We start from the raw sequence: 72,089 nt of genomic DNA, 5'->3' as shown, positions 1-72,089 counted from the left end.
GATGTAATTCTGTCATGAAGGACTTAATGGCTACTGTTAACTTGACAAGATCCCAAATTATCTGGGAGACCAGTCTCTGAGCCTGTCTGTGAGGAATCACCTGTATTACATTGGTCTCTGGATATGCCGGTGAAGAATAATGTTGAGTAGGTTAATGTGGAAAGAGCTGCCCACTGTGGGTGGTACTATTCCCTGGGCTGGGATCCTGGACTGTATAAAAAGGAGAAGGGGAGCTGAGCACCAGCATTCATTGATCTCTTCTTTCTGGCTGTGCACATAATATGGTCAGATGCTTCCACTTCCTACCACCTCGACTTCCTCGTCATGGCTGGATCTTGTGCTGTGAATGGAAGTAAACCTTTCTTTCCTTTAGTTGCTTTTTGTCAGCGTATGTCATAATAGCAACTGGCAAAGGAACCAAGGCAAAGGCCAACTATCTCACAGAGCTGTGTCTATGTGGCAAGGTGTTAGCGCATAAGTGTTAGTAGCAACATGCCCGCTGCTCGTAGGAACTTGTCGACAGTCTGTAGTAAACGGGGAGACCTAGAAAGACACCCGGAGGTGGCCTTCATTAGGGAGAGAGATGAGGCTTTAAGATTGTGTAGGGTGATGGAAAAGGAAAACATCTTATGTTCAGGATTGAGAATTGAGAAGTTGAGTTTGGGATGAAATGAAGAGGACAGTAAGAAGTAAACAGTTGTGTAAATGGTAGAAGACAGGTGCCAGCTGGGGACTCTGACATGACCCAGGTACCTTCCTGTGCCTAGCCGGGGCTCTCACTGTGGCTCTCAGCCAGGTCCTTCTGCAAGTACACACCCATCTCTGCGAGAGGAGCATTTGCATCACTCCCGCCACTGCTTCTCATCTGTTCTTCACTCCCTTGAAACCCGTAGGAAAGCATTCCCCGAGAAAACCCCTGGGATGCCCTTAGAATGCAAATAATGTATAGGAAATAAGATGCTAGACAGAGGCAGAGTCCTTTCCCAAATTATGCAATCTGGCTGAAGCCACTCCTGCTGAAATCTAGTTAGGACTGCCTGTCATCAGTATACCCAGTTATTATTTGCATTGAGATTCCAGTGAGTGTTATGACACCTTAAAAAACCAAAACAAAAGCTATTGGTATGGATTTGGGGAGGGGAGGGAGGATAAAGTAATTTCTTCTCCTGAATCTGCAATCATATATGCAGAAAAGCAATGTGTAGTCAAGATGGGCGTTCACACATGCAATTTCAGCTCTTGGGAGGTAGGCATGGTAACCATGAGCTGAAGACCAGAGATACTACATAGTGAATTCAAGACCAACTGGATAGTATAGCAAGACCTTGTCTAAAAACTCAAGGCTGTGGATGTAGCACAGTAGGGGGATATTAACCTTGGGTGTACAGGGCCCAAAGTTCAATACTCAACAATATGAGAGAAGCAATGTCTAATAAAAATGCTAGAAATTTTAAAATGCTATATGCATCGAAAGATAAATATATGCTAAATGTTATTTTTTATTCTTGTTACAAAAACACCTAGAATAAGACTAGAGAATATATTATATTCTTATTAGGATAACAATTATAAAATATTTATAAAGTTGTAGTTTATTCTCATGAATAAAGACTTAGAATTATAAATATAATTTCCTAAAACTTAATGCAAACACTTAAACTTTGAAGAGAATATCAGAAATTGTTTTCACCCTTGAGGATTGTTTAAAATAATCTTCAGTCATGTGGAATGAAATGTCCCAGAACAGCTAGAAAATGATATTTAAAATGAAAGGAAGGGCTAAGTGTGTTGGTGCACACCTGTAACCCAGGCACTATAGAGGTGAAAGAAGAAGAAAGGAAGTTGAAAGTAATCTTCAGCTGCATAGTGCTTTGAGGCTAGCCTGGGCTACATGAGAGAGACCGTGTCTCAAGAATAAGGAGGAGGAAGAGGAGGCGAAAAGGAGACTTCAAAGGGGTAATGTCTTTTATTATAATTATCACTGCATATTAATTATGTAAAGCAACAAGCTTCACAAAAGTGATTCAAGGGGCAAATGCAGGAAGCTTAGGCAAATTCAGTAAGCACAACTGCCCCTTCATCTGAATAGAGATAAAACTGGAGTCTATGTACAGCATATTCAGAAATAAATCTCAGGGGGATTAAAGGTGTTTTGAGTGGGAGAAATAATATAACAGAATACAACAAGAAGCCCAAAATAATTCAGGAATAGAGGATACTTTCTAAAACAGAGAAACCTCAGGTTGTAAATGAACCTGTAAAGGCACCAAAGGCTACCTGCTGTGTGTGTTTTTGAGTTCTTTTTATCAATTTATTTAGTTTGCAACTCAATTGTTCTCCTATCACTCGTTTTTAGCATCTTAGGAATAGGAGATGGAGGAGTCATGAAAAAAATAGAAAAGAAATGAAGGACTGTAGTGCTCATCCTCTGTATTGGCAACGTGGCTCAAGTTCTAATTTTTAAATTAATTATCACATATTTTAATGTTCTAAACGTCCACATGCACAGATTAACTATTTGAAAAATAGCCTCGCATCAATAATAACTTTCAAAAACATGCTAATGCTATCTTGAATTTGTTCGGCATTTTTCTTTCAAAGAAACCATAAGACTTTGATGCGTCCCACTCATTTCATTTCCCTGCCTCTCCTGGGAGTTGTGACCTTTAAATGTCAAACCCTGCGGGGCTCTCTGCCTGGGTCTCGAGTCAGGCCTCTGGAGAGATAGCCTGGACAGCCCTTGCTCCTTTTCTCTGTGTGAAAGAAGTCGGGAGGTGAATGTGTTGCTGGCCTTTGTGTGCCTGCGGGGCTATGGGTTTCTCCATGCTTGCTTCAGTTTACCTATTCCTCCAGACATGATTTACCATCTTGGATGAAGGAGGGAGGGTCTTCAAACTTTGCCCTAGATGCTGGCTGTAGAATCCTGAAACAGCACAAGGGGAAAGGAAAACACCTGGTCCAGGAATACCTCCATGGGTCGCCTTCATCTCTGACCTCAAGATTCTCATTGAAACAGCAAGTTCTGATAGGTACTGGGTCCCCTCCTCAGGTCAGAAAGAGTCAGGGCCAGTGAGGTGATGTAAAAAAAAAATCACAGCTCTGAGTGCCTGAGGGATGGCTCAGTGGTTAGGAACATTTGCTGTTCTTCCAAAGGACCTCAACTCAGATCCCAGAACCAATCCCAGGCAGTGCATGACCACCTGTAACTCCTGCTCCAGGTGACACAACGCCCCCCTCTTCAAACACACCCGCCCACCCTCCCATCTCCTCCAAGCACTCACTTTGGTGTTTCACAGTCCCCTGTAACTCTGCCTCAGAGAGATTTGATTTTCCTCTTCTGGCCTTTGTAGGTACCTGTGATGTCCACCCAAGTGTGCACACATGTCACATGTGCATACACACACACACACACACACACACACACACACACACACACAGAGTCAGAGTCAAGGGTGAAATTCTGGCTGTACTATTTGGGAGGAAAATTAATGTTTCTGAGCTCAAAATGCAACTCCTCTCCTGATAATGCTCACTTAGTAGATCATCATAAGGATTAACTAAGGAAGTAGCTACAAAGCCTCGGCCATCCACCTGGGACACAGGAGGACCTTAGGCAGCAGGTGGGGAAGGAGGAATCCACTAGAAACCTACCCAGATGTGGCCTCTCTGCTTCTCTTGTGTACTCCCCTACCTTTTCCCTCAGACAGTTTTTGAGTCACTATTATGTCAGCCTGGGCTAAGGAAACTTCAGAGTTTAATGAAAGAGATTGAGAGTTAAGTGTGTGTTTTGCTGTGGGAGGGAGGCTTTTAAATGAGAAACATACCAAGTTCTACCAAGTTCTCTGGGAATGCACAGGAGAATGACCTCACAGGCATGTGTCTCCCAGGCAGGAAAGTCCTAACAGAAAACCTAGTAGTTTAGAATTCACCTGGCTGACCAGGGGTTGAAGTATAAAAAGCAGAGGGAATTTGCTACTCTAAAGAAGAGTTATGCACAGAAAGGCAGATAGGCAAAAATGCCCATAAGTGGAAAAAAAAACCCCACCTTTATTTATAGCTACTGTTTTGGTACAAAAATGAACCAGATTTGATGAATTGTTGTGTGCAGCTGCTGCTGCCCTGTGTGAGCTAGGATGGCTCAGGTCTGAGCCTGAAGGCGGCAAGGTTAATAGGTCAATCATCTGGATTTGGAATCACCTAGGAGACACACAGCTCTAGCCACATATGTGAAGCCATTTCCAGGGAGCTTTAGCTAAGGAAGGAAGAACTGCCTCAGTTTGGGCTAAATCACTGCAGCGACAGGGAGGTCTTGGGTTGTGTAACAAAAGCTAAAATAGGTGACCAGGGCAGCAGCACTCATCTCTCTCTCTCTCTCTCCTGACTGTGGATACAGTGTGGCGATTCAATGCCTGTGACTCCTGCCTGAGTCTTCCCCACTAGGACTGAGAGCTCTCAAACTGTGAGCCCAGTTAGTTCTTCTTTCCCTAAGATGTCCTTGTCAGTTACTTTGTCAACGAAAGGTGTACAGTATCCAACACAGAATACTAAATAGATGAGATATTCTATAATCAAAGCTACAATAGTCATCCTTCATGTAGCCCCCAGGGATCCCTGATTCCTGCGATTTGAACCCTGGTACAGTCCCTTTCCACAGAGGACCAGGGTTGGTCTGTGTGGTCATCAAAATGACAATGGTGCAATGGCTTGCCACTCTTGGGATCAAGTACAAGACTCTGGGCTTCTCCCTTGACCTCTCTTTGTCTCTCTCTCTGATCACTCATGGTGGGGGAAAGCCAGTTGCCAGGTTGTAAAGGCCTCCAGGAAGGCTTTGGCGAAGCTCCTGTGGGGAAAGGATGAGCCTGCCAAGGGCTGTGGGAGTATGTTTGAAACACACCTTCTGGCCATGGGACTTCAGGTGACTGAAGATTTGGCTGATGGCCAGATTGCCTAAGAAATCCTAAGCCAGTAAAGCTCAGGTATTGGTGGATTCTAGACCCCAAGATGCTGCGTGATAATAAACTATTGGTGTTTCAACACTCAGAATTCATTAGCAGATCTCTGCTTCCAAGTCTTCAGGGCCCTCTGCATCAGTGTTGCTCGGGGGGTTCTCTGGGAGCTGACTTCTCAGATGAAGTTCATGATTGGATAGTCAAAAGACATGGAGTACATATATTCTCATTTCACATTGTTAAAGTTGACCACAGAATGTGTTTTGACCTATGGGATGGGTGCCAAGAGGATGTCTTGTCTTGTTATTAGCAACCTAGACCTTAAGATGCACAACACAGTCCTGCTGATCACTAAGTTTCCATTCACCACGATGAAGAGATTATAGTCATTGTCCTGGTAGCTGATGCTTCTGTCTGGGCTTCCTAAGAAGATAATAAGCTGCTAAGCTTAGAGCATTGACAGTGAGGAGGAAAGGGTGATGGTTTAACTTTTTGAGATTATCTTCAGAAAGGATTTGACCTGTGTGGGGAGACTCGGGAGCACAGCTGGGACAACGTGACTACACTACCAGGAAGGTCCCATAATTCACTCTTCCTAGGTCCGTGGAAGAAGTGTGAGCCACTCAACAGGATGTTGGATGAATCCAATACCCAAATTCCTGAAAGGGGGGAGGGCACGTGTAGGCTTAAAGTAGATGTGCACCATCCATCCTGTTTTCCCCTTTGTTCACAGGACACTTCTCTTCTCCTGACTGAATCTGATCTGGACATCTTTTTCCAAAGTCAGGAGACTCTGGTTTAGCTGTGGCTTTCTGTGTGGGTGAATTCACAAATGAAGTTCATTGGTTGCTATTGGAACCAGAGTCAGAACAGGTCCAAAGCATTCTGAAATAGCTCTGTGCTCTTGCCCCGGTATTTGGTTTAAGATGCATAGTCTCAGAAGGATGAGTTTGGAAGATACTCATTTCCATTCTGAAGTCACAAGTTTTGCTGGTAGGGATTTGTGTCTATCTGGCATCTTCTACACATTAGCATATTAGCTAGGAACCATCTTGTGGTTTGCATAGGAGTGATGGATACTGTGTTAATATTATTATATGTTGATACAATAATGACAGTGGTTCCTGGTAAGTGGTGTATGCTAACTGAAGTCTAATAAAGACCCTTTGATATGTGATGCTCTCAGGATGACATTGGCTGGTACCCGCTTCTCTGAGAGAATTCCAGGGGGCACATATTTGCCTGAAATGATGGAGTCATTTGGAACAATGCATTGGGAATTTGTAAGTGCATCAGAGAGTTCCAAGTGTGAGGGACTTAGAGATCACCACTTCCATCTTGGGGTCTTGTAACTTAAGCTCAGGCCAAACTGTGATATGTGATACACTAAAGAGCCAAATCATGGGCTTGGTGTCTTAGGACTGTCATATGGAAAAAAAGTTTCTTCTAAAAATTTCCCTGCTGGTTACCAGAAAAAAAATAATCAGCATTTGGGAGTAATTTACAGAAACCTTTGATTGCACATCAGAGTGCAGAGAAGGAGACAGTTAAAACAGCCTCTTCCTCCACGTTAAGGGGTTGTAGTTGAGTCTCTTTGGTTTGTGAACTTTGAAGCCTGGGACCAGAAAGATTAAAGATGATATTTTTGGCATGGTGTTAATCTTACCACTAGCGCTAAGATTTAGGATTTTTATCATTTGAGAGTCGGATATGACTTCAACAGGAGCTCAAGCAAGGAAGAGGCTGAAGATGAAGGCCTGTTCTGAAACCACAACCACCTGCTACCCTGAGCATCACAGAAGAGATGGCTTTCCCGTCATATTCTTTGGAAACAGAGCCGTTAAATCAACGAGAGCTCTCTGGGCCTGTGGCAGATGAGACCACAGTAGCCTTAGTGATAAGCCCACAGGGTTTGTTAGCACTGGATGTGGTTACTCCAAGAAGTAACACAGTGTCGCTAATAAACCTTAAGCAAACACTGGGATTTAGAAAAAAATTTTTTCTGTTGTATTTCTGTGTTCTAGATCTAGTGACACTGTCAGGGAACATGTCACATGTGAAAGCAGAAAATGTCCTCTGGATGACTCTTCCTTGAAGAGATGGGAAGTGAAGCCAGGAAAGTGGAGTGGCCGCCCACAGGAACCTAGCACCTGGCTTTCTAATGACCATGCTGTGTTAGTCTCAGTGCTTTACCTTTTTCATCCTTCACCCTTGACAGCGAGATCGTCTTCTACTCTGACTCCCAAGGAGGCCATCTGCAGCCTTCTGGTGAAGAAAGAAAAGGCTGGTGATGCCCACTTCTTTCTTGCCTTCTAACTCCAGGAGGAGGCAGCTCCTCTGCTTAGGCTTCACTTCCTTTGGACCAGCTGGGGCTGGTCTTTCCTTCCTGCCCTCCATCTCTGGCCCTCTGGTGCCAGCAGAAAATATCTCCTACCTGTACTTTATGTCATCCCTCAAAAGGAGCATTTGGATTTTTATCAGCTCTTTTAGTGTAAACACCCAGGAGTTGACAATGGTAGAACACTGGTGCTAAGTGCTGGGTGTGATAGCACGTGCCTGTAATCCCAAGCATCCTGGAAACTGGGGGAGGAGACCAAGTATTTGATACCACCTTAGTACCACAGTGAGCTCCTGTCTCCAAAAACCAACACCTGGCAGGCAGCATGCTGCTAAGGCCTTTTCATAGCACGTCGGAGGCTTTGAGGTCCATTCCCAGCATGGCGATAGGGATCACAATAGGGCAGGTACGTGGGGTGTTAAGGTGGAACAAGGCAGGTTCTGTGTGCTTCGTAAAGTCACACCTTGCACCTGGCTGCTCTGTCATGCTTTGACATAAAACCAAGCAGTCATTCTATAGTACTGGCCCAGTGAGATGCCAGGTAAAATTACAGACCGTAGAGGGAGGGAGATTATTCCATCATAGCTAAAGTAGTGTTGAGCCTATGGCAAAAACACAATGAAAGCTAGAGCATCGTATTACTCTCTGGCCACCTACACTGCAAAAGCCCATTAGTTAAAGGGCTGTGGTAACCTCTTTACGCTACAATTAGGCCTTACAGATAATTAAAACAGAAAATAGCTGGGCATTTTCTAATATCAACCTTTGTGACCTTGGACAAATAAATTGTTTTCCCCTTTACTTTCATTATCGCATTCTTTAAATATGGTGAAAACCACACACAGACTTCAGAATCAGACCCTGTAGTTTAATCTTCCCTAAATATTCTTTAAAATGTTTTTTTTTTAAAAAAACAAGTAACATTTTATACATTTATCATGTTCAAATTGTTTTTAAAATATATATGTGTGTGTATATGTATATTCATATTTTCTAGAAAAACTTTGCTCTTTGAGCATCTTTAAGTGCATAGAGTTAATTATTGTCACTGTATGGCACAACAAATTTCTTACACTCAATTCAACTCCTTGGAATAGCTAGTTTTCTCTTGGCTGCTATGAGATAATCTTTTCAGCATTTGTATCTGAATGAGACCGTGTGATACAGGTTACTGAGTGCCTAGCTTACTTCACTGGACCTGAACTCCAGGTTTGTCCTAGCTGCAAAAGGCGAGATTTCATTCTGTCTGTGTCCAGAGTCATCCACTGTGTAAGCATGCCGCATTTCCTGCATCCACTCATCAGGGATAGTGTCTTAGTTATTGTTGTGATAAGACACCATTACCAAGGCAGCTTATAGAAGAGAAGGTTTACTGGGGGCTTACAGTTTCAGAGACTGAGTCTATGATGATCACGGCAGAGAGCATGGCAGCAGCTGAGCACTTATGCAGGAGGTAGAGAAAGCTAGCTGGGAATGGCCTGGGCTTTTGAAACCACAAAGCCCACACACAGTGACACAAGGACACACATCCTAATCCCTCCTGGACAGTCCCACTAACTGGGGACCAAGCCATCAAATCTATGAGTCTATGGGGGCTATTCTCAATCAGACCAGCACAGATGGGTTCTTACTTTGACTGTATCTTGGCTCTTGTGACCAGTGTTATTGTAAATAGGGGAGTGCATGAATATTTTTGTACATTGCTTTCATTTCCTCTAGATATATGATGTTTGTGGTACTCTTCGATCATATGTCAATTTTGTTCTTAATTTTTTAGGGAACCTGCAAACTGTTTGTCTTAATGGCCAAAGTAATTTACATTTATACCAAGAGTGTTGGTAGAAGGGTTCACTTTTCTCCACAGTTGTTATCTTTTCAAAATTTCCTAAGAGCCATTATGACAAGTGCTGCCTCATAAAAGGTTTTAAAACAGCTATCAGTGTCATAACAATCAACCATAAAACCTCAATGACGCAAGGTTATGCTGTTCCAGGCGATCACCTTGAAAATCATTAGAACCCAAGGTCTCCTCATCCTTTGACTTTTATAAGATTCTCTTGCCAGGTGGACTATAATGTTAAGCTTGTCTGTCTGGAAACTAACAAGTGTACAGGAAATCTTACAAGGTCTGACTACAGTCTCCCATGTGTCTCCATTTCCCAAGGCATAGGTGTCTTAGGGGAAAGCTAAGAGAGAAGTCTAGAGTGCAATTTTTAAAAAAACTTATTTTTAGAATGTCATATGTTCATTTCCACCTGATTTTCCTTCTTCCATTTCCTCCCATGTGCTCACATTCCTTCCGAAATTCATTACTTCTTCTCCTTTAATTATCGTTACACACACACACACACACACACACACACATCATGCACACACAGAGGGTATATCAAATAATACCTTCTGATTCCATTTAATATTGTTCAATATGTCTATGTGTTTAGGACTGACCTCTTCGGACTAGGTAACCTGTCAGCGGTCCAGACCTTGAAGAAGACTGACTCCCTCTTTTAGCAGCCATTAATTACCCAAAGTTCATCACCGTAGGCTGCAGCCTTGTGAAATTTCTGCCACCGATGTGGGTATGTCAGCTTGTGCTGTGATCAGTCAGCTCTTGTTTTAGGTGAGCATGTTGCTAAGGTTTCCCAGGTGCAGGTCACTGTCTCACAGTGGGCACACATATAGAAGACACTATCTCATAGTAAACATCCTGGCCTTCTGACTCTTGTGATTCTTCCACACTCTCTTTCACAATGTTTCTGAGCCGCAAAGGTAGGGACTGTATTGTAGATGTGAATGATTCTCTGTATTTTGGTCAATTGTGGATTTTTATGATGCCCTCCGTTTGCTACAAAAAGGAGCTTCTTTGATGAGGGATGGGAGCTACACTGTCCTGTGGGTGTGAGCATAGGTATTTATTTTTGTCTGTGTAGCAGGGCTCTTCCTCAAGGGGATCCAACTTCTTCTTCATTTCAATGATTCTGAGCCAACAAACGGGCCCAAATCTGAGAATCGTTGTGGCTTAGAATTATGTTGCTGTAGCCTGGTGAAGTCACTCACTGGGTGTTCATAGCCCTTCCTCTTGAATTAGGCTTTGTATTTTGACCTCTTTAAGGGTCCTGGGACTTCAGCCTAGAGGAAGCTGAGATTCCTCGTAAGGCAAAAATCTCTCAGAGAAGATGGTCTTGGGTCTTCAGACAAGAGATTAGCCTCCTAGACAGGAGAGAAATGCTGGTCCTGTTGACAGAGGAAGCTTATGGGACTCAGGGGCCACAGTTGCCCACTTCCATGGGGTTTACTCCCACATCTCCATCCAATGGCCAGGGGTTCACTCCTTGCCAACTAACACCCCAAGTTTAACTTGGGAAAAGCCAATATGATAGAAAATTGATTTGTATTGCAGTTTGGCCATTTGTGAAACAGGCTTAGAGGTGGCTTTTGAAAACGACCCTCTGGTTACAGGAGATTGTTCTGTTCTGGCCACTGTGCACTTCAAGTCCATGATGGAGATCTGGAGGTAGAAACTTAAAGCTTTGAGCTCCCCATTTTTATTGTCTAAGTCCTCAAGCATACATGGAATCAAAAAAGTAAAACTTCGAGTGTTGACTTTGTATTAGTCAGAGTTCAATAAGAAATGCAAACCACTCTGAATGTTCCTGAATCATTTAACCATAAGTGACACATTTTAGGAAACTGATCTTATGCAATTGTGGGAGTCCTCGAAGAGTTTATGTGCCGTTGTCCTAGTAACATACTGGTGTGTTTAAATACACACATGCATATACTTAAATATGTTGCACATGTATGTTTTGCATGTGGGTATGGTATACTTTTGTGAATACACACATACATTTTAATGCATGGAAACTCCGTAGTTGCTGGCAAAAGAGTGGCCTGAGATAACTTGTAACTCTTTCAGTACAAATTCTCAGAAAAGCCAAAGACAATATTCAAACTTCTTTGAAAAAGAGAGCTGAGCTTGCAAGAAAAAAAAGGGAAATGTTTTAATCCCAGAAATAAAAAGGGAAGTGAAAAGCAAGCCAGCAGGTCTGTGTGGCAGGGGCTCCTGCTAGGAATTGTTTCTATCTGTGGTGAAGACCACAGGGGATGAAATAAGGATACAGAACTTTCATGGTGTAGGGGTGAATCCAAGGTTTCTGAAGAAGCCAAAACATTACGAGGCTGGGGCTAGACTACCAGTCACAGAAGAAAGAAAGAAAGAAAGAAAGAAAGAAAGAAAGAAAGAGAGAGAGAAAGAGAGGAGGTGGAAGGGCAGGGGCGGGGAGGGCAGGGGCGGGGAGGGCAGGGGTGGGGAGGGCAGGGGTGGGGAGGGCAGGGGTGGGGAGGGCAGGGGTGGGGAGGGCAGGGGCGGGGAGGGCAGGGGTGGGGAGGGCAGGGGTGGGGAGGGCAGGGGCGGGGAGGGCAGGGGTGGGGAGGGCAGGGGCGGGGAGGGCAGGGGTGGGGAGGGCAGGGGTGGGGAGGGCAGGGGTGGGGAGGGCAGGGGCGGGGAGGGTAGGGGTGGGGAGGGCAGGGGCGGGGAGGGCAGGGGCGGGGAGGGCAGGGCGAGGTGACTAAGCAATGGAAGGAGATAGGAGGCGGGCATCTCTTTCTTTGTGAATTAAAGAAAGGAAGGAAAGAAGGAAGGAAGGGAGAAAGGAAAGAAGGAAGGAAGCCTAGCCTAGCGCCATAGTCCTAGAACTTGTACGGGCATGACATTCAAATTTTACTGTCCATGTGGCCCGAGAATCCAGAATGTATATTAAATATGTGAAACTTAGTGATCAAAGTATAAGCAGTGATGTAGACAGTACAAACACCAACAGAATTTGTGGGGGCCGGGGGAGGAGGGGGCAGGCAGCATGTAATTTTAAGGTGGACTTAACAAAGAAGAAAGTGACTACATGTAGTATAGGGACTTGCTGAAGTTAAAAGGTTTTAATTTCCTCTCATTAGTAATAAGGAAATAAGAAAAACTACTTGAATAAGTTTATTGCTGATTAACCATATATGTTGAATTGTAGGCGTTATTTCAATGTAAACATAGAAAGAACTCCGAAACCAGGAGAAAGCAGCAGAGGAAAGAGAGAAATCCAATAGAAATTATGCAGAAAAGAAAATGGGAATAAAAAACAGGGCAAGGCTGGTGAGATGGTTCAGCTGGTAAAGTGCTCACAATCAAGGCTTGGCAAGCTGAGTTCAGTCACTTGAGACCACATATTAGAAAGAAAGGACTGACTCCTGCCAGCTGCCCTCCAAGCTCCATAGCATGCCGTGCCTTCCTACTCTGAACAACAATATAAAAGTGTAAACATAATCATTGAAAAATCAGAGAAAATAGGAAGCACAAAATGAAGTTATAGAAATAGATCCGAACAAATCCAGCAGCAAACACTATAAATATGAACTGGCTAAATTCATCAGTCCAACTGCAGAGACTCAGAGTGTGTTAAGAAAAGCAAACTTCATAGTATAGTTAATGTGATGGTTTCAAGATATAAGTAATGATTTACAACCACACTCCAGGACAGGCTGCATACCAAGGGATAGTTGGTTGATACAAACTGAAGTAGATGCATATTTTGAAGGAGAGACAGAGACAGAGAGAGGATAAAGAGAAAGACAGAGATGGAAAGAGAGAGAGAGAGAGAGAGAGAGAGAGAGAGAGAGAGAGGGAGGGAGGGAGAGAGAAGATTAAGTTGGGTCAGTAGCAAGATGAGGACAATCTGGGAGGAGGTGGGAGAGGGAATAAACATGGTCGAAAGTATGAGAATCTCAAAGAATTAATAAAGCATTATTTAAACAAAAGAATAACATCACAATTTTGAAAATAAAATGAAAAGAAACAGTATCAACATGGAAAGTTGGGCATCCACAAATAGATAGAACTAAAAACAGATTTTAAATTAAACCATTACTATGGGTGAAGGTGATTATTACATAAGATGAAGATGATCATTACATAAACATTCGAAGAAAAAGTTATAATCCCGAGCTGGCAGAAATTTAGAACACAGTGTCCATTTTAATAAGCCCCAAACTGCAGAAAGCCAAGGAGAACAAATCATCAATATAGTGCAAACTTATCTTGCATGCAGCGCTTAAAGACTGAGCAGTAAAGACCACAGAAACAAATAATGGCATATGCATTCTGGGTACTATGGGTATGAAGGGTTTGAAGAATATTTGTAAAAATCCTTGTTTCTGTCAATTAAGAACTGTATATTTGTCTTAAGGGTAAAACTTTAAGCATGTACTACTCCTATTTTTTGAGGCTCCCCGTAGATCTCCATGGGGCTAGACTGAGTTACCAGCCTCCCTTCTTGCATCCTCTCCAATGTCTGCGGTTGCTCTTTTCTCTGTGATGCGTGCGCTAGAGACACTTTTATACCTGTGTGTCTGGTAGTACTTTTCCTAATAGCCATGTCTGGAGTCAGCTCAGTGGCTCATCAGCAAATGACTGGATAAGGAAAATGTGATCTTGGCATATATATGCAACGGAATATTACTCATTATAGGAAAATTAGCGGAACTGGAGGCAATCATACCGGATGAAGTAAATCAGATTTGGAAAAGCAGAACAAAGATTATTTGGGAGTAGAAAAGGGACTAGTGAGACTCGGGGAGGCTGGCAAGAGAACAAAAGTGTGTGTGTGTGTTTGTGTGTGTGTGTGTGGCGGGGAAGGGTAAATATAACCAAAAGAGCCTAATACACATATATGAAAATGTCACAATGAAACCCTTTATTTATTTCAAATAATATATGCCAATAAAAACTTAGAACATTTGGTAAATGACTATATGTATTGCCTTGACCAGTGGTGGGTCTTAGAGTACCAGTGTTCAGAAAGTTTCCTAGGTGTGACTCATGAGTGCTCGGGGTTCAGAGCCCTGGTAATATAGCAAGTAAAATGGATGAACACATGTGTAGAATGCTGAAACTAGACCCCTGTCTCTAATCCCATATAACATCAACTCAAAATCGACTGCAGAAATAAATGTAAGACCTAGCTTCAGGAGAGCACTAGAGGGATGGCTAGAGAAAACACTTTAGGAATGTTTTAGACAAGATCCCAAAGAAACAGGCAGAAAAATTAGACATAAGAGATTATATAAAATCAGATACTTTTGCTTCACAAAAGAAACCACTAGGAGACAGGAAAAGCAACATATAGGATAGGAGAGAGCCTTGCAAACGTTTATCTACCAGGCGATTCATGCCAGATATGGCAGAAAATATGAAGAACTCAGAAAATTCAACAGCAATTAAATAAACAATTACAAGGAAGCTGGGAGCTGGGCGTGGTGGCGCACGCCTTTAATCCCAGCACTCAGGGAGGCAAAGGCAGTCAGATCATTGTGAGTTCAAGGCTAGCCTGGTCTACAAAGTGAGTCTAAGACAGCCAAGGCTATACAGAGAAACCCTGACTTAAACAAACAAACAAACAAACAAACAAACCAAAACCAACCCCCCCCCCAAAAATAACCAATCAAAACCAGAAACAAAATCAACAAAACAAAACAAACAAAAAGGAGCTGGGTAAGCATTTATCAAATGAAAATGTAGACAAAGCGAATAGGTATATGAAAAAAATGCCCCACCTCACTAACCACCAGGGAAATGCAATTCAAAATAAGAGCATGCTTGGTCAAGACAGAGGAGGCATTACTCTTACACAGTACACAGTGTTGGTGGGAACATGATGTAGTCACTATGAAAATCAGTGTAGAGGTTCCTTGAAAAATATAAAACGAGAACTTCCATATGGTCTATCAATTCCACTACTGGGTATATATCCAATATGAAATAAAAAAGATAACTACTCTTACAAGTTCACTGCAGTTCAGTCACCATAGCTAAGACATGCAGTCAGTGCAGGTATCCGCTGCAGAATGCATAAAGAAATTGTGACGTACGTGGAATCTTATCCATCCAACCATCTTCAACATCATGGATGAACCCGGAGGACATTATGTTAAGCGAGATAAGCCAGGCACAGAAAGACAGGTGCTGTGTGTTCTCATCCACACGTGGAAGCTAAAACGATGTTGACTTCTCAGAGGGAGGGAGGAGTGAGTATCCACTAAAGGAGAGGAAGAACAGAGGCTAGAAGGGCGGACACGTGCAGTTAGATAGGAAGTCTGAGCTCTATCCAGCAGGTGAGCAGGGTTCACAAAAACTCTCAGTACATTTTATGAAGAACTGCCAGAGAAGAAGTTGAAGCTTCCCGACACACAGAAATGTTGATTATTTATTTAGAGAGAGACATGCTAACTACCCTAACTTGATCATCACACATTTTTTATGGATGTATCAAATCATCACGCCGTGTCTTACGCATATGTGAGATTTAAAAGGAGGGAACTTAGTTTGTAGTGTAACAGTGTAGATATGTCTCATTTAGAGAAACAAAAGCCAGGTGCAGGAAGAACGCATCCCATATGCCAAGCCTGAAGACATAAGCCTAACAGTATTTTGTGACAAGGGCATAAGCTGTAGGTCACAAGACCACAAGAATATGTAAGAGATGACAGACAGGTCTGAAGGAGAAGAAGGGACAGGTCAGTGGAGGACACTAGCTGATAACTGAATTCCTGGATTTCTGAAACATCAATCAAACAGCGCAACATCCTGGTAAAATGCACCACAGCTTCCTGGATGGGTATCCGGAGCCTTGGTACTTCTGTATATTGGACACATTTCCCACTGTCCATCTAGCCTCACATCTTCTGGGTAACTAAAGACTATACCTACTGATCAGAGAAGGCGGCTGTAGCCAGCGTCTTCTTACTCGGTTTCACAGAAGGCATTATTTTGAGGATTCTGCTGTGTAGCAGGATCTTATGATGTCTATGTCCTATGGCCACACGTAGGGCAGAGCATATGACGAAGTCATAGAACAACTTGCAGGAGTTGCTTTTCCCCTTCAGCATTGTGTGTCCTGGGACTCAAGCTCGTGTTGTCCGGCTTGCCAACAAGTCCCCTTGCCTGCTGAATCACCTCCTCTCAGGCCCACAAAACAGGCTTCAAATCAGTACTTCAACTCAGTGTGTGTGTCATCCTCTCTCTCTCTCTCTCTCTCTCTCTCTCTCTCTCTCTCTCTCTCTCTCCCTGTGGGGTGTGTGTGTGTGTGTGTGTGTGTGTGTGTGTGTGTGTGTGTGGTGGGTATAGGTATGAGAGTGGGTGTGGGTAGGTGTGAATCAGTGTCTGCAGTAATAAAAACTACATTACTAAGTTAGAAGTAATCACCAATAAAAGAGACACCATTTAAAGCCCAAGATAAAAACTGACTAGGAACCACACATCTCAAATAAAGCACGCATCCTGTTAAAGAAGGAGGCAGTTGCTGAAATCCTCCTGAGGCATCCTGCTCTAGCAAGAGTTGAGTCCCTCTGTTTAGCTCATCACTGCCCTCTCCAGGTCCTGTGGCTTTTCCTGAGGTAGGGAAGGTGTCAGCTACTGTCTGCAGTGTGATGGGGAGAGAGGTAAAGGGTGCGGAAGCACAGGAGATACTGAAGCTGACGGTTTCTTGGTTTCCCTAACTGTTGCTGCTGCCCACAAGAGCGTGATGGTTGAAATGGGACTTCACAGCCGCTGAGCTCCAAGCAAAGCCTGGCAGTTGCAAGATTACACTGGGTATGTGGCAGTAGCAAGCTCTCCACGAGGACCAGCATCCTGTCGAGTGTGGTGGCACAAGTCTGTGATCCCACCTAGGACAGAGGCTGAGACAGGACGATGGCTTGACTCCGGTAGTTTGAGACCAACCTGGACAACATAATTAGACCCTGCTAAAAACAAACAGAAGAAGCAAAACAGAGCATCAAAATGAAACGCCTGGTAGAGAGGCAAGCGGGTATCCTGGATGCGTGTGGGCACGGCCCATGTGTTGCAGTGCGTCTGGATAGGAATGCGTTGTGCATTGCACAAATGTAAACGAAGTCTCTTGTGTTTGTCAACAGTGGGAGCATCCGCACTGTTTTTCTCCTCCAGGAAGAAGAGCTGCCAGACATCAGGAGAACAAGAGCAGTGCCTGAGACTCAGAGGGAGAGAGAACTGTGAATGCGGAACTCCACGTTGAAGCTGAGAAGAGGAGAGAGAGAGAGAGTCGCGGCAAGAAGAAGCAGCAAGAGAGCTCAGTCAGAAGCAAGAATGTTATTAGTTAAAACTCAATTCTTTTTTTGTTGTTGTTTTTCGAGATAGGGTTTCTCTGTGTATTCTTTGCTGTCTTGGACTTGCTTCATAGACCAGGCTGGCCTTGAACTCACAGAGATCCATTTGCCTCTGCCTCCTGAATGCTGGGATTAATGATGTGCACCACCACGCTCGGCTCTAAAACCCAATTCTTCATCTCCTATGAGAGGCTTTATCACTTGTCCCCTGGAACCTGCCTTTCAAGCTGTCATCTGCCCTGGATTCCCAGCACTCACCCGATCGATGCATGTGTTTGCGGTCCAAGAGCAGGGTTCCCAACCTCCTTCCTAATCCTGCGACCCTTTAATACCTTTTAGAATTACAGTCGTTGCTACTGCATAACTGTAATTTTGCTACTGCTATGAATCGTAATGTAAGTATTTTTGGAGATAGAGGTTTACCAAAGGGGTCACACCCCCACAGCCTGAGAAGAGCTGCCTTCGAGGGTTAGTGCTGAGTGCTCACTTTGCCCAGATGTCCCGTCCCTCAGTCCTAACACCGGTGGCTTACTCTTTTCTTGAGGTCTTAGTTCTAATGTCACCTTATCAGGGGACTTCTAAGTGGAATGCAGTAAGAAATATTTGCAGGATAAATGACCTCGCCAGAAGCAGAAGCAAGGTGTTCTGCTTTTACAGATATCAGGCGCTTGATTGAGACATCAGGCTCTGACTGAGACATCAGGCTCTGATGGAAGTGACATCCCTAGAATTATTTAGACAGCTACTGGACTCTTATGTGAGTGTAGACATTCTGCTTTTCAGTGTGTGGCATGGAGAAGCAGGCTCAGGGGTCGGGGTTGGGGGTGGTACACGTGTGAGAGTGAGCCACAGCCTGGCCTCTGGAGGCACGCCTCTGATGACGAGCCGCCATCTGGGCTCTACACACACTTGTCTGACAGTGAGTCACAGCGAGATTCTGCATGTGTATCTCCGATGACGAGCCATGCTTGGGTCTGGGAGTACACGTGTGGCAAGGACCCCTGTCAGGTCTGCACTTGGGTGGTCAGTGAAATGTGGGCAGCCTTTTTCACAGCCCTGGGAAGTATCCTTAAGTATGTTTTGGGGTTAATGTTTTTTTCATGTGAGCTTATAAAATATTTATTTATTATAAATTATTTTTTAAATTTATTCATTTTACATCCCAATTATAGCCACCTCCCTGGCCTTCCCCAGGTCTCCCCATCCCTTCCTCCTTTTCCCCTCCCCCTCCCATAGTCCTCAGAAAGGGGAGCCCTCCTCCCCTACCATCTGTCCCCAGCCTATCAAGTCTCATCAGGACTGCCTGTGTCTTCTTTCTCTGTGACCTGGTAAGGCCACCCCACCATGGGGGAAGTGATGAATGGGCAGGCAACAGAGTCCAGGTCAGAGACAGCCCCTGCTCCCCATGTTAGGGGGACCCACATGGAGGCTGAGCTGCCTATCTACTACATCTGTATAAAAATATTTTAAAGGCTAGAAAAACTTTTTTTTTTACACAACTTATCTACAACATGTATCACAAAGTTAATTACAATAATATATAAAGAGCCTCTAAAACATGGGGAAATGGCAACAGTGGACTGGAAATGGGATGTAGACACTGTATAGAAAATAAATGAAAGCTTCTTGTGAGTCCATGAGATGTTCAGCTTCACTTGCAGTATCAAAACTTTATGCTAAAGGGACACGAGACATGACTTTCTCACCTATCAGATTGACAGCATGGACTCTGGAGACTACTGTGTTGCTAGTGAGGATGAGCACTATGCATACCTCAGGGCTGGGGTCTTGACAAATTTAATAAAATAATATACGCATTTACCTTTTGACCCAGTATTTCAAATTTTAGAAATACTTCCTAGAACATACAGTGAGCGCATAAAAAGACTCATGTATAGCTACACTGAGGCAATGCTCATAATAGCAAAAGAGTAGAAACCAGTGAGATAGGCTATGGGAGAGCCACTTAGTCTCAGTGGAGTACTATACAGGTATAAACAAGCTGCACATCACTATATACTCTCACCACACTGTTATGAAAGAAAAAGCTGTGAGATAGAAAAAAATAGTGTTCTCACACTTACCCAAGAAAAAGTAGTAGAAATACATTTGTGTAAGCTAGGTGTGGTGGTGCACGCCTTTAATCCCAACATGTGGTAAGCAGAGGCAGGCAGATCGCTGTGAGTTTGAGGCCAGCCTGGTCTACAAAGCAAGTGTAAGACAGCTAAGGTACACAGAAACCCTGTCTTGAAAACACCAAAAAGAAAGAAAGAAATATATTTATGAACTATGAAATAAATAAAAGAATTACCTGAGGTAGTCAGAGTGAGGAATGGCAGACACTATAGATATAAAAATGAGAGATTTTTATAAAAAAGTTCCACTTTGAAGATTTAACATTGGTACAGTATAAGCCACCTTATAATTACAAAAAATAAATAAAAAAACAAAGAAGCAATCCTAAAAATGTTTAAAGTGGCTTAAAGATGGGCCATGGGTGTACATCCCTGGTGTGGTAAACTGCTCACAGAAATCCAGGAAAGGCAGCAACAAAAACAAGTCAACAAAAGTTCGTTGGCAGCTCACACCTAGTCTTGCTCTTTGAAATGGTTCCAGGTGTCTATGTGTGAATCAAAGAAATGATTCTGTCAGTGCATCAGGAACCAAGGTTTTCCACATTGCGTGGAAAAAGTACACGCTGTCATAGAGGTAAATCCCCACTTTGCTAAAGTTAGGCTAAAAGTACCAGTGAGAGCCTGGGAAGCCTGGCTTTGCACATCCCACAATCTTGCAAATGTAATAAAAGATGCATAATGATCTTTTATGCCCGTAGTCTCATTATCAGAGCGCCAACAGTACATCATGGGCCTCCTGAAGGACAATGCCATCTATGGGTTAGTCACATAAAAAAAAAAAAAGGTGTAAGTTGAATCAAACCCAGGTCCCAGCTTGACCACTTATGGTGAAAACTGAGCAAATGGCAACATCTTGGGCAGAATGGTGAGGACGCAGCCAGCCAAATGCAGAAGATGAGGAAACTGTACTACTGCATACAGCAAACCACTCAGCTTATTTGTCAAAAATTCAGAGGAAAAAAATAGAGATGAAAAGGACACTTAACATATCAGTCCACGCAAATGTTTCAGTCCTGATCTGAGAAAACCAAGTCTATAAAAACGAAGTGCACACCCAGCTAGTATGCAAAAATCCCTGACTATCTTGTATGTGTGAACACGGTCTGGTGATTTTAAAGCATTATTGTGAATATTTTGAGATGTAAAATAGATACCGTGGTTAGGCGTAAAGGGGACTCATCTCCTTGCCTTAATGATTAGCCCCTCGGCTTTTGCTTAGCCTTCCCTCCACCTTCCGAGGCTTGCTTGCCGCATGCTGGGCATAGACCAAATCATCCTTCAACATCTCACACATGGAACGACAGCGTTATCTTTGCACGCTGAATGAACACACTTTAAACACAGTGCTGGCCCCTTTGAGGAATGTGATTCTTGCTCTTTGTATGCATGTGTTTTGTTTTGTTTTGTTTTTTTTTCAAAATTTAAAGTGCTCTACACTGAATGAGTTTCCACTGTTTTATTTGCTTCTTTGACCTACCCGGGAGCTAACGAGGCTGCCAGTTTACTTAAAGTATTAGCTCCTCTGTCAAAACCCTTGCCCAACAAGTTTCTCAATGAAGGGCTGTTAAAATTCAACTCGTTTCTATGTAAGAGTTGTGCTATAGAATGCTGGCCGCATGGTAGGAACTCCCCAGCCTGGCCTGAACTTGCCTCTGCAGGGAAGGCTTAGGTCTGGAAAGGACTGTCAGGGGCTACTGTATCCCTTAAAGATGTCTTCAGGTTGGACCCACTGTGTCAGGTTGGGTTGCTGGTAGATGGCTCCCAGCTGATCCCAACACCTACAAGAGTAGGCTTGCTATTCCCATTATAATGTTGGTCTTCATCAGTTTAAAAATTGAAACTGTGTTGCTCTTCCTTGCCCAAAAGGCATTTTATAATGCAGAGAGCAAAAACAGAGGCAGTGAAACTTTTTTCCCCCCATCTCTGCAACTCCCGGGTATACAGTTTCTTTTCCCAGAAGCAACCAATCAGACAGGAGAACAAGACAATGCAGAGGGAAGGGAAGGGGCAGGCCATGGTTAGCAAAGCTACCAGTGATTAGTCCCGCAACTGGGAAATAGTATAAAATAACTTGCCCTGGAAATCTTAAAGGTGTATGTGATCGGCAAGTGTAAAACAGGGGAAGGGAGATAGTTTAAGTAAAAGCTGTGGCCTGTCTACATTGGTCTATAGTTTGCTTCTTGTCACTTGGTGTCTCTTGGTAATTCACTGGGCAGTAGCTCTGTTGGTAGAGTGCCTGTCAGTATCTCTTGATGATTGCTCCATACCACTGCCCAGAGCGCTTCCTCGTTCTTCTTGTAACTGCTCAGTTTTCAGGTACAGTTTCACTGTATTGTATTTAACTCTCTCTTTCCCAGTGTCTAGCCATCCAATGGTTTGGATGTCCCATTTGAACACAGCACTTAATAACTTCTTCATACAGGGCACAGAAAGGATTTTGTTTACTACAAAAGGCTCCATGTCTCCATGGCTTGCTCAGTTGTTTCAACCCCCTACTCCCCCCTTCACATTTCCACATCAGACAGGTACATCCCACAACCTTCACACAATAACAACTAAATCAACTGATCTTTGAATAGACAGCTTAGGACAGACACACCCGTGGGGTGCGGGTTCAGCTTGGTTTGACTCGGGTGTGTGTCGGGTGGGTGGAGTAGGGCTGAACCAACCTTGTTTGTCATGCTTGAGGTCTTTAGCTGGGGCCAGAATCTTTGAGATTCTCTCAGGGGATTCTAAAGCCTCCCAGATGCCCAGAGAGTGGCTAGAAAAGCTCTCAGCTTTGGGTGAAAGCAGTCCAGAGCATTGCCTTCACCAGGAACTGCTGGAAACAGGGGCAAGCTGCTGAACACAAAAAGCACAGAGGCAGAAACGGGCCTGGGGTATTTTTAAACCTCTTACACATAGGAGCAAGCCCAAATTTATCACCAGCAGTCTTTTTAATGTGGCTTTCTTTTTCACCCACCTCTCCTTCAAAGAGACGCTTTTATTTCCCGCCCCCCCCCCCCCCCCCCCGCTCAAGTACATATGTTCAGAGAGCAACAACTCGGCTTTACCAAACAGGGCAAGTGAACACTTGTAAGAACTACAGGCTGTAAGTAGCAAAGGAAGCAGTTTTCATAAACCACGCCTCCTTCCCCTCCAGGCGGCAAAGGTAACTATATCTACTTGCCTTCTTTGTTCCAGCAACAGGCAGACTGAAGTGAGTGACAGCTGGGCAGGAAAGGATAGCCTTGACCATGCCCACTCCTGTCCATTTCTCTTCTGCTTTTTTTCCCATGCATCGCTGTCCGCGCCCTGCCCCCTCCCTCCGCCTCAACTACTGCATATACAAAAGTGTTAACCCCAAATTTGAGGTGAACTCGTGCCGTCATTCCCCTTTCTGACCACTTAAGCATCTTTTCTTTATCCTCACAGAATAGCTATCACAAATGGTTTGAAGAAATGCATTCATGCCGTGGTATAGAAGACACGATAGAATTATAATATGACACAGAAAGAATGACCTTTTACTTAATTTCTCTCCTGGGGATGTTCTTGTTATCCAGCCAATAAATGTGAGGGCAACGGGCATCTCAGGCTTCAGTGAGGCAGAGATGCCTATGAGAGGCCGCAGTCCAGACCAGCAGAAATCTAGCACTCTACACCCTGACACGTACTGAAAATACAAACAAAACAGGGATGCATTCACACAATTGTCTGTGGAACAGTGAGGGCACTTTAGCTTGAGTGAAACTCACAGTTATATGCGACAGCAGACAGCTAGCTAGCCATCAACCAGCTGCCCGCTAGGCTAGCACTAGCCTGCAGGTCTACAGGTTTAAGGAGGTATGAGGTTGCATCAATAAGCTGATGTTTGGAGTTCGGTGTTGCCCTCTTGGCTCTGACACTACATCCATCTCTATTCTGGACCTCCTCCATTTGGGTCAGAGACCATGCAAGTGCATTCCCTGCTGATCGGTTTATGAAACAAGCAGCTGCCTGCCTTTAGTCCCTAGGATGAGCAGACTTAGTGGTTTGGATGGAAAGGTACTGAAAACATAGATGGGCACACACACAAAAAAGCACTGAGTGGATTGGGCACCAGCAAGTAAGCCTGCGCAGCAACTTGCACAGCCCTCTCCACTCTCATCTGGAAGCCGCTTTTTGTGTGCCTGGCTTTCTGCAGCTGTCAAAACCCCAAGCTTAACATAGTTGTCTCGGTGATCAGGCTCTGGGTTTTGGGGTCAGGAAGTTAGCTTGAGGAAAGGCGGGGGGGGGGAGGGTTGGGGTTCTTCTGTGCCTGCTGAGCAACTGTAGATTGTTTGATCTTCAAGGCTTTAGAAATGGTATCTTGCTACACTGCCGGTGGCCTTTGGTAGGCTATAGGCCGCAGGCTGGGGAGAACATCTTACTTGCCTTTTATAAATGTGAGACTGGGACAGCTAGTTGGCATTCAAGGGGACAGCACCAAAGAGCAGATACACACGTGATGCAAAGAAACGTAATGCAAAGAGCCGAGGCCTTCTTCATGCTAGGTGCTTCTGTAGCCCTGAAGACCCTGAAAGCTTGTTCCAGGACTTAGGCCTTCGATCACCCAAGAGTCTCTAACCCTCACAACAAAGAGCAGGGCAATGCAAAAACTTGAGGGGAAAAAATCGTGGAAAAACCTGGAGAAATGCCACAGCTGATTAACAGAACTCTTTTACTCTCTAGACACAAGTTTTAACAGGAAGGGGTCCCCATGAGTTCTTGGTCTCCTTACCAGAGCTGCAAGGCTGCAAGGTCATTTAGGCAAGGAAGTGCCACTCCAGGGAAGGTGAGCTGAAAAGGCATGTCAGTGAGATGGAGAGGGATGGCTGCAGAGATGGACACAGTAGGCTTCTTGGATGGGGGGGGGGGAGGGACCGAACTGGACGTCTCAGGGCCCAGGGATGGACACAGTAGGCTTCCTGAGGGGAGGGGGGGTTCTCAGGTCCCAGAGAGAACTCCTTTCAACCCTTTGCTAAGTAGGGACTTCTAGAGCCAGGGAGGGAAACCTAATCCTCTAGCAGCTAAAAAAAAAGAGTTCACAGCATGGTTCTATATGACACTAGAAGGTGGGAGCAGGTGTCCAGTAAACAATTGCGGCTCGAACATTAGGGGCCTACCCAGGGCCATTAAGTAGAAATGAAATGGGAGCCACCTGAATGAACACGTTTACATGAGTTTCTAGTAGCTGCACTGAGACATGAGTGCAGTTGCTTCTGATGAATATGTTATATTTCACCCACTGTATCTATAATATTCCTGAAGGGACTCTAGCCAGCTCACAAACACGGCATGCCTTGCCTTTCTCCTCATCCCTCTGCCTTGCTAAAAACAAAACAACAAAACAAAACAACAACAAAAAACCACCAAAAAACATTAGATTGCATTCATAAAGCTACCCACTAACATCTATCTCCTCTTACAATTACTGTTTTATTAATGAAATCTATAACATTAATTATAATGCTAAATTAATTAAAATTATATAAATGTAGGGCCTGGAGAGCTGGCTCAGAGGTTAAGAGCACTCGCTGTTCTTGAACAGGAGCTGTACTCAATCCCCAGCACACACATGGAGGCTTCTAATTCCAACTTCAGGCATCTGAGTCCCTCTTCTAGCTCCCACAGGTACCAGGCAAGCACGTGGTGTGTGTGCACACACACATATATGCAGGCCAAACCCTTGTACACCTTAAATAAAACAAGTAGATCTTTAAAAATAATAAAACTAGACAAAAAAAAACCCCTCCCTCTCACTGCTCTAGTCTGTTTCAGGCACTCACTAGTGCATACAGCTGGTGGCTGCCACGTTGAAGAGGAAGAAGGGAAGGGTCTAGAATAAGGCACCACAGTATGCAATCTTCCAGCGCCTTAAATTTGGGTTCAGGCAGCAACTGAGTTATGGGAATGTGTCTGTTTGATATGAGAACTTGAGAGTTGATCCTCACTTGTAAAAATTAGTTGTGTGCAGTTCAACAGCCCTGTATGCAGGACTGGAGTGTCCTAGGAGGACCACATTCCTGAGGGGGTGGGAAGACTATAGGAAAAGGGCAAAGTCCACAGCGCTTGTTTCCTTGAGGAAGGATGGACTGAGTTTTGTTTCAGTAGCATACAACTCTCTCCTTATGATTCAGGTCTCAGCTAAGTGAGGGGGGGTGGGGGGGACTTGGGGGACATGCAGGGACTCAGCCCTGTCCTTTGATCCACCATGCTCAGTCTCTCAGGGAAGTTACAGGCAAAGAAGAACGCTATGTTTAGTTTGGAATCAGGCTCTTTCTCTTATTTATTTTCCCCCAGCGGAAAATCTTAACCTAATTTTACAGAGTAGAAAATGAAGAGAAGTTAGGTGCGTGGCTGACGATGAGTCTGTTTGGCACTGAGCTCTGGAATCCAAACTCTCTGGTTAGGGTTTGTCCAACCCTAGTAAACATTTTACTATTACATTATTATTGTTTTTAAAATTATCTGCATTACCAGTAGGCCCGGCTAACGATCAATTAAGACACAGACACTTGTTATATTTTAAGGTAGCCTTAGTTCACCTGGGGCAGGGCAGATATCAATCCTCTAAACTACCTCCCATAGTGGGGCCTCAGGCATGGGATCCCTGCCCCAATCCCATGCCATCTGCTTCTAATAACTTCTATCAAGCTACCTCCCGTCCATAATCCCATATACTTGCTCATGTTCTTCATCTGGGCTGGATTCTCCATCTGCGCCGGCTTCTCCTCCATCTAACCCATGTTCCTTTCTTCCCCTCGGGTCTCTCTCTGCTCTCCTCCTGGCAGTCTTCCTTCTTCTTTTCCTTGTGGCAGTCTTCTTCCCAGAATTCCTCTCTCTCTAAGCCCCACCTATCTCCTGCCCTGCCCTGCCCTGGTGGGATAGCATTTTATTAAGCAACAGGTGGGTCAGACAGCAAGCAGTAATTAGCATCAAAATACATCAGATTATCTCCCAACATCTTTTCTTTCTTGTCTAAATAAAAAAGGCCTGTGTCCTTAAACTAGTGATCAGTGATGTGCATTTCTGACTGTGTGTTCCCTAGGGTAGATTATTTTACTATGGACTAAGGGCTATCTCTATAACTGCTCCAAAATACTATGTAGGAATGAGTTGAGATATAAAGGAGACACACACAATATATATTTGTATAGTGTACCTATATTTATTTATTTGTGTGTGTGTGTGTGTGTTTGGAGAGAGAGAGACAGAGAGACAGGAAGAGAGAGAGAGAGAGAGAGAGAGAGAGAGAGAGAGAGAGAGAGAGAGAGAGAGACAGAGACACAGAGACAGAGACAGAGACAGAGTCAGAAACAGAAAAAGACACAGAGACAGAGAGCAGTGTATTCATGCATGCGTATGTATTCTCACAGAGGTGTCCTTCCACGTGTGTGAACTGGCCACAGATTGCCATTGGTTGTCTTCCTACATATTGCTTTTTTGGTCAAGGTCTCAGAAATCCTGAAATCCAATGATTTGGCCAGACTGGCGGGCTAGCAAGTCCAAGGAGCCTTCTGTCTCCACCACTGTTGGGATGACAGGCATGTACCCCCATACCTAGCTTTTTATGTGGGTTTTGGGGGTGCTGTACTCAGGAACTCATGCTTGTGCAACAAGTATGTAACCCACTGAACCATCTCTGAAGACCCTATAACATGTTGAAAATGATATTTACTACATCTGTATGTCATCCTTGTATCTTGGGGCAAGGCACTCACTTAGACATGCAGCCCACTGCTAATATGGGCAGATATTATATTTCAAAGGGGTTTCCACTTTGAATGATGATGCCCTGCCAGCTCTGAGGAAGAGAACGCAGAGCCTGCCTCTTACTGAAGCAGGTGAGGTGCTTAATCCAGATGAGACAAGCATGTCAGTTTTGCCCATTTCTCTGCCAATTTGTAGCGAATCACCAGTATTTTCAACATATGAATAGTCAACAAAAACTTTCCTTGGCATTTGTGCCTTTTGTGCGAGCTTGGTTGCCTGTTTCTGACTAACTAATGCGTTCACTCAGGCAGGGACAAATAAACAAACTTTTCACAAGAGCAGCCACTGTCCTCTCTTCCTCTTTGCTGGCTCCACGTGTCGGAAGACACAGGACTGTGATTTGTGGCTCGGGTGAAGACCCTTTGGTCCTGTTTCTATTGCTCATTTATTGGCTTGGGGCTGCTCTGTTGCAGATGGGCTTCTTATAGTCTCAGATTTGTGGACAAACCCTTCAGAGGCAAGATGATGCCAACGTTTGTCTCTGCGGGCACCCACCGGTAACACACATTAGTTATTTTTTGCCTTGATTCCTGCCATTTTTTTTCATTAAGTTGGAATCCAGGAGAAACCAGGCTCTAGTATTTGAATAGGTAACATTTGTAGGTATGGTCAGGTGAATAAACCACACACCAATGTCTTTTTGTTTTGTTTTGTTTTGTTTTTGTTTTTGTTTTCCTGCTCCTGGGCAAAGAGGTGACACTTAGAAGCTTAGCACTCAGGAAGTAGAGGTTAGAGAATCACTGGTTCAAGGTCATCCTCGTCCCCCACTACACAGTGAGTTCAAGGCCAGCCTGGGCTACATTTACATCTATATGCTGGTATTTATACCTCTCATTAAGCAAGGCTAGCCTCTCCTAAGAGCATTAAAAAGTTGAAAAGGTCTCTGGAAGGTTCTTTTGCCCTACTACCAGACTCCTCCTTCCTTCCTTCTCCCCCGGCCCCTGCTCCTTCTGGATAGCTCACCGAATGATGCTGACCAAAAATAAAATCCCCTATGACATTATGTTTGGCTTCATCAGCCTTTCCTGATAGCTGTTCGGAAGCCTCACTCTCTGCTCCATCTATGAGCAACACTTCTGGGTTTGAGCCTGAGCACCAGGCCCAGCTAAGCATTTTCAGATGTGTATTTTAGTGTAGATAAAATTCCTCAATTGCTCTCCACCATGTTTTTAAAATTTACCTTTCTCTCTCTACTTCCTGCACAAGCCACTTTGTCTCTCTGTTTCGTGTGTGTGTGTGTGTGTGTGTGTGTGTGTGTGTGTGTGTGTGTATGTGTGTGTGTACTGTGTGTGCGTGTTTGTGTGTGTGTATGTGTGTGTGTACTGTGTGTGCTGGCTGTGTACAGAGGTCAGAAGACAGCTTTCTGCAGTCAGTTCTCTCCTTTTACCAGAGGATCTTGGGACTCACTCTCAGGTCGTTAAGCTTGCACTGGAAGCACTTTTATAGGTTCTGAGGCATCGTGAGCCATCAAGCTTGCCGACTGGCTAGGCAGGCGGGCCAGCAGGCCCTTGGGAGTTTCCTGTCTCTGCTTCCCTAGTCTGAGCATTGCAGGCTCGCTCTGTGCATCCTGCTTTGGGTGCTGCAGACCCTGCTCAGGTCCTCACACTATAGATCAAACACTTGACTGACTGAGCCACCTCCTTGCCTGAGAGGGTTTGTTTCTTTGTTTTTGTGTTTATTTTCAGTTGTAAAGGAAGGGCTATCAATTCTGAGTGCGTGGGTGAATACTTATAGCCCCATGGTTTGCTTAAATATATATGCACACACATGCCCATCTGAACTCTTCCCATGAAGAACAGAACTATTTTAAAGTGCTCTCTCCGTTGACTCCCGAACCGAAGAGCAATTTTATAGCATAATTATAATGCATCACACATACCGGCTAAGCTTTTGTTCTTACTGTGATTGTGCTCCAGAGAGTTCATTTTTCACCTCCCCTTCCCACACTGACTGAATTATGAACGTCCCAACTTTAAGGCTGTTCTTCCTCCAGAGAATAAAAATGATACTTAAAGATGAAATGCCTAAGAAGTGATGGGCGGGAGAGAAGTTTTTGGTCCATGACTCATTCACTCCTGAATTATGGGGAAAGATAATTTTTAAGCTGTTCTTAAGAACTCTGTATTGAGGATAGCATAGGGGTAAGTAGGGGAAGCCAGAAAGAGAGAACTGTGGGCAACAAAGTCCTGGGCAGGGGACAGGATGCTGACTTGTCCACGCCCTTGGGCACCTCCCAGAGCCCTAAGCCCCAGTTTGCTCATCACCAAAAGGAAGAAGGTAGACCAGGTGAGTTTATAACTCAATCCCACTGCCCAAGACTAGAATACTAGCGTACCCAGGGGTGGAAAGATGGTTTGAACCTAAACATCAGATAGGCATTTCATGGCACTGTGGAGAATGAAAACAAAACAAAAGCCCAATTGATTCCCTTTGGGCTTAGTGTTTAAGTGATAAGGGTAAAAGGTTTTAGAATGGTAATATCTCAAAGTCACTTTCTTGATATTTCTGTAAATGAAAGTGAGGTTTTTACTTCTCTGGTTATAAGAATGGCATAGAGACGGCACCAGGACTAGACATGGCAGCACATGCCTTTTGTCATAGAGCCCAGGGGATCTCTCTGTGAGGAACAGGCCAGCCAGGGTGACATAGTGAGACTCTGTCTCAAGCAAGCCAATAAATGCAGCCTAAGAAGAGTGACCACAGACCCGGAAGTGAACCCCATAGGAAGTGCTCTGTTTCATGGTGTGTGATGGACATTAAATGCTGTGCTTGAAGGAGTGATTTGATTTTTTCCCCCTAGTCACATGTAGTATACACAGCCAAAAAGTTATTATAGAAGTAATATAACAATTGTTCCTTGTCTGTTTCATGTTTTGTTTTTGTTTGTTTTGCTGTGTTTAGTGCTGGGATTAAACAAAAACCACATTTGCTAAGCAAACAAGCAAGCAAGCACTTTGTTTCTGAGCCACATCCAATCTCAATTTTATTTATTTCTTTATTTACTTACTCACTTATTTATTTTTTATTTTGATACAGGAACCATTATGTAGCCCAGGCTGGCCTTGAACACTTGATCTTTTTGTCTCAGCCTCCTGAGGAGTACAGATGTGCAGCACCATGCCTGACTAAGGCATGTTTTAAAGGCTCTTGGAATATCAGGACTGTCACCTGGGTGTTCAGGAAAGCGTGATGTATATGCACAGTGCAATTTTAGTCAGCTCCCAAAAGGAACCAACTCATGTTATTTATAGGAAAATGGATGGAACTGTATATAGTTATATTAAATGAATTAAACAGATCTCATAAAGACACATAGCACATGGTGTGTTTTCTTATTTGTGCTTTTGTACTTCCTAGATTTTTGTGTAGATGTCTAAAATAATCAGTGTATGTTCGACACTGTGATGGTTTGAATAAAGAGTGGCCACCCTAGGCTCATATGCTTGAATGCTTGGACCCTAGTTGGTGGGACTGTTGAAGGACTGTGAGATGTGGCCTTGTTGATGGAGGTGTGTCACTGGGGGTGACTTTGAGCTTTCAAAAGCCCAGTCTATTCTCAGCTAGCTATCCCTGCCTGGTGCTTGCGGATCAGGATGTAAGGTCTTGGCTACTGCCCCAGTGCCTGCTGCTGGGCCTCTCACCACAATGGGTGTGGACTCTAAACCTCTAGTATTGTTGCCCCCACGAGCTCTCTCTCTCTCTCTCTCTCTCTCTCTCTCTCTCTCTCTCTCTCTCTCTCTCTCTCTCTCTCTCTCTCCTATAAGTTGCCCTGGTCACAGTGTCTCATCACAGCAATAGAAAAGTTACTAAAAAAGACATGAAAGTCAAAGTAAATCTGTTTAGAGACAAAGGCAACTAGCAGAAGGGAAGAAGGGCGAGAAAAAAGGAGGACAGGAGAGCGAGAGGGGAAATACACTCAACGCAGTACATACTCGTGCGAAGGAACCAAATAAAAATCACCAAGGTAACACATTCATACAGGAAATGTCAGTCAGAAGAGGAAAGTTGGAAATGACAAACGACAATTGTGCTTCACTTCTGCTTGTCTTCTGGCAGTTTGTCTTTGTAGTTGTTTGTCTGGTTTTTTTTTTTTTTCCGTGTTATTTTGTAGCTTCAGAGGCTATAATTTTATTTCCGTTTCCTGGCTCATGAAACCATGGACATCTTACATGGTCTTGGGGCGTCGCATTTTCTAGCTACTCCTTGTGTGGCTTTTCCTCTCTCTGCCGCTAACCTGCGTCTGCCACTTTCTCTGATCCAGAATTACTTGCTCGTTGATGTTTGCTGCAAGACCAGTCACGATAGTCAAGCACGGGACTCAGTATACGCGTCTGTCTAGAAATGAACGGATAGAGAAAGAGTCTTGTAAAGGATAATCCTATGTTGTGTTCAGGAAAATACATACAATTGCAGACCATAAAACAAAATGAAGCCAGGCAGACTCAGAAAGACAAAATACTGCGTTTTATTTCATTAGTGGATCCAGATTTTATCTAGATACGTAAAATCACTTTTATTTAAAATTCAGTTATGTGTGTGTGGGTTTATGTGTATGTGTGGGTATGCACAAGTGAGTACTGGTGCCCACAGAGGCCAGAAGAGAGTGTCTGTTGTGAGCTGCCTGGTGTGAATATAGGGACCGGGCGCAGGCCTTCTGCAAGAGCCATCTCTCCAGCCACCAAAAGATATCACTGAAACCTCACGGGCATGCACACGTGTGTGTGTGTGTGTGTGTGTGTGTGTGTGTGTGTGTGTGTGCGCGCGTGCCCGTGTGTGCATACAAGGAGAAGAGACGATGTGTGGAGTGACAGCGAGGTAGAGTGGGGATGGAGAAAGGAGTGGAAATTGGGCAGCTGATATGGTCAAAGCACAGGCTATGCATAATGGCACAGCTTTACGAAACCCATCACCGTGTACAAGGGCATGCCAAAAAATGGAAAGGCTGTGTTCTTGCTTTTAAAGTTTTCAGCCAACATTTCAAAAGTAGGGTTTTAAAGTCACATTTATATCATCTATATGGTACAAGTACACATATATGTTACACTTAACTTACACGTAACACCGATTTACATTGACCTTATATGTTTATATTTATCCTTATCCTTTTAGCATAATCTATAGTGTCTAACATTCCCTCTAGACTGGTGTCTTGAAGGTAGATGCAGTTACTACCTATCTTCCTGAAAAAGCTTTTGCAGACAGAGTTCTGTACCCAAGTGTTCAGTACACCCCACTGATTAAAATAGCTAAAGAGTCACATTCTCATCCCCCAAATTACTGTTGATAATTTCAAGTGTCACCTCCAAGTCATAGTTTTGGAAGAAAATGGGCTTTTTTTCCCCAACCCAGGAGAGTACTTCTGCTCACCTCCAGGGAAGTGTTAATTACCTGGTGCCTTGCCTGTCTCCCTCACCCCTTGAGAGATAACACCTCTCCTGGCAGTAAACCAAATGACTGGCATTAAGTCTTGCTTTTAATTTGAGAAAATTCAATACAGGATAGGTATTTTTTTGGATGTGGATTTTGCTTTTGCATCGTGTGGTGCGAGGTTTTGCTTTCTGATCCATCTTTTATCCCTTTGAAGGAAACAAGAAGTACAAATGGGGGCAGGGAGGTGTGTGCTTGGGGGATGGGGAAACACTGGGGTGTGAGGCCTGGGTGTGTCTTCTCATTTCTTTGGGGTCATGCGATAAAATCAAGGGCCCATCTAGGGCTTAAAGGGCAAGACCGCAGCCATGAGGGCCACGTAGAAGCAAAAACACTCTCTCTAGTAAGGAAAGGAATAAAAAAAAGTACCATTGCATTTTCACCAAGAGCACATCTGCCTGTTTAAAAGCTCTTTGAGGCAAGTGCAAAGGCAGTACACACAAGAGATGGCAGGGCACAGGCCTATAGTGGCTTATGGAAAGCTACTTACAGCCTGTCCTTCATAAGGAAGAGCCACCCAGGCCCCTGACTGAGGGAGGGAGAAGAAAAGGTTTCTAGTATGTCAGCCCAGCATGGAGTCGCATAATCTCAGAGGTGGAAATGGGTGTTGATGGACTTCTAACGCGGTGTCAGTGCACTTTTAATGCTTGCTTGAAACATGAACACAAAGGATGAACTCGTGTTTGTACAGGTTATGTGGCTATCCGTCTTGAACTTTTCTGGACCTCGTGACAGTGGGAGGCTGTTCTGCTCCTGCTGGGCCGTCTTGCCCTCTGTCTGTGCCGCTGTGAAAGGGGCCACTGAGGGCTTGAACAGATCGATGCCTTCAGCGGCGCGCTTGCTGTTCCCACAGAGGTGGCTCAGGATGCTGCACAAACAATCTTTTTTCACGTCATGTGGATTTGCAGGTTTGGAGTCTGAAAAGCCAATTTTCATTTTTAATCCTGTTTGAGCCCATCTCGTTAATCAGCTGTGGCCTCCTTTTCACACTTGCCTTGGGACACAAAGAGAGACCGGTTATGAGCTGTTAATTAGCTATTAGGGACTGGGACACTTTCAAAGGGTCATTATTCACACCGTTTGAGGCTAATACTTATTTAATTAGAACCGTTCCTTTCCTCTCATAAATCCCCAGTTAAAATAAATTTAGCTCAAAAATGTCTGCTCAGCTTAAAAGAGGTGAGTGGTTAATTCGAATTCTGCTTATTATATTTTATGTGACAAATGTTTGAACAAATGGTACAGTCTCTCCAAGCCAAGCAGAGTGAGATGAGGGTGTGTGTGTGTGTGTGTTGCACACTCATATCTAGAGATCATTCATCAGACCAAAAATTGCACCGCCCCACCTTGATCATCTCTCCTTCTCTTATATGCTTTAGTTTTCAGCGAAGCTTTGCTAAGAACCTTTCTACACAATAGAGGCTGGGGAATCTCTGAGGGTAGAAGAAGAGCAACTTCACCCTTAGAGACATTTAGATGCTGTTCACGAATGTTACAACAGGCTTATTTTACTCAGATGAGGATCGCATGCCTGGTCTCTGTTGTCTCTCTCTCTCTCTCTCTCTCTCTCTCTCTCTCTCTCTCTCTCTCTCTCTCACACACACACACACACACACAAACACACACATACACACTCATGCATGTGTACAAACACACACTCACACATGCATGTGCGTGCATACACAAACACACACATACACATATACATGCATGTGTGCACGCGCGCGCGCACACACACACACACACACACACACACCATGATTATGACCTTGGACTTTCACACAGCACAGGGATCATACAGAGGGCAGATATCTCACATGGCAGCTGAATTATAAAGCTCCCTGTAGCAGCATCCTTAAAGACCGTTCCTCGGAGCTAGTCAATGTCATTTCCACTGCACTTGTTGCCCTAAATAGGCCACAAAGACAGCAGAGACTAAAGAGATAGGGGCTTGATATCTGCTCTCATTAGTCTCCCAATGACAAGGAATGTGGTTCTCAGATGCCACACAGGACCTGCTACATTCAAATCCTGTATTTTGTTTGCTGACTGACTGTATAATGCCTCTAGACCATCACTCAGGATATGAAAAAACGTGATAGTGTAGTTTTGCAGACACAGCATGACAGATCCCAGCATCCACTCAGGACACTGAAACGTGCCCTTACATGTCCTACACACATGTGTGGTGAGAGCGCTCTTCTGTGCTGAAAGCAGAATGCCCCTGCAGGCTTTGTCTGCCTCCATGAAGCCAGGTTGGCCGCGTGTGCTGTGCTGATCTGGATGAGAAGGAAACAGGCTCCATCCAAAATCAACTGCTCAGCCCTGGGACCACACCCATGGGCACCATTCTACGGGCTATATTTTAAAAAATATGCATATACATATATACATGTAACAAAAATTAATGCAAAAAGAGATCATAAATTTGAAAAAGAACAAGGAGGGGAGATGGTAGGGGTAGAAGGGAGGGAAGGAGTGCGGGAAATGATATATTGTATTTTAATCTCAAAAATAAAAGAAATAGGAATGAAAAAGAGCAACAAAGGGCTCAAAGAAATGAGCCCTTGTTTTAGCGCTTAAGAGCAAATGCAGGAGTTTCCCCACTTGATGTGGGTGTTTCTGCAGTACTGAGGCAAACGGCCCATGGAGTATAGAAGCCTTTCCCGGCAGAACACAAACAAAGCTGACAGCATTGAACGTCAATTTTCATAACTAGAGCCTTTGAGGAGTCAGGGTGGTGACATAGCCAGTGTGTGTGTGTGTGTGTGTGTGTGTGTGTGTGTGTGTGTGTGTCTGTGATGGAGAGCAGATTCCCGTGTGCGTGTTTCCCTCCTCACAACACGTTTTCAGAACTGAAGTGGGGCTGTGAAGAGCACCAGGCATCTCTGCAGGGAAAGGCTGAGATGGCGGGACGCTGCTGCCTGCTGGGGACTGACAGTAGGTATCGGTGATCACTGGGAATCAGGTTTGGGGACAGGTGGCCCATCCACTTGCCTTTGCCTGATGGCATGCTGGGCTATGAGCTGATGGCCTCACCCCCTCCACATGTCCTGTTCTCTCAGTCACTACCAGTTAGCTCTGAGCCCAGCCACTCAAGCAGAGGGATGACAACTCAATTCTCTTTGACTCTTACTATTTCTCTCCTACAACCAAAAGATTCCTTTTTTTTCTTACCACTCTAAAAAACAAAACAAAACCCCAACTGACATGGCCTTTATATTAGATAAGTCACAATAGCAACTAAAGTGAAGACTCCTCAGGGAGGGAAAGTCCTCATCCAGACGTCATTTTATGCACTATGCCAGTGCATCTGATGCCCTATGAGTGGTCAATTTACTGGGCACTGTCTCCTTCCAAGGTGGAAAACAAGTGCCAAATGTTTCAAACAGCAGTTAAAAACTACAAAGCACCCTGAAATTTTTCCTCTAACTTTGATGGTAACCCAGTCAATCTAGACAAAGCATTTAAGAGTGAGTCCTCCATTTCAAATGGCTGAGACCATTTCTGCTGGGTACTGGGGGCACCCACACTGTGCGCTGTAGTCTGACTGACTTGCAACAAAGGAGAAAGAAATCTTGGTTACTAAGTATCAGTAACTACAGGCCATAAACTCATAGTGTCTTTCCCACTATCGTACATGGTGTTTCTATCTCAGTAGAGGAATTGACCAAGTCAGTTCCAGAGCATCTCCCTCACGGTGTGTGTGTGTGTGTGTGTGTGTGTGTGTGTGTGTGTGTGTGTGTGTATTAATAATTTATAAATTATGCGTTCACACTTAGTAAGTCAATCATAAACTAGGAATTGAGAGTTCTTGCCCTGGTTCTGTCTTTCACAAATAGGAAGGTACTGGATGAATGCCACTTCCTGTCTCTGGATGAGTGGGCTGGCTAAAGGGTACCCAACTATTTTGCATACCCGACCTGATTTTTAGCTTTCTCCTGACCATCAGTTCTGCTGAAGGGTTGCAGCATAGGCAGAATCTCATGCGAATATCCTGGGTGAAGGGAGAGCCTCTGCAGACTTTCCTTGGTTGAACTGCCACACTCTGCCCAGCGTCCTTGAAAACAGCCATTGGTGGTTCACTCTTTCCCAAACAATGTGCAACAAGAAGTCATTGTTGCTTCCACCCTAAAGATCGTGTGTGAAGTTTATGAAGACTTAAAATGAATGAGTGTGGTTCCTTTGGAATTGAGGTATTATGAAACATTGCATGGATGCCGAGGAACAACTTTGTCTTCTGAAAAAAAAAAGGCAATATGTAAATGAAGTCACACTGCTGTAATCTAGATGTTTACAGTGTGTGAGAAGTGGATTCCCAGTGAGGCAAGTGACAGAGACTGGCAAACCAACCGCTCAGAGCTCAGAGACAGGGAGGCTTAGCTTTCTGTAAGGAAGGGAAGTTGCAGGCAGGCCATAGATGTTTGAAATGTGCATGTGAGTGTGCATGTGCATGCATGCATGTGTGTGTGTGTGTGTGTGTGTGTGTGTGTGTGTGTGTGTTCATGGGTTGAAGCTAAAAGGTATTGGAGACGAGGAAATGCGAAGTATAAACTAAACTATGTGAACTGAGGTATCTAATGGTTGATGAAGAAAGGCTCCACCCATTTGGCAGTGCCTGCTCCGGGCAGCATAAAAAAAGCAAGCTGAGAAAACCACGAGGTGCAAGCCAGTAGGCAGCAGTCACCCATGGTTTGGTTTCAGTTACTGCCTCCTGGTTAATGCCCTGCCTTTCCCTGGATGATGGACGGTAAGCTATATGGTGACATAAGCCCTCCCCTCCCACAGTTCCTTGTGAATATGCTGTTTTATTATAGCAATAGAAAACTCTAAGACACAAACCATAGGACTTCACCTAAGTCAATTAAGAACTGAGAAAAACAAGTTTTTGGTACTGGAAGGCAGAAAGAGGGCTCTCTGAAGAGGAAGGAGGAAGAGATGACTAAAAAAGGTATGGGGGATTTCTGGAACGGTGATAATGTTTCTTATTTTGTTAGTGATTAGGGTATATGGGTGTATACTTCTCAAAGCTTGCCAAATTCATCAGTAATCTGTGTACTTTACTGGTTCTTAGTTATCTAGTGAAAGAAAGAGACTCAGGTGTTTTCTATATAGTAAATCACCCTCATTTCTCCAAACTGTCATGCATTTAACTTGAGGTACTTCTTAAAAGCAAACAAGAGTGTTACAAGTGTTGATTGAGAACACAAGTTCATTTTCCTCTGTTTGTTAACCAAGCAGGCGTTAATTTGGTTCCTCCAACATATACCTCCATTTTTGCATTGAAAAAGAAAACTAAAAAAATCAAATTCTCAACCACAAGTGATTTTCCAATGTCATTTTTCCAAAAATAAGTTTTCTCTAATGTATCAACGAAGTTTATCATTTTAAAGTAATCAGAAATACCTCTTTTCTAGGATGGACGATGTCCATGTGTGTACCCGCAGAACTGGAGAAAGCAGCCCCTCCCCGGTGAACGGACGATAAACAAGAGAGGACACGGGCGTTTCTCCACAGGCTCTACTATAAAAAGCAGGTGCTCCCCGACAGCAAACATCCCAAGACTTTCTTTGAGTACATTTGACTCAGAACTTGAACACTGGTTCTTACCACTAGAGCTGCAAGGGAGTCATAGTTTTGAAGAGATCAGAAAGAATTCTTTATATTTGGTAGCTGGAACTTTTTGCAACGTTTAGCTCTAAGTGACCCAGAAAAATTATTATTTTTTAATGTAGTGCTTGTTAGGGGTCTTCACTCCTAAGTAGATGTGACGTAGACCCTGGAACATGGGAAGGCCACTCCACAACATCTAGGGCTATAAGAATAGATTGTGGAGATTAGAATAACGTATTGGCTCATTAATTATATCGAATGCATCATTCTGATGTTATCTGCTCTGAATTAGGAAACTGGGAAAGTGGTGTATGGAAACTCACATACTCCTTTCTCAATCTTTTGAAAATTAAACCTAAAAGAAAAAGATGTCACTAAGCAGTTGTATAGCATGAGGGAAAAAAATGACTGTGCATGTTTAGACTTTGAAGAAAGGACTTTAAAATTATGTTAATTAAAACAGAACTACCATGTGACCCAAAGTACTCATAAGTCCTACACAAGGATATTAGTGCGGCTGTAGTCTTTGCTACACTTTGTGTAATAGGCAGGAAATAGGTAGAACCAGCACAAATGCCATCAGTAAATGGATGATTAAAAATATGGTATGTCTGCTATGCACAGTGACATTTTATTCAGCTACAAAGAAAAAATGAAATAATGACATTTTCAAGAAAATGGTTGAATTAGGAAATTATGATCTTAGTCCCAGTATTCTAGATTTTAAAAATACTGCATTTTTTCTCTCATATCTGTATCCTAGATCCAGATTAGTGTGTGTGTGTGTGTGTGTTTGTGTGTGTGTGTGTGTGTGTGTGTGTGTGTGTGTGTGTGTGTGTGTATGAGAGAGAGAGAGAGAGAGAGAGAGAGAGTGAGAGAGCGAGAGAGAGAGTCTAGCAAGCTCTAGGCCCTGAGTTCAATTCCCAGTCTCTCTGTCTCTGTCTCTGTCTCTCTCTGTCTCTGTCTCTCTCTGTCTCTCTCTGTGTCTCTTTCTGTCTGTCTGTCTGTCTGTCTGTCTGTCTGTCTGTCTGTCTGTCTGTCTCTCTCTCTGTCTGTCTCTCTGTCTGTCTGTCTGTCTGTCTGTCTCTCTCTCTCTCTCTCTCTCTCTCTCTCTCACACACACACACACACACACACACACCCCACAAATGCTATTGTTAACTTGCTTAATCATTTCCCCCAACTTTATCTGGACCCTCTGCAAGACATTCTTCATCCCAAATCAACAAGAAACAGCCATAAAAGAATGATGCCCCATTTCCCTTAAGAAGAGTTGGGAAGATTTTTGCTTGTTTTCTTAGGCTATGGATATTTATTGTCATTGAGACTTATTTATAAACTATTAATGGTTTTATTCAGGAAGAAAAAAGTTAGACTCAGGGATTTTTCTCTTTTTTTTTCCTTTTCTCTATCTTTCTTTTCTTAGGTATGGAGATAGAGACTGAAAAGAAAGAACGGGGAATATAGAAAATATGTAGAGATGATAGAACAAAAGGTAGATTATTTGAATCTACTCAACTTAAGGCTTTAATTGTTACTCTCAGGGTTATTTTTAATTCCTTGGTATTGATGCAAAAATAAGTTTAATTTTGATATATTGGTATAGAATTCAAATTTAAAGTTATTCTTACATACACACACAGAGAGACACTATATTTTTTACTGTAGTATGAGGTATTGTATTCATTTATACAATCTCATTTATAATAGAAGGTTTACTTCCAATACTTTTGAAAATGCTATTGCAGGATGTTTAGGATAATTATGTAATGCAAGTTAATTGTTAGTTAATCAACTCATGGTCATATCAAATACTAGTCTAATTTAGCACAGGAATATACATCCTAGGGTTACCAGATAGATAGTATTCTATAGATAGTTAGATTAAGAAAAAATAGATACATAAATCTTAAAAAACCTCAGAGATCTACAGAATATGGTGTTTAAAATGTTTTCTATTATTATTTTAAGGGTCATTTGACAAGACAAGTCAACACCTGACAGCACCCAGCCTACCTCAAAGAAGATGATAATCATTGAAGAACCTCCTTATGGATATGGCTTCAAATACAGCAAACAAGCCACTGGTCCAAAATGCCCTTGTTTCTGCCATAGACAGAATTCTGCCTGAAATGGGCAAGCTTGAGTGATTGCCAAGCTCTGCCAAGACAGGGTAAGCAAGTCTGTAATATTTCCTGCTTCACAAATATGTCTACCATGTATCCTTGGCCAGAAGGCTAAAGATGATGCTCCAACATTTTGCTTGGCTGTCAAGGTAATACACTGTCTCTGCCATCTATTTATTAATTATTATTATTATGGAAGCTGATAACCTGCACTTCCTGTTTACTCAGGTAATTAAATTTATTCCTTCTCAAGTCTCTGATGGGGTTGAAGACTAGGCTATTATAGTCTTACAATTAAATTTAGTTGTTTAGTAATTAAACATATGTTTTAAAGTCTAGATAGATGCTTTAGATTAGTGGATTGGTAGAAAATAATTTAGATGCAAAACTTTAGATTCTCCTGGATACGATAGATAATATTTTCTCCCGAAGTTGCCAAATACATATGGACTGGATATGGGAAATGTAAATCTTACCTACTAGTTTTCATAAGTGTTCCATAATTATTATTGTATATTTGTTTATTACTGAAAGAAAAGGAGCCTTTTATCGGACTTAAAGGAGGAAATGTTGGCATCATGTTCTTAGGGAGTATGTACAGCTTAGCTTTCCTCATTCAATGCTGATTTCTCTACCCGATTATCTGGTTTCTAGTCCAAGTGTGATGTTTATTCTAAGTATCTCCTGTCTCAAGTTTGTGAAAATATGTCACCATTTGTTCCTTGTAGTGCCAATAAAAGCCAAGTAGCAAATGTTGAACAATAACAGAGAATAGGGTGGGACATCCTGGTTGTGTGAGGGGAGGAGAAAGAGCAGGAAGGAGGAGGAAGGAGGAGGTGGAGAGGACTGGGAGACGCCAGGAGGAATGAGCCGGACCTAGGATATGAGTAAAAAATAAGTATAACGAGGGAAGTCTGAATGGGAGGAAATTATACTAGCTTGGAAGTTTAGGATAGAATATTTATCATATGGTATTGTGCTATAGCCTAATTCAATATATCCTAGTCTCTCTGTAGAATTATTTGGGTGTAAAGCTGGTCAAGAGTAATTGCTGACTTACTAAAATAATAATTCAACATTAAATATTAATAAACCGTCGACACTTTTCTCTTGCAGAATTAGATTGTTTTGTGGGCTTTTGTATTCTGTTTTGTGTAGAAGAAATTTCTTGTGTGTTGTTTGGATGGAATACCTGTCAATTAAAAGAACCAATGGCCTATGGCTGAGGCAGGATATAGGTGGGACATCTGGCAGGCAGGAAGGGATTCTGGGATAGAGCGAGGTGCAAAGATTCAGCCTGCACGATGGGACGAGGATGGACACGTGGTACCTGAGCTCAGGTAACCAGCCACATGGCAGAATGCAAATTAGTACAAATTAGTACACTGTTGGTGTGTTGTTGCTCTTTCTGCGCTAGAGGGCGCTCTGGGCCTAGTCTGGGAGATTCTGGGGTGTCACCTGAATGTGCAGGTCCGGACAGCGCCCAGTGTTAAATAAAGTTTTACCAGCCCAGCAGGGTTCTAGATAGAGACACATATCCAATTCTGTGTCAACCCTTTGTATTCTTCATCCCATTGGCTGGAGTCTTACTCCTTACCATGTGCCCAGGCTTGGGGCAGAGCTGTGGAGGCCACCCAGGTGATGTGATGCTTGAATTACTCCCTCAATGTGTGTCAGCTGCAGAAAGCGAGGCTCAGGGGCAGAGACCTTGAGCCTCTGTAATTGGTACTGTCTGTTCAAACTAGGAGGAGAAAGGTAGAGGTAATCCTTTTACCACTTGGACAAGGAGACCAGAGACCGAGTCTGCATGCACTGCCTAGAAACAGGTCTCTATTGTTCTGCCCTGCATTTGGTGGCAATATGGCAAGCCTGGCAGACAGTTTAAAGTCTGGACTTAATTCTCTTTCAGTCTGACAGGCAGGCAGGTAGGCAGGCAGACAGGCAGGCGGGCAGGCGGGCAGGCAGGCAGGCAGGCGGACAGGCAGGCGGGTGGGCGGGCAGTCTTGCAGTATCTGTTTCCCCCCACTGCACTGCTTGCTGTTGGGGGTGGGTGAGGCTTCCTTCCTGCCTTCAAGATGTCTTTTCTGATTTTCATACTGAAACCGGGTACTACAGACGCTTGCATGGCTTCCTTAGTTCCTGTGAAAATAGTGTGAGGTGTGGATGGCTGTCTGAGTTGGTGTCTCTGTGGAGAGAAGATCCCTTAAGCAAATATTCAGCTGGCTGCCATCTTGTCCCATCCTCCTCCTCCTACACACACACACACACACACACACACACACACACACACACACACACACACTGTCACCCTCACCCTCTTAGCAAGGGGTCTGGTGCATGGTGCTTTTGATGCCATCTGTTGGCAGTATACACGTATTACAGGAGCACTTCTCAACTGTGCAGTGAGTGACAAGGGCCGAGAGGGTTATTAAACCCACTTTGGGGAGTGCGAGTGAGTATGTCAAGAAGTGGGATAAGATGTTAGAAGTGGAAATGTGTTTTAAAGTTTCAGCAGACAAGTCCTGGACTGAGAGTGTCCCGAGGTGTTTCCTTAGGATGCAGGTCCAAGTGGCTTTTGTCAAAGCTGAACACATTGAAGAAAGAGAGCAACGTCTGCTGAAACGTGGTTTCTGAGAAGTGCCAGGCCTGGCTCTGACTGCTGACTGTCAGACGGAAGCTAATGACCCTTGGGGCAGCTGAAAGGCTGTAAAGAGCACTGCTTAATTGAAGGTAGCAGAGGGAGACAGGGAAACTTGGAGCAGCGTAATGGAAGGAGTGCATTAGTAGTGTTTCTGCACAGGCACCCTTTACCCAGAGATTCCTGTAAGTGGTCCCTTGCTGGGCAGAACCCATTATCTCCCTGGGATGCCCCATTATGGCTTCGTGGGATAGAATTCGTGGTGCCATGTTTCTTGGCACCAAGGAGGAGCAACCTAAGGAAAACATTTCCCAGAAAACCAGGGGGGGCAATATAACTTAGTTACGCAGTATTAAGTAAGCCCTGATGCACAGACGTCTGCTTGCGGAGTTTGCTTTGTTGACGAGGGCTGGTGATGACTTTGCTTGGTGGTGGAAAATATGTAAAAATATGTGTGCATTGCAAACAGCATTTCTAGGAATAGCAGAAAACTGTGAGATGACAGACTTTTGGAAACTGGGGAGGACAATATCTATCTATCTATCTATCTATCTATCTATCTATCTATCTATCTATGTATCATCTAGTTATTGGAGACAAGGTCTCATGGAACCTAGGGCTGACATGTAGTTCACTATGTAGTAAAGATGACCTTGAATTCCTCATCCTCTTGGCTTTACTTCTTTGAGTGCTGAGATCACAGGTATATACCAGTGGGCCTGGCTTGAATTTTCAATTATTTATAATTATTTGTCACCCGTTAGGTATCAGAAATGGGCTAAGAACTTCTACGTAATTTAAGTTTCAGTTTCTGTGGGTACTCCATGAATAAAAATTGTTATGTTCCTCCCTGCTGCCATTTCACAGAAAAAAATAGACTTAGGAACATTCTAGAATGTACTCAAGTTCATGAAGTCAGGAGGAGTGGGGACAGGTCTCCTCTGCAGAGCTCTGCCTGTCACAGGAGGTTTGCATGAACATCTTTGTGTCACTCTTACGTCCAATGATCTGTGTTGTTGTCCAACATGCCTTTGCTGTGAGTCTCCACTGCCCTGCCTCTTCCTCGCCTACCTATGACCTGTTTGAGTTGCATTAAACATTGTCAGAATGAACTTATTGTGCTGCTCTGAAGTAAGACTCACCCCTCCCAGTGTTATATTAAATGACCGGCTTTTTACATAGCTTTCCCATCCGCCTTCTTCCCTCTGCCCTCCTACACACATCAAAACCCTGGGCTCAGAGGAGGCCAGAGAGGACAATTAAGGGGCCTCAAGCCACTATTTACTATGAGAAAGTTCTTAGACGTCTTCAAAGGGTTTACACAGTGTCACAAGTGTCATCGAGGTGAGCAAGCACAGAACTGGAGTGTGCCTCCTTCAGTGGGGTGCTGTAGATGTGTTTGAAGTAGCTACTCTGTTGCTGAGGAGGATTGTTTTTACTCCTGACACCAACAAGGAATGCATAACCGGCATGTCAGGGGAGCACAGAGAGAGAGCCCATGGCGTTCTAAGTTGGTTTCATTTGTAATTTTGCTGTAAAATAAGTATTTGTACCCAGAATCACGGAAGGGGGTGGGAGTGCACTTTGGCAAGGCAGTTCCGATGGTCCCTGAATGTGGTGAGGTGGAAGAAGGCGAGGCACAGAGGTCCCTCTGCAGTTTTGCACTGTACGTTAACTTAAAGAGGTAATTTTAACAAGAAAAGAGAGGACTGCACTCTGCCCTTTGCGGATGCCTTAAACAGCCTGTTCAGATGCTGTCAGCGGCACCCTTGAGTGCCACCTTCAGGTAGGTCCTGTATACTGACCTAGTGTCTAAGAGCCTAAGACAAGCTAAAAACTTCAGTCAACTTCCTAGAGTGTCCTGCAGGAGACACTTGATGACACAAGTGCAAGGAAACAAAAGTATTTCTGGTGGGTTATTTTCAAGGGAGATTTTATTATTTTGTGAGAATCTAATAATAATTACTTTCCTCGTGCTTAATTTGGAGACCTTAAGTGGAAAATTACTGACCAGAACACTCAATTCACTTGAAACAGTGGTTTCAGTCATAGGTCACTGAGGTTACTGCAAAGATCAACAGAATTACTACATTTTAAAAAAATCAAAATCTAAGACAAATACAGAATTTGGATTCAAGCTATTATTTTTAAAATCATCCAAACTGCCAATCCAGCCTTTCTCCCCAATTCTTTTGTCTTTTCTTTAAACTTGGCAAGTCCATGTTTATGTAATGAGCTTCATTTTCAGGAGAGGATTCTGAGGAATATATATATATATATATATATATATATATATATTCATATCTCCTATTATAGTATCATATATATGTATGTATATATATATATATATATATTTGGCCGTATACACACACACATATCTTAAGAAGCTACTCTCCCTACCTACAGGGTTAGAGCCTGGGACCTGCACACATTCTGGCAAGTGCCACCAGAGCCAAAGAGCTCCTGTAAATAGTGGAGAAGGGGCTAGACACCTGATGACAAGCATCAGTTGCCTTCCTGTGTGTGACCTCCTCACTCCCAGCTCTTGCCTGGACTTCTAGCAGCACCATCACTTACAACTTTCCAGATGGCAACAGAAGCCCAAGTGAAGCTGGCTACACCAGCCTTTTGTGACTCCTCAATAAACAGTTAAGGAAGAGGGTAGAGCCAGGATTGGGGACTGCTGTCACACAGTAACATATGTAAGTACCCAGGTTGTTTTTGGTGTGTGTGTCTCTGTGTGTGTGTTTTCCAGAGGATAAAGTTAGGTGTCTTTCACGGACACCATCTTATTTCTTTGAGACAGAGTCTGTCATTGCCCTGAGGTTTTCCAATTAGGATAGGCTGACTGGCCAGTGAGCTCAGAGATAATGTTCTACCATGACAAGCTTTTTAATCTCATGGTTAGGAGTTGAATTTGGGTCCTTATGCTCACAGGGCAAGCACTTTACCAACTGAGCTGTCTCCACAGCTATCTATGGTGTTTGCTCTCTGCTTACCTTAGTTTCCTGGATTTTGCTTCCAAGATGAGGGTTCATGTTTCTGAGCATCCCATCAGGGGAGCACGGCCTGCCTCCTCAACACGATTGGTCCATTTTTGAAGAAACATGTTCTGCCTTCCCAGATGCCCCAGGATGCTTCCCTCCATGTTGATGAGCTGTATTATTATGTGTGGTGTAGATGGTGAGTCCTATTGACACACACACACACACACACTAGACTCTCCAAATAACGTTGTGAAGCTACAGGGATCCAGTGAGGTATAATAACTGGATTGGCACTGTTCTGCTGGGAGCCGGCATCAAGGAGCAACGTTGCCTTGCCTCTCCCAAACTCGGACCTTCTAAACTCAGGCCCTTAATAAGGATCCTGAATGGAGATGTGGTATCCTGACAAATGCATTATCTATTATCAATAAAACACGCTTTTCAAAATGTGACACAAGGACTGAAGAGACAGCTCAGCTATCGAGAGTGCTTCTGGATCTTCTAGAGAAAATCAGTTCAGTTCCAAGCACCCACTTTGGGTGTTTCACAATCCCCTGTAACTCTGGCTCAAAGAGATCTGATTGTCCTCTTCTAGCCTTTGCAGGTACCTGTGACAACCCCCTCTCCCCAACACACACACACACACACACACACACACACACACACACACACACACACACACTTGTTTCTTCACAGCTGCAAACTGTTGTATGCAACTAACAGCCACTGTTAGTGACTTAACTCTGAAAAGGAGTACAAGAAAGGTTTAAAAAGTCACTCAGTAAATTGTCACCATTGCCAGCAAGTTTTTAATTGTGAAGCAGAAGTGACAACACAGGCAGCATTCGGGGTTTTGTGGTATAAATAGCAGGGCCCTTTAACCACAGAGGGTATTGACCAGCTCTTCTGGTCGTTGCATCTGCTTTTGGAGTCTGGCTATTCAGCATGTGGTATTGTGGTGTGGGTTGCATCTGGCCCTCAGGAGTCAGACCCTGGCTCATAGATATGCATTCTAGACCAGAGGGAAGCCTATGTCCTTCCCCGTCTCTCCTACTTATTATATTTAGTCTGGATCAGAAGACCTGCCTTGCTTTCCTTCCTGTTGGCCACGTATTAACTGGCTCATATCCAAATGGACTGATGACTTCTTTTCTAGCTTAAACTTTCCCTTTTGTAGCACGGTTTTAAGGAGCAGGGAAGTTAGCCTGATGACTTGTTTCAGGGTGTGTGGCTCGGGTGCTAGCCAATCAGGGAGGCTCAAGACCACAGTGAACTGCTCGGCAACATGGGGGGGTGACTGTCAGGCAGTTACCCCACCTGGAACTCTGCTGAGGACTGTGGCCTGTCATCTGAGAGCTAACCACCATGCTGACTCACCATCCTTGTGGTTGAGAGAACACCAGTGAGCAAGAGGCTCCCATGAGCCCTAGGGCTTCAAAATATAGGCCAGAGAGCCACCACCGGAAGGGGTTTCCGTTAGTGAGAAACCAACCATTTTTCTGTCCTCCTTCTCTCTCTGTTATGATATATTGTTATATATGGCCAGGAAGACCTGGGTGTTTTGCTCTCAAATCCCCCAAGGAATCAGTGAAACTGAGTCCAGAAGCAGGGCCAGTGGCAGGAGTAACATCCATCTCTCAGGGACTCCTTGGGATGCCTTGGATGCTACTGTTAATCCTGGACTTAGCACAGCCTCTGCCAGCCCCCCTGGTACAGCTCTGTGCAGGCTTCCTAGAGAAATGGTATGACCATAGCCAGAGGCCTCCAGAAATTTTAGAGCAGGTTTGAAGCTTACTAAGTCAGGGAGGAAGGTGGGGGAGGATGGAAGAGAAGAAGATGAAGGAGGTTTATCCCCTACCTTGTATTTTATGTTAAGTCACCTCTTTCACTATTCAGAAAGTCCTGTGCATGTGCACCCTGCCCCACCCAGACTTCCTCCCCAACTCACTCCCACTGACAGTGATATCTTACACCAACATCCACCCTGTTCGCCTGGTATATTAAGGCATAACAATAATAACTTGAGTATGTAACGAGGTGGCAGATAGAATAAAATATTACATCCTAATACTCAGAAGCTGAATACATCGCTTTACAAGGCAAAGGGGACTTTGTAAGTGTGATTAAAACTACGGGCCTGGGGCTGGGGAAGTTATCCCGGACCTATTTGGGTGAGCTTTGTCTAATGATTAGAAGCAGACAGCCTTCCCTAGGCAGAGACAGAGAAATGTGAGCATGAGAAATGTTGAGAGAAGGAACGAGGAGAGGTCCAAGTGTTTCAGTTCTGTTTCTCTGATGTCAGACCTACTCTCAAGGATCTTCCAGGAGGGTGGCTCTGCTTGGCAAGGGAACAGGAGCCTCGGTCCCCTAACTCCATGCAACTACTTACACCTGAATAAGCAAGGACCCAGATTCTCCTCTGGAGCCTTCAAGAGCAGCACATCCATGTTGACACTTTTATTTTCGCCCTGGGAGGCCACAGACCCAAATGTTAGTAAAGTTGTGTTTTTATCTACTTAAGTTGACTCAATTTGTTTCATCATCAGTTAAATACGAATACAGAACAAAATGGAATATATTTTATACCCAACCCCTCCCCCCATGCCCTAGTTTTCAAGATGGCTCCCAGCAGTACAGGAATGCCATAGGTGACTGAGTGCTGAAGCTGAGGGGAGCATCTCTCTTTCCAAAGCCACATGCCTCTTGGTGCTGTTGGGTTAGCTTCTTCACTGTTGTTTACTTCTGTCATCTTCACTTTGCCAGAGTCCTCCTAAGGAAGTACACAGGAACTTCAGAAGTGTCCCCTGACATATGGTCCACACCTCTCACCATTTGCCAATCACCCACTCTGTGCCAGGATCTTGATGGAGTTTCTTTCATTTACTTCTTACAACAGCTTTATGAATTAACATTATCCTCATTGTATAAACAAGAGACATGAGGCTCGGGGGCAGTATGTGTTCCAATCCAAGGACACGAAGCAAAGGATTAGGGTTGAACCTGAGAGAAAATACCCTTCTCTCTGCCATGTGTCCTCCTGGTGTGGCCAAGTTGTCCCAAGGTCCAGCTAGTGTGTCTGGTGACATCTGATCCATAGAACTGACAGATTTGCAGGACATTTGCCCTTCCCTCTTGACTGTGCTCATTGGCTGTTTCTTTTCTCTGCAGAACCTGTGGCCAGATGAGGGCACTGTCACTTGAGTGCTTGGCAAAGCGTCGCTTTCAGGAGGACATGCTACTTTCTTCTCTCCTCATAGGCTATGGATTTCCTTCTTCCTTACAGACCCATAGCAGATGCAGCTTGAGGGTTTACAGGAGTGAGTTTGTGGGTGCTTTGGGAAGAGCTCTGTTGTCTGCACTGTCCTTTACAACTGGTCTTTGCCACTCTCCACCCCAGGCTCTTATAGAGTGTGGTGGAAACAAGAAAGGCAATTCGAATGAATTGACTTGTGCTGTCTTCTTTGTTGATTAGGAGTCCCAAACCCTGTGATGTCGTCTCTGTCTATGGGCTTGGTCTAGGCTTTGGGGTCTTAGTAGTTTTTGTGGGGCTGGCAGCAGAAAATGAGGGTTTGGGTTCTCCATATGTGAAAATTAAAATCCTGTTTCATGTGACTGATAGGGTGTTGTGTTGTAAGAACATAGGTTACAGCAGGGCAATGTTCCTAAGGTCCTCGACTCCTCAGGCCTGTCTGAGGGATCCCAAAGTAGTAAGTGTTGGCAAGGGAGTGCTGGTTTCTAACCTTCCCCACCCCACCCTGATCTCTTGCTCTGCGACTCTGAGAGTCCCATTAGCTCACAGCTTCAAGTTTGTGTAAAAGGCAGGTGAGTTAGTTCCCCAGTCCATAGACTTGTGAGGATTACTTTTTTAAACACATAAATCAAGTTCTGTGCACTAAATACACGAAAAGAAACAGCAACCATCCCCGCTTTCTCAATGCAGTGCAGCACCTGGGCACCGGTCTGCAATCTTTTTTTTTTTTTTTTTTTTAAGCCAACGACAACCGTTTCAACTGAAATCAACAGGAAGGAATGGCAGTCAGTCAATGCAGTCTAAACCCCCCCTTTCCTCTCTCCCCACAGGAGAATCCGACCACGAAGTTTCTAGGGGTTAGTTTTCCTACCCCACATGCTGCTTCTTTTGCCTTCATCCAGACAGGCTGGGCTCTGCCACGGAGGGTGGACAGAAGGCTTCTCAGCTGCTCAGCTTCCTTAGGCCTGCTTTTGCGCACACACCTCCTCTTCCCCATATGGCTGTTCTTAGCTTTTCTCTAGCTCTTCAGAGAAATTACAACCACAGGATGCTTTCCCTATGATTCGGCTTTTTTAAATGCTGATATTTAGCGCCCCCCCCCTGTCTTTCTCTCTTTCTTTTTTTTTTCTTCACCAAGTTAAGCTGTGCAGCCAGGTCCACCATGCCTTACCCAGACTTTGAGTGACAGAGCCTGCCTTTCTCAGACTGATCATGTTGAGAGGAACACTGCCACCTTGTGACTCAAACCAGCCTAGGGCTTCCCACAAGCTCTAGTTAGCAGGAAAACAAAAGAAACAAAACACAGTGGTGGTTTCTGTCTAAAACTATCTGACAAATTATGATGTAAGCCACCACAGACAATGCACATGCTCTAAGTCCTCGTTGTAAAGAGTGTAACTGTAGGGGAAATATTTTAAAGTCAAATGAATAATGAGCCAAAAATCAGGTTGACAAGCACAATGTTACAAAAACATAACACCAAATATCTTTGGATAAACTCAAGTCCAAACAATGTCCTGTCAGTAGAAAGAAACCAATAAACAAATCTAAACCAAATAGCCCAATTAAGAATGGAGCGTCGCTGGGCACGGTGGTGCACACCTATAATCCCAGCACTCTGGGCAGGGTACACAGCACTGGTTCCATAGCCACCCATAAAACACTGGAGTTTTACACTTGTTTGTTACACAGCAATAGCCAACTGATACACTGAACTGCAGCAGAAAGTCAGCACAGAGGAAATACCCAGAAGGCGATGGTTGAATTAACAATGAGAAGAACTGGGACATGTCCCCTACCACTTTTGTAGGGACCGCTCAGCTAGGGTATAACACAAAAGTTCTAACATTTATAACACAGGGATTAGAAATGACAGGAACTGAAATAAAAGTCTAGAACAAATTGTGTTTGAATAAAGTTAGAAAAATCTATGAAAATGTTTATTTTAGACTCTTCAATTATTTGTGAGAAAACACAGGATTATTGGGGGGGGGCTGGATCAGGATTTTTAAATTCCATTAGAAGATAAAGTCATAACACAATGCATTTTCTAGTTGGGTACAGTTGCACAGGTCTGTAATCTCAGCTCCTCAGTAGGTTGAGGCCATGAGAACTCAACCTCAAGGCCAGGCTGGGCTAGAAAATAAATTCAAGGCCAGTCTCAGTTATGAATGAGTTCAAGTCCACATAGACAAGTTAGAGAGGCTGTTTCAAGATAAAATGTAGAAGCAAGGGGCTGGACAGATGGCTCAGCGGTTAAGAGCACTGGCTGTTCTTCCAGAGGTCCAGAGTTCAATTCCCAGCAACCACATGGTGGCTCACAACCATCTATAATGGGGTTTGATGCCCTCTTCTGTCAAACATGCAAATAGAGCACTCATATAAATAAATAAATAAATAAAAAATAAATATTTTTATAAATATAGAAGTGGCTGGGGTATGGTTCAGTGGTAGACTCCTTATGTAGAGTGTTCATGAACCCTTAAAGTATTAAAATGAAATAAAACAAAGACAAAAATAGAGTCAAATTTGGGGTATTTCATTTAGGTTTGGATTTTAATAAGGTCACTCCTACACCTGGCTTCACATTGGTGCCACTCTGATGAGAAGACCACTGTAATCAGTTTGTAACTACCCCTATGTAGCTGGCGTTGGAGCGAAGCGTGACTTTCTTGTCGTGGCAGTCAGATGTGTCCTGTTCACATATGAGCAATAGGTGACCATCTACCCATCTCTCTCCATGCCCAAGGCTAAGAGGCTCTGTGTCTAGTTAGCAGTGGGGCATGCTCTTTCTGGAAACTTCCCCCTTTTATAACTGCCTGGAGTTGACTCTGAAGTGGGCAGGAAATCCTGCTGCCAACTTGTTGTTAAAATGGAAGCACCTCTGAATTCAGAATGAGGTGAAAGAGAGAAAGAGTGTTCCCAAGTCACAGCACTCATGATGCCTCCTGCTGTTTCCTGAAGGTGAAGCACCCACTTGCTTCTCAAGAAGACATCGGGCGTTGGTGCTGCTGTCTGTCCACCTGGACCAGATGCTCTACCTGGTGTGGGTCCTCCTTCTCCCTCACCTGCCTGCCAGAAACATTCCCTTTCCACAGTGGATAAGGGCCAGCCACGGTGCCACCTGAACATTAACCATGAGTCTTTGCAACCCCTCAGGGAGGTGCTTGAATATAATTATGTCCTTTTCACAGGTAAGAATAGGGAAGCACAGAGACACTGAATCACTCTTCTGATGTCACACAGCCACAAACGAGTCGAGCCCCTGTAGAACCAGCCATTAAGCTGCTGAGCCCATACACTCTTGATGGCCAAAAGTCGCTTTCAATTCACCCACAAGTTTACATCTTCAAAGGCGCTCAAAGGAATTCTTTTTAAAAATGAAGATTTACATGCCGGAAGAGCTGTTTCTCCACAATGGGTAGTTGGTGTATATCCAAATTTTTATATTTTATATGTACCCATATATGAGTTTAAAATAAGCAAACTAATTTTGAAATCAATGCTTAACATTGTCTTTTAAGGTAAGTTCTCTGAGTGTATGCCTTGTTTCACATGACCACGTTTTCATAACATTGCACAGCAAACTGGTGGTCTTTTCCTCAGGCAGGAGCAAAGCAGAAGAGCCAGGTCAGTTGCAACCTCACAGTTTATTTCAAGAACGTGTGTGTGTGTGTGTGTGTGTGTGTGTGTGTGTGTGTGTGTGTATGTGTGTGCGCGCGCGCGTGTGCATATGTGCATGTGTGTGCACACACGTGTATGCATGAGTGTGTGCATATATATGTTCACATGTGCATGTGTGCATTTGCAGGTGTCCGTGCATGTGACTGTGTGTGCTCACATGTGCACACACTTAGCATTGTGGAGTGGGATTTAGGATGGCTGGTATGAGTCGCTTTAAAATATCTAAAGTAATTTTCACGCATGCATGGGAATGGGGATGGCTTATCTGTTCCCATTAATCAGCCCTATAGCACGTGCTGTCGCAAAAAGCAATCAGTCATCTTGGCTGCCGTTTTCTTACAACTCTGCTCATGTTCCGACATACTGTTATTTTCATACTTTTAAAAGCACACTTCATTTCCTTCTCCTACTACAATTATGGTAGATTTTTTCCGTGCTATTATAGAATTTTTTTCTTTCTATTTTAAATCCTGCGTCATTATTTTGAATATTGTCTATAGCGATGTGTGTGTGTGTGTGTGTGTGTGTGTGTGTGTATGAGAGGGGGGAAGAGAGAGAGAGGCAGAGAGAGAGAGAGAGAGAGAGAGAGAGAGAGAGAGAGAGAGAGAGAACACCGTATAAGGTGTGATGATTCTTGCTAGCATTTAGGTTTTATTACGCTGTGGGTTTTGATATTAAGCACCAGTTATGTCTTGAAAGTTTCTCTAACGACACATTGTACCTTTGTATTTTAGGTATAATTTATGGAAGTTGCTTCTGGCTTAATGTGTACTTGAAAAGATTGAAAACGTCTCTCTCCGGATGCTCAGTTTTCCCTGCAGTGTTGAGAACACCCTTGACTAATGTTTAAGCCTGACCAGAAGATGGGAGTGTTCACCAACTTTTCTTTCAACACTGCAGCACTGGTGCTTTTCAGTGGACCTGGGCGAGGTACTGTGAGATCTACCCGGCTGTTGAAAACATCTGCTTATTTTATAAATCAGATTTTGTTTCTCTGAATGCTACACACAGTTGAGAATTTATCCACTATTAACAGTGCTTTTTAAAATTTCATTTTAAAATTAATTTCAACAACTGATTAAAACATACCACCATTAAACAATAGAATAAATTTGCTATCATATCTTTTTACAAATGAAATTTCTAAAATAAAATGTGGTATCTAACTATGGATGAACGATGATAAAGGGCTGACGTTGAATGCTGCCCTGAAGCCATGAGGTCTGGGCTTCACAGTGAGCTTGAGCTTCGAGGAGACAGTGGGCCAAATATGTGCCAGCCCCTTCCTGTTCTGAGACTGTGTGGGCTTTCTTCCTGCCCCAAGACCAACATACAGTGATTATAATACACATGGGATTTTAAAAATGCATATGTTTTACATCAAATTTATATTCAATAATTTAAACACTAGGTAAACATTTCTCTCCATAAAAGTTAACATAAATAAAACATTTGGTGCCAAGGATCATGGGATTTTGTCCACGCCCTTTGTAACCACTCAGGCAGTTGTCTTCCTTTCTGGAGCATTCTGAGATGATGCTAAGGGACTGTCTGTCTCTAATATGTATTTGTAAGCTTTTCTGGTGTTTAGACTTAGAATGTGGCCTTCTGGAATATATTTCCTTTTCTCACTTGCATGTAAATAATGTGAGCATGACCCTGCAAATTTCCCACAAGCTGTTTTTAGAAAGAGAGTGTTGTTATCCTGGGGGTGAGAGCCTTTGCACCATGACTAAAAGCACTGAAGCCAATTAATTCTGTTGGATTGAGTGTGGCTGTAAGACATCCAAGGTCAAAGTGACAAAAAAATATCTTTTAAGTTTGAAGAGGGAAAGATCTGGTGTATTCCAGACACCAAAAGGAATGCGTTCCAAGACAGACACATGCTTGTACCGACATGGATAGTCATGATGACATTAAAAAAAATTCCATGAGGTGGGGCTTACTGTCTTTCAGTTTTACAGAGAAGCACTCAAAGAAGCTGTTCTCAACCCCATGGCCAAGCAAGTCTACAGAGCTAACCATCTTCCTAAGAACAAATTGTTCTCCATGACTGCTTGCCTCTTCACACTATTTCCTGTGCCTGGTGGTGTTTCCTTCCTTCCTCCCTCCCTTCCTTCCTCTCTCCCTTCCTTCCTCCCTCCCTTCCTTCCTCCCTCCCTTCCTTCCTTCCTTCCTTCCTTCCTCCTTTCTTCCCTTCCTTCATTTCTTTTTCCATTTTTCATCACTATAAATAATATTGAAAATGATGACGAGATGGCAGGATGCCTTTGCTCCTTGGTGGGAGTCAGGGACAGCTTCAGCGCTTTGTGCACAGGCTTCGATGGAGGCCCCCATAGGCTGTGATGCTTTGAGGAGGACTGCAGACCCATTTCAACTCTGTCTGATTTCCGTTGGGCTTCCCTGAGATCCAGATGTGTACTTGAGATTTATAGTTGTTTACTGGGGAAAGAAAGTTTCATATAAAACAGGAAAAGAATTTTTCATATAAAGAATAAATATTTGTGCTGGAGATGGAGAAGCACAAGCCTTGGCTGGACCAGTTTCTGTGGCTGGCTGAATGTCTGGTACATCACAATGACTCCTATTCATGACCTTACGGACGGGCCAGGCTCTTTGCGGAGTGCTGAAAGCCATCATTTTAATTTTCACAAAACCTTGCAAAAGAGACAGTGTTATTATCTGTGTCAGTGAGGATGAAGAAACCATCTCACCTCAATCTATTTCCTCCCCCAAACTGGATTACATATTTGTAATTTTGTAAGTGGGTACTGGTCGTCAGGTTTTGTGTTCAGATATTCCTCTGAGCTCCCCTTCAGAAGGCTGCAGGAACACTGGGGTTAGGACTCCCCAGGCCAGTGTTGATCTGTAGTAGCTGCAGGTGTGAGAACAGCTCCTCTTGGACTGTAAGCCTACCGGTCCTCTGTATCATTGTTTTAGATGATGTCAGAAACTCTAGACCAGTGGTTCTCAACCTTCCTAAGGCTGCGACCCTTTAACACAGTTCCTCATGTAGTGGTGACCCTCAACCATGAAATTATTTTCATTCCTACTTCACAACTGTAATTTTTTTTTACTGTTATGAATTATAACGTAAACATTTTTGGAAATAGAGGGTTGCCAAAGGCACAGGTTGAGAGCCAGTGCACCAGACAATAGAAAAATTGTCATAAAATGTCTTGTTCCTTTAGCATGTGTTGCTGACTTAGTGCCACAAAGGAGTCCTGCGGTTAGTGGGAATAGCTTCTACAGGGCACTTGGGGACTCAGCTCTCTTATCTGAACACACTCTCTGCATTTTTACCCATGCAAAGTATTCCCTTTGTATTTTTTATTGTAATGGGAGGTGTCAAATTCAGGCTTGGTCCATAACCATTTTCCCATTGAGCTGCATTCCTGGTTCTGGAGGTATCCTTTTAATCTCCTGTAACACACATATTATTTTTCCAAGCGAAAATTCTTGTGTTTTTGTTGTTGTTGTTGTTTGTTTGTTTGGTTGGTTTTTTCTTTTTCGAAACAGGGTTTCTCTGTGCAGCCTTGGCTGTTCTAGATTCATTTTGTAGACCAGGCTGGCCTCGAACTCACAGCGATCCACCTGCCTCTGCCTCCCAAGGGCTAAGATTAAAGGTGTGCACTACCACCACCCAGTTAAACTCTTGTGTATTAATTACTAAGTAAATACATTTTTGCCCTTGTCATTCATACATTAAACTAAGAACATAGCTGAGAAAGGATTGCTTAGAAATGTTTGGTTTAGGAATATGATTTTAATTATTTATTTACATTCATGTATTTTTCGTTTTTGCTAGTGCATATGTTTTTTTGAACACTTTTATACATGTATAGAATAATTCTAATTAGTTTCCCTGTGCCCTCTTTTATCTCTCACCCACCCTTACCAGGTTCCCCTGTTTCCTAAAAAAATTTTCCCCATATTCACAACTTTATATTTTGCTCTGTGTCCCACAGTTTGTGTGTGTACGTGTGCATGGTGTTTATACTATGTGTGCATATGTGTGTGCATGTTTGTGTGTGCATGTGGAGGATGGTGTGTATGTGTGCATGTGGGTGCACATGTGAGTGCACATCCATGAGCGTGCATGTGGAGGCCAGAGGTCGACGTCAGGTGTCTCCCTTGGCTACTGTCAGTGAACTTGAACTTGTGATTTGGCAAGAATAGCTAGATAGCCAGCTCCAGACCCACTTGTTTCCTTCCTCTTTAGTACTGGGATTAGAGATGTATGCCCTGTTCTTGTTTATTTGTTTGTTTGTTTGTTTACATGGGTGCTAAGGATCCGAACTCAGGTGCTCATGCTCACATAGTAAGCACTTTATCAAGTCAACTACATCCTCAGCTTCTTTCTTTCTTTCTTTTTTTCTTTCTTTCTTTCTTTTTTATACAGGATCATGTGATATAACCCAGGGTCTTTGAATTTGCAATCCTCTTGCCTGATTCTCTAGCGTTCTTGGATTACAGTATTGTAGCACCATATGCCACAACACATGATTTTAAAGGTTGGGAACCTAGCACCTTTTCTTTCTTTTCGAGATTTATTCTTTCTTCCCGCACAGCCTTCCACTCTGAGTGTGCCTGTGTTCAGGGTGCCACATGGAGCTTTTCTATGGGGAACTGGAGAGTGAACTATCCAGCCAGACGAGTGGCTTAGGGAGGTCTTCATGAAAGCTGGGCTTGAATCAGACCTTGAAGAAAGAGTTTGGGATTTTTAAGAGCTATGGAAGGCCATATTAACTGAAAATCAAGCAACCTGAGCCACAGTTAGTTTCAGTTGCTGCCTTTGAGTCTGTGGAGGGTGGAGTAGACGGCATGGTTGGAAGAAAATGTAACTTATCTGCCTAGGGAGAAACAGATGCATGATTTTAATCCAGGAGAAATAGAAAATGAACGCAGGAGTTTGTGGACTTGGCAGGGTACTATTTTATTTTGGATACATCCTTGAAAAACATCCACTCAAGGCATTGGATTTTATAACTACAACACAGAGTGGTGAGGTAGCATTCCCAGGAGCTCACAGGCCACCAGCAGTAAACAGATCTTTGGTCCTTCTCTCTGTCTCTCTGCTTCTGTCTCTCTGTCTCTGTCTCTGTCTCTGTCTCTCTGTCTCTCTGCTTCTGTCTCTCTGTCTCTGTCTCTGTCTGTCTCTGTCTGTCTGTCTGTCTGTCTATCTGTCTGTCTGTCTGTCTGTGTCTCTCTCTCTCTCCCTCTCTCTCTCGTTGGTCTAAGGACAAGCACAATGCCAGTGTCTTCTAGGATTTAGAGGCCTGTGTGAACTCGGCAGTTTAGATGGTTACCACCCGTTCTGTGTATCTAATAGGGAGAAAATAGAGACCCATAAGGGGAAACTTTATCATATCAGTCACTGGACATGTATGTTGTGGCTTTGAGACAAACAGAAAAATTGACGGGGAAGTTGGTAGGGAGCAATACAGGGCTCAGAGAAGGAGACCACAGGCGATGTGGACGTCTTAATCCTTGGATTCTCCTTACACCCCTCCTTTCAGGTGTTTAAAGCTTTTCATGGGTGCATATTGTTCAAAGTGACGGATTTCCTAATGATGTTTTCACTCAAGTATATCACCTATTTGGCCATTTTCTCCCCAGTATCTTTTCCCACTTCTGCCTCTCCCTCCCTCCTCTCAAGTCACCACTTCTACTTTCATGTTATAGGTAACTATATTATCCAAATTCTTCTATGGGAGAATGTATGAAGCACTCGTCTTTCTGAGTCAGACTTATTTTTCTTAGTGTGATGGTCTTTAGGTCCATCCATTTCCATGTAATTTACATACACTTGTCCCTTATGGCGGAATGAAACTCCACTGTCCTCTTAGAATCATACCAGGAACTTAAAAGGGATAAATTTTGAGTCCGAGGTAGACATGTTCACTAAACAGACTTGGTAACTGACACTTAAGAGGTGTGCCTGCTTTCTTTCGCTTGTCTGTCTGTCTGTGAGTAAAAACTACGAGCTGCTGTGCTAGGTTCTGGGGTCCACTTGTGATCATGCCAGATGTACACAGAGGGACACGTCCTTCGTTCTGATGTTTTCCTTCCATGACAGAGACACCTTCAGCCCATAGTGTTTGGGGAGGTGAGATCACAAAGGAAAGGACAGAGATGCCCAGAAGAGGGCTCAGGACAAAATCTGCAAACACCGATTGCAGAAAGATGTGTAACCGCTTATTAATAGCCTGTGAGTTTTAAGTACAACTTCCTGAGACTTCTAAATCAGTTTCTATCTCATTTTAAAATTTGAATCAGTTCTTTGAGCTAACCTCCACCAGAGAATTATCTGAAATCCAAGCTAATAGAATAAATGATTAAACAGGCTGTCAATGAGGCAAATATGTCCACTGACCCAAGTTAAAAGGTGACAGACTCCAATTATGTTTAAAACATTCCCCTGGTGCACTGAGCCAACACTGGTGCCTTTTGTTGATATAAATGATCCAAAATTCTTCAAGGTTGATCTAGCTCCACCAGGTGGAATTAAATGTTAACCTTTTGTTTTTCTCTCATTAAAAAAAGGATTATTTTATTTTTATTTGAGTGTATTTGTGTGTATGTGTGTGTGTGTGTGTGAAGGTGCACACATCTATGTGCACATGTGTGTGTGTACATATAGCCAGCATGTGTGTACATGTGGGCCAGTGTGTGTGTGTGTGCCCATGTCTGTGTATACATCTGTGTGTACGTGTGTGTGTGTGTGTGTGTGTGTGTGTGTGTGTGTGTGTTCATGCACATGTGTGTCAGTGCCCACAAAGGCCAGAATCAGATCCCTCGTAGCAGGAGTGACAGGTGGTTGTGAACCACCCACATGGATTCTGGAAACGAAAATCCTGCAACTACTCAGGATCTGTTGACTCAGGATGGCAAAACCCATCAAAGGCAAAAGCAGAATGGCGTGATTTCTCATAACTTCATCCTCTCCACCTACTTTTTGTTCTTTGCCCCGTGGTTGCATGTGTGTACTACCTTCCCATCTCCCTTTCAGACGTACTTGCTCCACTGAACCTCCTCTCGCTACTTACCTATGTGTTTCTCTGCCATCTCTCTCATTTTTCTTTACTGGCACACAGAGGGTCTCAGATTGTAGCTAATATTTTCTCTGATCCAGACAGCATGTGCTCTTTGGATGGCATTATTTCCTGTGTCCATAGTGGTTTAGAGGACAGTGTCCCACTATGTCTTCCATGTCAAGTCAACAGCAACATTTGCTCTGGGATCATCTGGGAAGATAAGCTCTGGACGGCACAGGTCTCGAGTCACACAGCAGTTCTCAGCCTCTCTGGAAGCGTTCAGGAACTGTTTCCAACAACTAACTACCCCAGTACCAAGTGACTCTTGAAAGATAAAATCTGACAGTGTCCTAAGTCACCTCTCTGGCCAGCAATCTTCACTCTGCTTGGCTTCTGGAATGGAAGAGAACACTTGGAAGTTGCATCATTTAATGACATGTGAGCATAGTCCACAGTTGGTCTTAGTGCCTTTAAGCGAATGGATTTCTGTATGTGTGTTATTTGTTTTTATTTTCATTTTTTTCTGGAGAAAGATATAAGAATTACATCATGGACTTACTTGGAAAAAACATCACATTTTATTTATTAATGAGCCAGACTGTGAGGTCCACACATTCTACGAATATTAGAGTTATGCTGACTGACATAGAACTATCATAGTATAAATAAATCAGTACATACTGACTGAACCTGATTTAATAATTGACGCTACAAACCTAACCCCATCATATAATCTTGCTATTCAGACACCTACCTAGTTATTCCACCCTGCCCAGAATCACTTACCACACCCTTCTGCCTGTCTTTGTTTCTCTCTTCTGGATTTCTGGCTCGCTCCTTTCTTCGCTCCCTGCATCCATTGCTCCCTCACCAGAATCCATATCTCTTCTCTCAACATAAATGCCTTCCTATGGTGTGGCTTCATGCCAGAAATAATGGAAATGGTGGAAAATTTCCTTGTGGTTAGATGTGAAACCAACAGCAACGGAAGCCTGTCCTCCCCTCCCCTCCCCTCTCCTGCCCACAACTCCACCCCAGCTATGCACTTTGGCTCAGAGTGGAGAGTTCACAACTTGTGGTGAGAAGATCAGAGCGATTCTTGTTGGCTTTGCTGCCTAATGTGTGCTTGGACACAGCTAACAAGTTTCTGGGGGCCCTAGAGAATGGGGATGGCATCAGGCAAGCACAGTTCTTCCTTGGAGACAGCTGTTGAGTCCCAAAGAAGTGTCCCCAGCGGGGACCACAAACTCTGTGAGTTTCCTCCGTGGGCTCTCCAGCTAACACGAGGACCCAAATGGAACAAAGGTCTACATACCGTATGAGCCAATCTGGCCTTATTAAAATTGCACTCTGTGGGTTTGGGTTTGTTCATTAGAGAATTTTCAGGACTCTTGAAATGCTTGTGGGTAGCCTGGCATTTCCTTAGTGACCTGGCCGTTGGGATCCCTAACTAGCTTCAGGGATCTGTGCCTCTGTGAGTGACAAAGACATCTGTGTGAAAACCAGCTGCGGGAAACACATGGACATTCCTGAGCCTTGAATTTTCTAGTATGCACAAAAATGCCAATTATCAAATCTAGGGCATGGCCTAGAGCTCAAATGTCAATCAAGCTATGGATGCGTTGGTAACTCTTATTGTCTCTGGCTCATTTTCAAAGTCAGCTTTTAGTTCTTTGTCTAGGGTTAGAACTCCTTGTTAGCTTGCCTATTGATATTATTATTGATCTGGTCCTGTTTAGGCAGCTGTTTCTAGAAGACCAATTCTAAAAATAGACTTTCTGGGCCCAGCCCATGGCTCTTACAGTCTTTCTGCCTCACTCTTCCCCTGATGTAACCTGAGCCTTAGGTGCAGGAGTTGCGTTGAACACATGCCTTTGGGGCTAGCCTCCACCTGATCCACTGATCTCCGCAGTGTGCCCTGTTGTGGATGCCTGTAACGATGATTGCTATTTGCTGTAAAGAGAAAAATGAGGGAGTAAGGGGGGGGGGTAACCTGTGGGGATACGGATATGATCCAAAATGTAGTTTGGGATTAGGCTGCCTAGTAAAATGGTGGCAGCAGATTCTCTTCTAAGATGCAAGGTTTCACTAACCAGGTGGCTGGCTCAGTTCTGAGTACTAAGCATGCCTTGCCACCCACGGAGTGGGCTTTAAATTCACTTAGACAGCTGTTGGTTACCAACAATATTTGAGCGCCACAATTGCTCCTTTAACGGTATCTTGCCATGCTGGTCAGAATTGGGGTCCACTGATGTCACAGCTAGATGGGACTTCTCATTGCTTTACAAGTTCACCATTGAGAACTTGCATAATATTTTCTGGTACTAACTATGAAAGCTAGACTTCAGAAGGAAGGATTTCAGGCTAGACTGAGCTCAAATAATCCATGTCCTAAGTGTGCAATGTCTTTGTCAATAAAGATTTGCCTTCAGTCTCTGAGAAGCAACCAAGGGCAGTCACTTGGACAACCATGACCAACAACATATATGCATTACATACATGTGTTATATGTAATTTTAGACATTTGTGAAACAATATGATCCATCCAGGCTTTATCAAGCAACCTTAGTGTTAATGTGTCTCTCCTTCCTCCTTCTGCAGTGGCTTCCTCTCCTCTCTCCAGCTAGAGCCCTTGCTCCACTTCCTCCTTCCTGTCATCTGTATCTCGCTATTCCTTCCCTTGCCCCCTATCCACCCAAGGGCTGTTTCTAGTTTCCTGGTTCCTGAAATTACTCCATGTTACATTCTCACACCTGAAGATTTGGAGCTAGGACTCGCAGAAGAAAGATAACATATGGTGTTTGTCTTTCTGGTCAGGGCTACCTCATTCAACACAATTTACCTGCAAAGAGCGGGAGAACCAGCCTCTCCCACTGACAAGACCCATACGTGGTTTTCTAACATCAAGTATTCAGTCCTGAAGTCATACAGACACAACAAAAATAGACTCAATGTGTTGTATTTATATATCTGTGAACACAAACACTTTTCTACTGCTGTGTTAAAACACCTTGACCAAAAAACCTTATAAAAGGAAGGGTTTATTGGGATTGTGGTTCCAGAGGACTGGATAGTATCGATGATGGTGGAGTGAAGGCATGACGGCAGGAAGGAACAACTGAGTGCTCACATCGCAAACCTTCAAGCAGGAGGCACAGGGAGCACACTGGGGATACTGGGAGGGCTTTGAAACCTCAAGACTGACTCTAGTGACACACTTCCTCCAACAAGGCACGCTTCTTTTAAAAAATATATTTTTTATTTATTATAACTTATTCACATTACATCCCGATTGTTACCTCCTCACTCTTACTGTCCCATTCCCACCGTCCCGCCCTCTTCTGCCCTATTCCCTTCCCTTAGACCTCTGACAGGGGGCCCTCCTATACTGGTGTCTGACCACAGCCTATCAGGTCTCATCAGGATAGCCCACATCCCCTTCCTCTTTGTGCCTGCAAAGCCAAGGGGGCAGTGATTAAATTTTGGGCACCAGAATGCATGTCAGAGGTTCAGCAGTGCTCCCCCCACCCTTGGCCACGTGGAGAATCAGTTGTCTGTCAGCAACATACGAACATGGGGTCTAGGTTCTCTGCGTGCATTGTCCTCGGTTGGCCCTTCAGTTTGTGCAGGTCCCCCTGTGTCTAGATGCACCAGCTTTGATGGTCTTCCTGTGGAGCTTCTGACCCCTCCGGGTTCTTCTCCCACAATTCTTCCTTACAACTCTCAGCACTTCCGCCCAGAGTCCGGCATCAAGTCCCAGTATCTGTCCCAATCACCCACTGGGTGGAGTCCCTCAAAGGACATCTATTACTTTTTTCCATGTTTGCATCACACCTTTTCTTCAGAAATGGATAAAACATCACAAATAAAACAACTCCCCCCTTCTTTACTTTCTACCCATAGCAAGTAGTTCCAGCCATAGCTCAAAGTAGTATTTATTCTGTCTAGATTTTCCTACCTTTAGATATACATATTCTCAAGGTGCGATATATTTTTTATTTTTAAAAGATGCACATAACTAGTATACTGTGAATCTTTTTACTTTTGCTACATTCCTAATTTTTGAGATTGGTCTCCTATAGCACCTCTGTAATCAGCAATTCCTGTTAGAAATGACTTAGTCCACCATGTGACTATAGCTGATTTATCCATCTTCACCAGTGGTACTGAGGCAATTTCTCCCACCTTGATATCGTGACTAACAACAGCTAGCTGTGTGGAAGTCTGAGGAAGGATGGCAGGCTACCAAGAAAAGACTTGATACCCAATGAGTGTATACAGGGGCAAGAGGTCCCCCTCAGTCACAGTCAGAGGGGAGGAGAATGAGGGGAAAATGGGAGGGAGGGAGGAATGGGAGGATACAAGGGATGGGATAACCATTGAGATGAATATGAATGAATTAATAAAAAAATAAAAGTAAAAAACAAATGAAATTTAAAAAAAGCATGTGTGACACTCCTAGAGGTTTGGTGGCAGCATATGTTCATTTCAGCTATTTCAGAAAATGTGACACTGCTCTCCAGTGACAGCAGAGATTTATGCTGTCCTCAGCACTGAACGGCATCTTCTTCCCGTGTCCTTGTTAGTGCGTGTGCCTCTTGCCAGTGTCTGTGTTGTAACACTAAAACTTTCTCTTTCGCATTGGTATGAACACGTATTTTCTTGACGGTCTTGAGGCACTTGTTGGCTATTTATGTTTTCTTGTAAGTTTCCTCTTTATATACTTTGCCCATGTTTAATGCGAATTGTACTCTTTAATCTTTTTCATACCAGTTATGATAGAGGATGAGATAAAGTTGCTCTTGCGCTTGTGGCGTGTACTACCAGCTAAGTAACGCGTCTTCAGGTTGGTTCTCACATTTGTGTGTTAGAATAATAAGCAGCGAGGTGGATGAGACCCATGCTGTGAATTTCCTTCCCAGGAGTAAGTTGTTCTGTTTTGTTTTCTGCATGAGGGAACTGAGGGGAAAATGCTGCACATGGCACAGAGCTCTGCTTTGTCCTGCAGGCCTGGCTGTGCCTCTGGCTAGAAGAAATAGGTGATTCTCACGTGGAAAGTGTGGCCTGGTAAATTACTATTCTCTTTTGGCCCAACCAGACCTCAGTCATTCTGGAAGAAAATTCTAGTGAGTGTCACAGTGTCACGTTTCTTAGGCTACATCTTGGGTGACAAACCTAAGGGATATAAGCTTGTGAAAGGCCTAGCAACTTAGCATAGGGTAGGGGGGGAGAAGAGCTTCTTATTAAAATATAGTTAATAGTTTAAGAGTATTAATTAATTATCAACTCCTTAATCTGACTTCCTGACAGAAAAACCTGGGACTGGGGTCAGTGGCACAGAAAAATAATTTTCTACAGCCATAGAAACCATGAAGAGGCAATTCAATTTGGTAAGATGTGGAACCACATAAGATAAAATTAGCTCAGCCTGTGTTGACTGTCTGGACCTTTTTTCTGCTGTGATCATGGAAGAAAGCAGAAGAAAGCCCTGACAGAGGAACAGACGCCTCCTGAGGGACGCAATAAGTGACGCCTCATGTGGCTGCCTGGAATTATGGCAAGATTAGGCTCATAATCATGTCTACTTGGAAGCCTTTTGTAAGGAGAAAAAAAAACCCAAGAAAATTGGGGACAAACAGCACCTTGAACAGCAGGGCTCATGGGAGGGTCATTAGCAGTCATCGGAAACAGAATGCAAACTGCTGCTCATTTTGTGTCAGGCTCAGCTTGATTCTCTACCTGTGCCATAAGGAATTTCAGGGACTCTGTAAGGACACTTTGCTAACTGTTGCTGCCGCTGGCCCTCCCTGTAGCTACGATTACCATAGATGCTGGGGTTGTGTGGGATGGATCTGGTTTATACATTTGCTATCAGTTAACAATGCATTTCTTTACCCTAAAAAATTGTCCTATTTTGTACTATAAATTATGTGGTCATTCCATCTTGAACTTTCTCAAGATACTGTTGTATGCTCATATAGTTGACTCTCCCATAAACTACGAACTTCCTGAAGGTAGGGATTATGTCTTGGTTTGGTCTTTGTGTGCCCAGCTGTTATCACTCTGCATTCAGTAAGTGCATTCACCCAAGATTTCAAAAAAATAAAAGAATAGAATCCCGCGCAAAAAGAATTCCTGTTTTGAATATTTATCTTAATGCAGGTTCTTTGAGAGGTGGCTTTCTTTGAGCACCTGAGTGAAGGGCCTTAAGCATGGATGGGATGAGGCAAAGAGGAGCCATCAGAAGTAGTAGCTATAGTGTATATATGACAAGTGCTTTCCGGGAGCACTTGTGCAAAACCAGTGACAAATGCTGCACTTCAGAGATTCTTTTTTGGCAAAGGTTGCCTTTGAATCAGTCTTTATTCTGCATGGAAGAAATGAAGCAAATGGTGGCCCTGGAGCTATTAAAAGGCTCTACATTTCTCAAGGACCCCACCTTTCTTCCTTTCTTCAGTAAGACTATTCTAGGCATGGTGTTCCTATGCTCTGTGTTATCTCTCCAACAGACTTTATACATTTATTTTGATAATGTATAGTTCAATTATCTCATTTTGTGCCTCCTGAAAAAATTGGCTCAGGTAGGTTGAGCAATTGTTCACACTGACCTATCTATTTAGCATCAGAGGTGAGACCAGGCAAAGAGTAACTTTCAGTTCATTCGTTATCCTCCGATGTCATTTAAATGTCTATTTTGTATCTTTCTTGAGCATGCTGATTTTCGCTCCTTCCCTCCTTTCTTTCTAAGATCTACTTGGAATTTGGCATTGCCAGTTAGCAAGACCATGCCTTGATCAGCAGAACCCAATGGGCACCCAGTGAATGCTCCGGGATGCTACAAAAATGGGAAGCTTGGCAAGCCAACTAACTCCCAAGTAAGTTTGAAAAGACATAATTTTGAAAAGGTTGGCTCACCAGGGACTATCTCAGAGGGACAGACACTTGTCTGTATCACACAGAAAGAAGATGAAAGAGGCAAATTGGAGTTGTGGAGTGAAATGTAGTTGCTCACAGGATAGGGAAGTGGAGGACTGCATCTGTGCTGTGTGCACCAATAGTTTTTATTAAAACTATTTAGAAACTATTACTTTTTGCCATGTTTGCATCACACCTTTTCTTAAGAAATGGATAAAACATCATAAATAAAACAACTCTTGAGGTAGGGGGGTAAGCTTTTCTTCTTCATTTCCTCCTTCTCTTTCTCCATCCTCTTTCTTCTTCTTCTTCTTCTTCTTCTTCTTCTTCTTCTTCTTCTTCTTCTTCTTCTTCTTCTTCATCTTCTTCTTCCTCCTCTTCCTCCTCCTCCTCTTTTTTGTCTTCCTCTTCCTCTTCTTCCTCCTCCTCCTCCTCTTTCTTGCCTGTCACCCCAGCACAAAAGCTGAGATGTTTCTTCTATGGCACAAATGAATGAAGGTTATCTTGCCTGCGCATCTTCTCATGTGACCAGAAAATATTTTTAGTGGAAGCCAACACCCTTCTGGACTCTGGGCCGGCTACTGAGGGGATGCTCCCTGGAGCTGCTTGGGAACCTGGCCTTTCCTTCCATTTCCCACAGGCCTGTTTTTATTAAAGACCATAAGGAGTGAAAGGGGGCTTGGAAATGAAATTCGCAGATGATTCTGCATGCATGGAGAAATGTGACAAACACCAGCAGAGGGAAAGAAACCACCTAAGGAATTAGGGAAATGAGAAAGGCAGGGACAAGATGCGAACTGTCATGGAAAAAGCAAGTGGATACAACCCAGACAGAGTAATCCATAAACCAGATATCCACTAGGAACGAACAGTTTGAAATGCATCATTTTTTTCAACAGTTTGCTATAAAATGGCTATATTCTGACAGTTAGGGGACCAAGGTGGGTGGGCAAGCCAGGGAGGAGTAGGTGTACAGACTTCTAGTGTGAGACTTACTCACAAGTGTGAAGTGACCTCATTGTGGGGGCTCACTCTGTCTTCCCCACCTACTGCTACCTGCTCTGTGGGGTTGGCTGGGATGCAGTGGAACACTGTTGGCACTGTTGGATGTCTGTGTGGGAGGGCGAGCAGCCACAAGGCATCTGCCGTAGAAAGAGTGCTCCCCACTGCATTATTACTATTACTATTTTAATTTCTCTTCCATGTGTTTTTATGTGTGATGGATGTGCATGAATGTTCACATGTGTGTACATGTTTATGCATGTATGTAGAGATTGAGGTTAACATAGAGTATCTTCCTCAAATTGTTCTCCACTTTCTTGGTAAAACTTGGAGTTTATTGATTCAGCGAGTCTGCCTATCCAGTTTGCCCTAGGATGCCCCATCTCTACCTGACAAGTGCTGGGATTATGGGTGGGGTCCAACTGGCACTGCTCTAAGTGTGTGCTGGGGATGAAAACACTAAGCCTCGTGCTCAAGTGGCAAGTACTTTATCCACAAAGACATCACCCCAGCCTCTATTTTCTTATTATTTTGAAATGAATTAGAACTCTGGAAGAACTCAGTTCCTTCATTAAGAAGGAAAAGAAAAAGAATATGAAAAAATTCCAGTGGGAAGTGTCTCTCGTATGTAAAATAATACATTTGAAAACATTCTTTGTTGTTTTGATTTGATACTAAATTTGTCACTAAAAAAATCTTTCCTTTTAACCATCTTTGTAGGGCTTTGGCAATTATGAACCAATGATGACCAGGGGATGTCAGCATGTTTGTGAGGCTGAGCATGACTGTGTTTGGAAAGTCTTTGCTGGAGACTCCACTGAGGAGCTCTGTTCAGATGAGGCCTTGAGCCTGAAGGGTTCTGAGGAAAGCCAAAACCTTCCTTCCATCACTTCCTGTTGGAGTCAGAGGCATCTGTCAGAGGCTGCACTTTCCCCGAAGCCTCATTGTCTTGTTTTTGGGCAGCTCTTAAGTGTGAACAGCTTCAGTCTGAGAAACTGGGCTTGAAAGCAAGGTCTTAAAACTGCTGACCAAGGTCACCCAGGGCAGTGTGGGAGTGATGATATGGATTCTTGGCAACTTCTCTTATCCCACAAACTGATAGGCAGTGAAATTAAGGCCCTCATATTACATGAAACAGCATAGTTAAGGCAACATACCTGACGGGCAGCCTCTCACCTATTAAGGACAGCAGGAAACTAAATACAATTCTTTGGTCCTTGCATCTAGGTAGCTCTCTATCTTTCCTCAGTCACAGTAAGTCCCTACAGGGCAGTAGATCAGAATCATGGATAGAGCTTGCCCAGGGCTCAGGGATTCACCTTATCCAGGATGGGGCTGAGGTGCACTGGGGCCAAAATGGTCCTGGATATGGTTGGGGAAGAGAAGAGAAAGGCAGGGCTGCCACATGCAGTATCTACCCCTTTCATCGCATTCATCAGATAAAACTAGCAGCTGGCTAAGCTTGAGGCTGCACTGTTTCTTAGGGTCCTGCTTAGCAGACCCATGCTGTTCAGTCATGGTCTATGTGCTTTGGCTCAGGTATCCAAGGAAAAGACCAAGGGGTGTATCCTCAGCTGGCTGTCTCCTCTTTGCAGCCTCTGGTAAGGACTCTATAAAGGCTCAGTTTGCTCTTTCCTAGGATGCGCCCGGAAGGACTGAAGCTGAGTTGGATTGTTTGAAGGGGAAAGTGAAGATAATGTGGAGTAGGTCTCTCATATGCAAAAATCTGTTGTTGGTTTCAATGACCCCCAGAGAAGATGCAAGGGCTGTGGTGTTTGGACAAAGGTAGACACTGTGCATTGACATGGAAATGAAAGCAAAGATAAAGAGAATTGCACGAGAGAGAGAGAGAGAGAGAGAGAGAGAGAGAGAGAGAGAGAGAGAGAGATGTGATGTTCTTCAAGCTTGTGTGTGGTAGCCAAGTTCTAATTCTAGGCTGGCTACTAGGTGTACTTGTCTGATTTGAAACTCCAGGGTCAAGGCAAACCTAGGTGACCACATCTGTTCACTGAAAGCCAGTTCCATCCCTATGGGTCCCACTAAGTCTGGTCTGCCTGAGGGAATAGTTTGGTTCTCTTGGGGGAAAAGATATGGGATGTCCAGTAGGGTCAGCCCCAGGAGGCTCAGCACTTGTGAAATGACTCCTATTATATCAGAACAAGTTGTGTGTGTGTTGGGGGACAGAGGAAAGTAGAACAAACTCCCTGGTCCTGGTTGAATGACTGGCTGGGTGGAATGTGGGAGCAATGAAGGTTCAGTAAAGTCTACCCTGGAGGCTGGTGGCCTCTTGGACTGATATAGTCAGAAGCAATATGGCGGTGAGTGGAAACAGCCAGAACTAGGAGGTTTCAGTGACACGGACCCCTGTTTGAAATCACCACCCCAGCCAACCTTCTTCCCACAAATGGTTACTTGTGGACACTGCGTCAGACAGATTTAAGGCTCTAGGAAGGCTCTTGATGGATTTACATGTGTTTATTTACTTTTTCTCTGTGTGAGAAGTGTGTCTCCCACCATGCTCAATCATCACCTTGTCTGTCCCACAGACAGGACCTGTGGCTACCCTGGTATCTTCTTTGCACTTATTTATATTTTATACTCAATTTTTATTATAACTTTTTATTATTGAGAATTTCATACATGTTTGTAATGAAATATGATTTTATCCATCCAACTTATTTCCTTCTTCAACTCCTCGCTGTATGCTTCCAACATGTTTCCCTCTCAGCTTCATGTTGTCTGTCTTCTTCATCCTCTTCTGACTTCTCTCTCTCCTCTTCCTCTTCCTCTTTCCCCTCCTTGATAGCCCACTAAGGCCAATGAGTACTGCCCGTATAGACACAGCTACCAACTGCTAGTAGTTCCTTAGTGAGAGATGGGCCTTTACTGTGACTTTCCCACAGTGGAATATTATCTCTACGGAGGAAATATTGAGATACTCTCCCTCACGGTGTCTCTCACGCATGTGCTATGCCTGACGTATGGCTGGCTCTGCATGACGGAACAGGCAGCTAAGGTGGTGATGGCATTCACACTTGCTTATTCAGAGCAGGAGCTGCTTCAGTGCAGCTCGCATGGGTGGTTCTCTCCTCTGACGAAAGGCAACACTATGAAATGGACACAGGAATGGCTCATCTGTTTTGCAAGATGCTCTCTTCTCTCCGGGTTTGTGTTTGTCAATGGTCAGCGCTTGAAATGACCCAAGACCTTACGCTGTTGGCCTGTTCCCAGAGGCAATGCTGGGCCCTGGGAATGCCTACACCTGAGGTTGTGTGTGGGGTGAGGAGAGGTGATAGATGACTTGCCCTTCTGGATTCGGGTCAGCTCAGTGTCCTGACATGACTGTTTGACTTGTCTCCAGCTCTACCACTACAGCAGAGGCCAGGAGCAACAACACTGCCTACTGCTCGGGCTGACTGGGAGGATCCAGTCCTTGTATATAAAGCACCAGGCCATAGAAAGCTTTGCGTGCTCATCAGATCTCATCGTCATCGCCAGGAGATAGGGAAACCATTGCTGTCTTCATAAAAGTCACCAGTATTTACAATGGCTGGGCACTGAGATGATTTTTTTTTTTGCATTAATGACTTTTCTTGTTGTTGGGACAAAATATCTGAAAAAACATTTTAAAGAAGGAAAGATTTATGTTGGTTCATGATTTGAAGGTAGTACAGTCAATCAGGCAAAGAAAACATGGTAGCAGGAGCTTGAGGAAACTCTTCAATTGTGTCTACAATCACGTAACATATATATGCCGTGAAATTGTGCCATGGCGGCTCTTCCCACCCCAAGTAGCCCAGGTTACAAACCACCACACCGGCATGCACAGAATCTCCTCCTAGGTGATCCCAGTTCTCATAGAGTTGACAATCAATGCTCACTATTACAATTTTCATATTCCTTTATAGTTGTTATGTTACTCTGGAGCTATTAGTTTAATGACATAGCCTAAAATGACGGCTCATAGTCTTTATTGTTGCATCGCAGGAGAAAAGTCTTTGAGCTAGCCTCTTGTAACATATGCTCTTTAAGGTAGCACATGATGACT

General features: G+C 43.7%; 1 long non-coding RNA gene across 3 annotated transcripts; it reads left to right on the top strand.

The window, feature by feature from the left end:
- The first annotated feature begins 37,468 nt into the window (after positions 1-37,468).
- Positions 37,469-67,104, top strand: LOC311595172. 3 transcript variants are annotated; one of them, XR_014778344.1, is made up of 4 exons: positions 37,469-37,539; positions 38,207-38,325; positions 40,374-40,575; positions 66,873-67,104. It is a non-coding gene; the product is annotated as an uncharacterized lncRNA (long non-coding RNA). The 3 variants fall into 3 exon arrangements; XR_014778345.1 differs by lacking the exon at positions 66,873-67,104 and adding an exon at positions 52,598-53,097; XR_014778346.1 differs by lacking the exons at positions 37,469-37,539; positions 66,873-67,104 and adding exons at positions 37,571-37,740; positions 52,598-53,097.
- Positions 67,105-72,089: the final 4,985 nt, after the last annotated feature.

The sequence above is a fragment of the Acomys minous genome (assembly GCF_964271855.1).
Source record: "Acomys minous genome assembly, chromosome: 3".
In the NCBI taxonomy this organism is placed as follows: Eukaryota; Metazoa; Chordata; class Mammalia; order Rodentia; family Muridae; genus Acomys; species Acomys minous.
Note: the sequence above shows the minus strand (reverse complement) of the source record. Positions and strands in the feature narration are given on the sequence as shown.